The sequence below is a fragment of the Hermetia illucens genome, chromosome 5, assembly GCF_905115235.1.
Source record: "Hermetia illucens chromosome 5, iHerIll2.2.curated.20191125, whole genome shotgun sequence".
Classification (NCBI taxonomy): domain Eukaryota; kingdom Metazoa; phylum Arthropoda; class Insecta; order Diptera; family Stratiomyidae; genus Hermetia; species Hermetia illucens.
This window is the reverse complement of record NC_051853.1, coordinates 56,776,370-56,838,343: the sequence shown is the minus strand read 5'-3', so window position 1 is coordinate 56,838,343 and position 61,974 is coordinate 56,776,370. Positions and strand designations below refer to the sequence as shown.

Sequence of the window (61,974 nt, the reverse complement as noted above, 5' to 3'; positions counted from 1 at the left end):
CGAGAGTCAGTCATAGCATCAGGGTACTTTCCAGGACACAACACCTGGATTCCACCGGAATTAGTCGTTAGACTGGCGAAGTCTTCTGAGAGGAAGGCACATCATGAAATCTGGGGAAGCAACGATATTAATCGAAGAGGTACCTTCTTGAATTCTTCCTCAACAATAAGTTAGAAATATGTAATGTAGGGAAGATGCCAACATTCATGGTTAATACTAGGTAAGTGGTACTAAACATAACTCTAGGGAACACTCTGATGATCGTTTTGGTGAAGACTTGGACGATGTCGAACGACCTCTCTATGTCGCATCACAGAATAATCAGATTTGACATTGAGGGCAACTCGAAAGTAGGTGGAATAATAACGAATCCCAGAAGAGCAGACTGGGACTTCTATACAAGACACCTGAGTGACAACATGGCTCATCTACAGGCGAGCAGCGACACCAGTTGTGAAATAGAGCTCGAAACAGTGGTGGAAGACCTCCACAGAGCCGCCATTGTCGCATATGAGGCCAGCGGTCCGTGAAGTCAGTGAAGCCATCAAGCTTGTACGCTGGTGGAACAGGAACTCAGAAAGAATGAGAATAGAACAAAGACTCGTCAGAGGTTAGATATTGTCTTCTATTTATAATCACGCCTAAAATTGATAGACCAGTAGCTTACTTCAAACTACAATTTTTATTTTTTACAGTGTAGATATATATTTCGGGATCAACTTACCCCCTTCATCAGTACAAAGCTACTGCACTGCACAATACTTACTAGTTTTGTACTGATGAAGAGGGTAAGTTGCTCCCGAAATGTATATCTACACTGTAAAAAATAAAAATTGTAGTTTGGCGTAAGCTACTGGTCGACTCGTCAACCGTGTGAAACAAATCGGAGATACGCAGAGGTACAAAAGAGCATTTACGACGTATAGTACCGCCACCAGGGAAACAAAACTTAACAGCTTCAAGAAATTCTGTAAAGAGATAGAACAAACCATAGCAGCATCCAAGGTATATCAAGCATTAGCCATGGATATGGCAATTCCGTCTGTCTGTCTGAAAAAGAATATTTGAGAAAGGGTACATCTGCTTCTCAGAACTCAATTCCCGGGATCCTATCCCACGGCGGAATTCAGTAGCATTATGTATGACACCTCAACAACCAACGGAAGAGGAAAAAGGTGAATAGGAAACTAGTGAGAAGGCAGCGAGCTGCCTAAATCGAAGGAAGATTGATATACTTTCTAGGTGGTAGCCAGAATTACTAGACTAGGAGACAACATGGCAATGGGGTTTCGCTTCGATAGAAAGTTTGAAGATTGATTACTACACTAAGGGACAACGTGGTAACGAGGTTTCACTTCGATAGAAAGTTTGAAACACGTTGACGCAACGAGGCAAACTGGGAGTCCGTGGCTTTGAAATACGGTTTAAACCAGCGACAGACTATTAGGTACACTGACGGAGTTCTTACGACAAAGGGGCAGGCGCCGGGGTCATTGATCCAAGGGAAACATATTTTGAACCAATATGGTAGGCATACCTGCATATTTTCAGTGGAAATATACGCGTAGATAGATAATCCTCTTCCAGCTTCGAAAAGAACTATAGATATCAGAACATTGCTCTTCTAACCGACCGCGAAACGACTATTAAGGCACATAGGTACAATCAAACGGGCATGGGAATACCTTAATAGAGCAGAACACCAACGACTCGCTCAATAAGGTCTGGATACTCTGGATTCCAGGTCCCATTGAGTTAGAAGGCAATATGGCAGCGCACAAATTGGCCAGAAAAGGTGCAGTGACACTACTATGCGGGTCAGGCCCATTTTGTGAGTCAGAAATGGGTTCATGGCTACCACGCTTAAAAACGAAGAAGAACCGCTGTGAGAGGTGTTCTGGGGTAACTTACGAGGAATAGAATAATTCAGAGTGCTCATGGGGGGATACAAACTCGACAAGTGCTCGAAAAATTGTTTAAAGCTCGCCAAGAAGAGCCTCCAGATCATATTAGGAATTCCAACTGGCCACTACAGGTTAAACTATTACCTAGGTAAACTAGAGATACCGACGTTTAAGAGGGCGATTTCAGTTTTTCGTAAATGAAGTTCTCACATGTGTATTTAAATCATTGTCAGCCAGCCTAGAACCTGCTGTACCAAAGCATGTTTGAAAAAAAAATTGACATTGCCATCATATGTGAACATTAAAAACATCTCCAGAGTGGTGTATTTATATCAGACAGAAGTGGCAAAGCGGCAATCTGAGCCTGTGGAAACCGAGCAATCGAAAACACGAGCGATACCCCAGAAGACGGATACACATGCGCTAAGGTAGGCGGCATTCACATATTCAGTTGCTACGCTGGGCCAAGTCTCTCGATAGATTAATTCGTATTCTGACAAAAACTGATGACGTCAAAACTTTTCAAAGACAGTATATCGGATTGGCGATAAATCTTACTTTGGTTAACGGCAGATTATCTAAGGATCCACTCTGGGCATCGGAATTGAAGCAAGACGCAAATAGAAGAAAAATCGCAACTCCATTTCAATTGAGTGCAATGCGAACGTCATTCGTTTACCATACAACATCAGAGAAAGCATCATGTCAGATAGCAGCCATAGTCCCATGACTCATCATATGCCATCGATGATTCCTATTTTGGAGTGGCAGAAAAGATGGATGATTCACCCAAAGGGAATTGGTCTTATAGGATTATTCCAGATGTCCCAAAATGGATCAAATGAAAGCACGGTGATGTTAGCTACGATCAAACACAATTCCTAACCGGACACGGAGAGTGCCGTGCATACCTTTATTGCTTTGGGCGTGACGACTTCCCATATTGCCCGTCATGCGAGATGATTCCGGATGATGCGGAGTATGTTGTTTTTAACTATCGGAGATTCGGCGTACACAACGGAGGCGGAAATTGATGCCGAGGCGTGGTTGTCACCCAAGAATATCATGGGTCACATTTTAGCGTCTGAAACAACTTGGAGGACAATGGGAAAATTAATGAAGGCAATCCACAACCTGCTGCGGAAAGAGGAGCTTTGGAGGAAAGAAGCAAATATAAAGACAAGCGTGCCCCGCGACGAAATACCATAATGACAGTCAGGCGGGGTGGGCGGAGGAAAAGGAGTTGGGTTTAGTGAATCAAAATCTCATATAATCGTAATCTAGAGTCAGTGGCAGGTTTTAAACCTTTCTATCTTCCAACGCTACAAAAAGTTAAGCTTGAGATATCTACGGACACCCTCTGTAGATGTTCTGGGACAGTGTCAGACACATGTCAAAGTAAGTTGAGGCACTTTGGGAGAATACTTAATACCCGATGCCACGCTGAAGCGCTGGGGAGCTTAATTAACTTTCTGTGGGCAATAGGCTTAAATAACATACTATAGTTAATAAGTATACTATAACCAATAAAGGGGTAGCAATTAGGACGCAGTTCGACGCCTCTTATTAATATTATTATTGTGTCAGCTATGGTGGTACCAATTTGAAAAGGAAACCGAATATAAACAATTTTGCCAGACGCGGTTCATTTAAGTTAAAAATTCCTGACACCTTTCGATTAATGGGAATACAAAGACTACTAGTAGCAAAGCAGTAATTCGGAACCTGAAAATACTAAAAATCAGCCACGACAAGTCTGCCGAAAAAGAGTGCCGACCCGGACATTGAGTGAGCCGATATCCTGGAGTTTGCCCAAGAGATATGCACATTGGTGATTTTTGACATTAGGGATGCATTGGAGTCTATAGGATGGAACCGTATTAACGACACAAGCTCCAAAATATGTGTTGAATATAGTGTTCGTTTATTTCCGATAGGGGAAGTTTCTCTTCGTCGAAATCTATGCCAGCGGAGCTAATTGGTCGTTAAAGTGTTGGCTCGCGAATAGTGTCTATAATACTTTATCACTAAAATACTTGGGGATAACGCTTTACTTGAAGCTTAAATTTGAACCCCATTTATAGTTTGGCAAGTATACTACTATAATAAATACAGGTGGCCCGAAATACAGGCGATCATTACTTCTAACAAGAACTGTCAGCTCATTTCTTTTTTATGCGGTACTGATGTGGAAATTTACGACAGGCAAACATAAATAAACAAACTGTCCGAACGGGTTCACTGATTGGGTGGTAAACACCACTGCGCCGGGTAAAGAATGTTTGGAGGATGTAAAGGCATATCTCAAACATAAATATATAGACTACTACTAGTTCTTAACTGGATATATTAAGCATAGGAAGGACCTTCACAGATAGGTTTGGATGAATCACCTGATTGTCCTATAAAAGGTATGTAAGGTATAACTGAAGATGCTTTTTATTCGCTTAACCGAGGTTTGAAATTTCATGGGAAAAACTTAAAGCTCAGATAGCGCCCCGTTTACGGGGAAAAGTGTATTACGCTGCATGGTGGGATCTGATGCAGCATGGACAGCAATAGTGGCAGTGTGAAATGGATGCAGCAGCGGCTAGAAGAAACAACATATGAACGGAAGCGTCTAGTTGTATGTTAAACAGTCCATCGAAGCAATACTTGGAGGCGAGTGTCGATAAATATGAGAGGTTCTATTGATATTTAACAGCGTGCCCAGAACAGCATAGACGAAAGTATTTATACTATGAAGCAGGTTCATCACTGAACTTGTCAGATATAAAAGAATTCTTCCATATATTTACTATGAGAGTACTTACTATCAGCAGGCATTCTGCTGCATAAGCTACCTATTAATACTACACTGGATCGTATGAATAGAGCCTTAAGCGTTAGGAGTCAAACATGCGTGCCCTCAATAATAGATGCGTTCCGTGCTAGACTTAACCCCAAAAAGACTGGACCTTTATAAGCAGGTACCATATAATTTTGAAATGCTTCATTCATTTCTACTTCATCGGGAAGTAATTAATGAAGCAGGTGAAAGATTTATGCAGTGATTCTTGGTTACAATTCCACAGCGTAGATTCATCAACAACAAAGAACGTGGGTATGTACGTGGTAGGGGAGAGGCAAAGCTTCTGAGCACCCAAACCCTAGCGAAAGAACTGGAGTAGCCTGAAGAAGTCTGTTCAGAGTTCACTTCAATTCAAAGGTTCCAAGTCCTTACCTAGTAGGCATTTTGCAACCATGTCTGCACTAAACACGTTGCCCCAATCGAAAATAAGTAATGAATATTTCAAGTCAAATTTCCGAAAATACATTTTCTTCATCCATGACGGCTCCACAGGAAATAAAACAGTACCTACTTCGATAGATTTTATTCGTTTTTACTTTTTATACGAGGATGGAATAAGACGAACTGCAAAGAAGGAACTTCTCAACAAAAGATATTCTATTTTAAGCATGGTTATATCTGAAGTCACTACAAGACTACTAAAATTATTGATCACAATGATTCACTCGATAGCATCAAATCATCTATATAAATAAATGTATGTATACGCTTATATAATTATGTACATATAAGCAGATCAGGTCCGGTGATTTGTGAGGCTTAAAAAATCGAATTTAAAATTTAGCCCATGCTCACTCAAGCAAAAATTAATTAGTCAACATGAAAATCAAGTTTTGTACATTATCTGTCAATAATGAGATCACGTTTAGACGAATTCAATTTCCGATTTGCAAATTTCTTGATTATTATTCGTGTTTTAATTATGCATTTGAATGACTTGAAAAATAGCAAAAAAGTATGGGGCGGGGTAGATCACGTAGCATTAGAGGACTTGTGTTGAGTATATTCCGGTAGTGCTATCAATTTTATTGAAACCATTGATTATCCGTAAAGATAGTGTTTATATACATATATCAGAATAAAATCTTATTATTGCAAACAACAATAAATTTGTATTACGGTATTCTGAACGAAAATTCAAATCCGTGTAGACAGTACAGTAACCACAATCTCATCGTTGCCCGTGAAGTTCTCCCGAAAATGCAGTTCCACTGACGTGTACCATCAGCACGCGTAGTGAATCAGAGAATGTCATTCTTTTTCATGTCAATGAGAAAAAATATGAATAAAAAACGCTTTTACTGCCGCGCACATAAAGCCGAAGATATCTAGCTCCGAGAGCGCCGATAAGGAAGATCCTCGACGGTTGAAAATCCTCGGTCGATGTCTCTCTTGCCTTAGATTTTCAGGAGGGGGGAGAGGCTTTTAGGGTTTCCCTGCTTCACTGGGATCTGTAAGCCATCAAAATGGAGGATACCCCTACTTACTGTTAGTTCGAGGAAGTTCACGAGAAGTTGTTGGGAAGAAGGGAGCCTGAAAAATGAAAGATTTTCCCCAATGGAATTTACAATGAACCTTTCACAAGCCCGAAAAGCTATTACTCTCGCGCCCTCCTCCCACCTGAGGGAAAAGAATGTCTAAAAAGTCTGACTATCTTATCCTTATCTCAGACGACCGTGAGTTGTGTTATCGAGCAGCATGAGGAGGTTTGTTTGGTTTTAACAGGAGAAGATTCAAGTGTCCAGCAACATTAATGATCTCCACCTCCCATAATGGAAACCTTGTTTCTAGTTTTTGATACCAGCATTAGCCAATATAAACACACTCAAATTGGCAGCTCAGGTCCAGGCATGGGGAAGATTGAAACCTGTTTTGCTAAGGCATTCGAGACTTCATTCCCCTCCTTCTGTTTTCGAATAATCGGTAGAGAAGAACTTAGTACAGGGCTCGTTTAATCCTTAACTCTGCCTGTTCGTTCCATAGCTTCTTGTTTAGAATAACTGTCAGATATCTCTGGAATGCAACGACCATTCAATTTCCTTTGAATATTAGAAAGTCCACACCTGAGGAACCAATTGTCAATCCAATCAACCGCGCCTTATATATTGATACACACCGTTTCGAGATTCGAACCAGGAACTAAGACAACGATCTCCCCATAAACTAGGGCCTGTATTGGCACGTTTTGAAGTTCAGACAGTAGTCCGCGTACTGGTTTTCTTTTATTGGATGCGATCATAGCGTATTTTCGCAAATGTGACCAACCACTCTTTCCAGATTTTTCAGCGAGCTTGTGTGAAATTTTTCGGATATAGTCATCTTTCCCAGATTTAGTTATGAAGGCTTCGTCAACCTTTTGTCAAAACGTGGGTTCGTGCGCTGGAAGACATACTAAAAAACATTCCTCACAAATCGCATAAAGTGCTCTAAACCTTTTAGCATTGCTATTCAAATGACAGTATAGCTGCTATGCGTTTCCAATTCCCGTTGCAACACTTTTGTGTTCAAAGGTTTGCAGACGCCGCCAATTTTCTGCCTGTCACTTCCATTAGCTGCTATCCCGGATGTTATACTTCCACGAAAGTCTATACAGCTTCAACTCAGGAGTTCGCGATTTGAGTCAAACTTGACTGACTCTGCACAGTCTTGAAGTTTGTCTTTTGCCTTCCAGTTCCTTACGGGATGATCTAAAATGGTCTCGTTTATATTCATATTTTATATTCACGATGTGTACTTCAGAAGTTTAACCAGTTGTGATTGCTATTGCTTTTACAAGCAAGGTTTCACGTTTCAACCATGGAATCTTTTTTAAGGTTTTGTGTAAAACAAAACCTTATTAGAATCGGTTTACTGTCTGTGTGTCTGTTTTTTCGGAGCCGGTTCTAGCGATTCACACCAAATTCATTGGAAAGGTGGAAACTGTGAACGTTCATGCATACAATGAGTTATATAATTCTACGTCAAATTTAAGATGCAAAACCGGGTTGTAAATTTTTTTCGATCGAATATAGTCAGGTGGGACATCAAATGAAAGGTCTCGGTTAGTACTTTCCGAAGCCAGTTAGTTTAGTTAGTTAGTTTTGATATTTGCTGGAAAGGTGGGGAGTGCTGGAGCCTGAAAGCGATCATTTCATTAACGGATCCATTCTCAGAAACTACCCAACCGAAAAATCTGAAAAAAATCAGGATCTAGGCTCCGAAATACCCTCTTTACCGATATCTGTTCAAATAAAGTTGATAATAGTATATTACTATAATTGTTAGTAATTGGCTGGAAAGTCCCCCTTAACTTCATCCTAAAATCACGAAATTTTATAACAGTGTAGGCTACAGCGTACAACATAATCCTACCAGTGATCAAAATCGTACTATTAATAACAAAGTTATAAGAGGTCAAAGTTGTGCTTTCTTTGCAAATTCAAGACTTTGAATGATAATGTCACTTGAAAGTGGATATTTTCACAAAAAATATACATATATTACGTGCTATGCACACTCAAATCTCTCTATAAAACAAATATACAAAATCTTTCATACCTGAAGCGTCTAGCTTCCGGTTTCCCGACTTGTTTTGCTTTGGCCTCGGGAAATAGGGCAAGGCTCTTGAAAGCATTTTAAAAGTAATTCAGAGTTTCCAATTAATCTTCTATTGCCAAATTCATTCTTAATCGCCTTGGGAGCTTTACTTCGTCGCCCAGAAGTTCCATGAACTTTGTCCAATCCATTCCCCAGAAATTCAATAGCCAGACTAAATTTAAAGCAGCACTGGCCTCTAATCAACTCTAACAACTTTGAAGTGCAGATAGTTAGGTTAATTACCTTACTTCTTCTTAGCTCCATGAACGTAGGGTTGTTCTCTACGTTCACAGTCATGAGAGCAGCTGAGGTGATAAAATCAAATAGCTTCTTTCCTCTAGGGTTTCATATGCTTCTGCCCCAACCAATATGCTGAACGTGCGCAACATAATCTAATAATTGTTTAACGCTACTTGATTCTGAATAGACTAGCAGATCCTCCAGTTCTTGCGTCAGTCGGTGGAAGTCGCAAAAAATTATCGGGTACTTCTCTTGCCATTAACCTGGCATCGTAAGATGACTGCAACTAGATCTTGGGAATAAAAGTATCTCAGCATGGTTGCCTCTAACAACTTTGGTATTAGGCTGCAAGTCCTCCGCCTCGAGGAACTCACATGCTAGCCTTCTTTACTCATCCATTACCACAGATTTTGGTAAATCGAAACCATGGAATCTCTTGTACCAGAAATATATCAGAGCAGTCTTGCGACTTTGCCAAACTTGCTTCCAGTAGATATAAACAGGCCATCCGCTTGCTGCAAATTAATTTCTCCAATTTTTACGCAGGAGTTCGTGAATTGAGTCCAACTTGGCGGACTAATCCCTCTCAAGGACTCCGCACAGCTTTGAAGTCCGTCTTTGGCCTTCCAGTTCCTCACGGGATGATCTAAAAGGGTCTCGCTACACATGTTTAAGGAGCCTTTTATATTCACGATATGTGTTGAAGTCCTTGAAGTCCGTCTTTGGCCTTCCAGTTCCTCACGGGATGATCTAAAACGGTCTCGCTTGACACGTTTAAGGAGCCTTTTATATCCACGATATGTATGTCGGAAGTTTAACCAGTTGTCATTTTTATTGCTTTTACAAGGGTTCAGAAGTCGTCTGGTTATATTTCTTTGTAGATAACAATATTAATAACCGTTGATGCAACAATCCAATTGGATCAGGGCCTTGAAGTGTGTTAGAGCACTTCATTCAAGACCGTAACGGTACACTACAGGATTACTGTACCGTATAGGAGGCCATGTGATCAGCATTGCGCTCTCCGGAGATTATTACCCCGATTTGACTCAGATAGTTGTTCACAGCTAAGTCGACTGGTATCCGACGTCAAATCACCATACAAATTCCAATGCTACCAGTGAGATTTGAACCACAACCTTCCGTACGACAACCATTCGGACACAGGTTGTAGACAATAGTGTAGTCTAATATGGAACCCGTCGCTAACTGCAGAGTCTGATGCATCCAGCGTGGACCTCACCCCACCTTCCGCCGAAAGTTTCGTTTTCCTCTGTCAAGCAAACATTTAGCCTGCAGTCACCTCTCCTTTGGGGCAGAAGGTTTTTTCTGCCGGACCGTCTTCTCCTGTTTTCTTAAACAATTCAGCAACATTGCTACCGACAAACCGGCCGTAGTCGGGTTTCAATCTATGAGACTTGCTGTACTTTTCTTTCTGGCTGATCGCACTGTAGATACTGGGTACAGGATTACCACTGAACCGGAGAGTCTTCCACAGCTCTCCAGTGGAGGAAATTGAATTTGGTGAGGCCTGCAAAATCCATGCCTCGATTGCGGCTTGATTGTCAAAAGTTTCTGGTGGATTCGAAGTTTGTGACTCCTTACCACTTGCAGAGTCGAAATTCCTTGCTTTCATCTTCATGTAATTTGGATATTTTTGTATAGTAGTGAACTGCTACATGCTACCTTACCACGACAAGGTGGTGTCCAAGGGATAATCAACTATATAGTTGGTTAGATTTCTGTCCCTTTTACTCATCTTTTTGGAGGAGTACAAAGTATCTTCAACTAAGAGAAAAGTTGCTATTTTAGTAGGATAATTATTGTTGTTCTTCCTACTTCAGTCGGGGGCTCGATTTAGCGCAATATCTTTTTCTAGAAAATATGGGAAAGAGAGAGAGAGACAGAAGATATTGCATTATGTGGTTATAAGTAAAATGTTTTTCAATGCAACTCAAATCATATTTCAAATGCATTTCCAACCAATCGGAAACGGTTGGTTCCAATTTCGACAAGAGAAGGCCTCTATTTCAATGGAACCGATTTCCAGAACAATACATTGCAAGTAAAAGTTGTTTGTTTTTCTATTAATGTAAAAAAGTCAATATCTTCTGACTACGATAAAAACCGGATTAGGCAGATGATTTATATTGCCATACGGATGTTAGTTATTTGACGTTGATATTAGATACAGTGACTCTATCGTAGCGTATTCAAATGAACCAGCGTAATGCTGCATCGGCTTTTACATAAAGTGATTCTTTAGCCGTGACCTTTAATTCGATATCATACGTCAACATGAAAAATGCATCTTTCCGAGAGTCGTAATTAAACTATTCAGAAATTTCGCATATAAAAGCTTGGGGCACACCCATTAATAGTATCAGTTTAGTTTTTGAGAATATAGGAGCATATCCAACATGTTCAAGTTTGTAAGTGATTTCAATTTTCCTGAATCTATTTCGGATGTTATTTTCTATTTTTGCAACTATACCTAAATAAGAAGAAGTTGAATAATGAGAATAATTGCTGTCAATAATGTAATATACTTTTTGTGTGTTGCATACAGGTTGTGTTCGCTTTCGTTGCCAGTTTAGCCGCTGCCCAACACGGACAATACGCCTCTCCTGATGCTACTGCTGAAATTCGTAGCTTTTCCAATGATGTCAGTCCCGATGGTTCATATCGTTGGTCTTTTGACACCAGCAACGGAATCGCTGCTCAAGAACAAGGTGTAGGTGGCGTTCAAGCTGCTGGCGCTGCTTCTCATACTTCCCCAGAAGGAATCCCAATCCAACTCTCCTATACCGCCGATGAAAACGGTTTCCACCCAGAAGGTGCTCATTTGCCACAACCACCACCAATCCCAGCTGCTATCATCCGATCCTTGGAATGGAACGCCGCCCACCCAGAAGAAGAGCGTCCAGCTAACGAATACGTTGTAAAACGCTTCTAAGTGAATTGAAGTGAAAAGATTGCAGTGGAGTTAATTTATGATGATAATTACATGATTTTATTTAATTTGTTCGATTGTTTTATTATAAGGTCCCGTATAAAGTTAACAATTCACCTACCCCCAAGTTTGCTAGTAATGGTTCTATTGAGTTAATATCTCTACTCCAAAATTATGTCTAAAAAGGGGTAGGCGAGTTAATGGTCATACTGATTTGTGCTGCAGCACTTTCCACTTTTAAAAAGCCTACTTTAATTTTTGATCTTTAAGAGCTCTTTTTTGATCCTTGATGAAGCATATGGTCAACTTCATTTTAATCTGTTATATCTCTCTCTTTCTCTTGATAGGTTCACATTTCTCTCAATCTGTCTTGCAAACATTTGGCCAAGTAGACAATCCTCATCGCGATGTCATCCAGGAGATGCCTGCTAACTGAAGGTGGTCCACCGATTTCTCTCCAGCACAGTTCGGTATTCACTACAAATATGGTTTTTAATGCATGGGAGGCCTAAAGATAGGATTGATTTCTAGCGATCTACTTATGCTTCAAGTCGGGGTTGCACAACACGCAAGTGCTCACACCCTCTAAGTTTTCCGACTGATAATAATTTGGGTGTTTGCTTATCATGCTCTAACTCAAAAGAAATTGGTTAATGAATCAGCTGAAGCAACAGCTCAGGAACTGTCATCAATTGCAACAGTATGCGAATTTTGTATCCTTAACACACTGTCAATTAAGCCCTTTACCCTAGTGTGCTATTCTCACAGACTGGACAGTTTTGAGACTAAAGCCTGAAATTAAATGAAAGTAGTACATAAACTAGAGAACTGACTATAGTAGAAGACTGTACCCAGAAGAAGCATCAGAGAAAGAACTGTTGGCTTCAAAGTGACTACACCACTGCCTATGCCTGGATTGTCCAGAAGGGAAGTTTTCCAAATTCAGCCCCAACGGAAGCCGAGGGATGGCCGACAGTTTGTAAAAGGAAGTCTGCGAGGAGAAATCGAGCTAACCTAACTGGCCCTGGAGATGATAGTTGCGACGGTGTGGCATTTCTTCCTTTTTCCTACTCCTTAGCTTCCCTAAAACACGCCTTCCAATTTCCTAATTCCCATCCTGACATTCATTTATGTGAAAAATTTAATTTTCAAAATAATGAATTTAATTTTCATTTTGAAAATTTAGTTTATAAAACTCTACCACCCCCAAAGCCCCCTTTCATCTAAAACCCATTTTCATTTAAATATTTCAAATTTTAACGGAGAAATTTGATCTTTTGCATTCAGATAAACTTGTTCAAGCTAAATTTTATTAAACGCATATCCAACATTTATTTTTGCCTGGGGCGAATGGGATTTTGTTTTTCAAATGAAACGATTTGAGACAAAAAGGTTGGAAACAATCGGAGTGAGTTTTGCTATGACCCCAGCAACGTTGAATTTAAGTTCAAGGTCGGGGTCAACCAAAGCGAGATTAACGAGACCTGGACCGGCTAATCAAGGTGTAACGGTGATCAGCTGGACTAAGAGAGTCTTGGAAGAGCTAATGTATAGCCGTTAGGTGATAGTCATTTGGGTATGTGAGAAAAGGTTACATAAATTAGCTTTGTGTATTTCTTTAATAAAAGCCTGCCCCGTTAGTACCTATGTGAGAATATCAAGTTTCACGTAATATTGACATTCAAAGTCTTGAATTTGCACAGAAGTGACAAATTTAACCTATTGTAACTTTGTTATTAATAGCGCGATTTACCCAAAACCTTCTAGGATGAACTTAAGGGGATTTTTGGAGTCAATTACTAAAAATTATGGTAATATATAATATTACTATATGGAGGGTATATCCGAGTCTACGCACTCTATAGAGCCAGCTTCCTAATTTTTTTTCAGATTTTTCGGTTGGGTAGTTTCTGAGAATGGGGCCGTAACAGCAGTGATTACCATCGACCCTGCGCACTTCCCAACTTTCCAATAAATGTGAAAACCAAGATATTTGGTGAAAAAAAAAATTACAGCCACATATGCCTTCCCTTAAATTCAACATCGAATTATGTAATTTACTATAGGAGTGAGCGATCACAGTTTACACTTCTCCAACAAATTTGATGCCAATAGCCAAAACCGTTTCCGAGAAAAGTGCGTGTGACAGACAGACGGACAGACAGGTAGTAAACCGATTTTAGTTTTTTTACACAAATCCCTAAAAAATAAGTCTGAGAGGACCAAACGCTCTGTGAACTGAAGAAGTACAGAGCTACCGCACCAGATGCGGAAGTTTTACAAACAGTCAGCAGGATATACTCTTGGATGCTCATCCTGTCCTCAAAAAACTTACCACGACAATGGGGCATCCTAAAATATAATGGCCTCTAGATGTCAAGTTAGGCATGAAACTTCAAAGGCCGCACCTCATTACACATCTGAGGCGGAAAAGAACCAATTGGAGATACGATCTATCGTGTATCATTCCTCTGGATCGCCGCGCTGGAGACCGGAGTTTTACGACTCCATGTATGGCCGAACCATTTTTTTCCTTTTTTGACATCATTTCTAGGTCTTTCAGTACATATATTGAAAGATCTTCATAAGACATATTGTCCAAAGTTAGCGCCCGAAAATAAATATTGTGAAAGTGAAGCTCCTTCAACGTCAACGACTTCAACACCGCTTATCTCGGCGGAGGACTCGACGGCCATGGTAGGTTGGGTGTTAATTCAGATTAATTCGGGGGCTAATTCGTGTTAATTCGGATTCAATCACAAGTCTTGTTACCCGGAGAATGAGGCGGAAATCATAATTTGGAGAATCTTAGGTTTCAGTCCTCATTCGCATTCCAGAGCCAAGTAACCCTTAAAATATTTGCTTATTTGTTTAAAAAATTTTAAAAGAAAAAGACGAAACTTGAAGTTATCTGCTCAATTATAATGAAATAAGGAGCTTTCTACCGTATTTCAATATGTCCATAGGCAAAATAGCACATACAACCCCAGGGTATGCATTCTAACCTGAAAGCAATAAAGGCTTTTCTGTGTTACTCCCAAGCCCAGATAAAGAAGGAACGTTTACAGTATTGCGCTTAGTACTATCGTTAGTAAAATTAAGACAAAATATTAATTTCCTAGGTAAAATATAGTGACAGTTTCTTGATTTTTTTCAGATTTTTTTTTGTTTCTGTGAATGGGTCCATTAAAGAAATGATCACTTTCGACCCTCCGCACTCCCCACCTTTCTAACAAATGACAAAATTAAGAGCCATTTTGGAAAGTACTAACCGAGATCATCTCCCCCTCGGACACCACCTTGTCGTGGTGGGGGAGCCTGTAGTAGTTTACTGCTACACTAAGGGTGTCCAAAATATGAATATGGAAACAATGGATATAAACTCTCCAAGTGGTAAGAAGTCACAGACTTCGAATCCACCCGCGACCATGAGCAATCATGTCGCGGCCGAGGCGCGGATTTTGGAGGCCTCACCACGTTCATATTTGCCTATAGAGCAATCTGTAGAAGGCATGCTTTCCGACTCAGTGGAAAGTTTGCATTTAGTGCCTACGGCGAAGTTAGCCAGAAAGGAAAGTACGGAAACTCTCAAATTGGGAGAAACTGGAAATCCGACTACGGCCGGCCCGTCCGCGGTACTACAGCCCAAATCTACCCGCAAGCGGAAGAGAAAGGCCTGGCAGAAGGGAACTTCGGCCACTAAGGAGGGGGGACTACAGGCTGAATCCTGCCTGTCAGAACCTTCTCCGCCATCCTTACTGGGAAGAGCGGAAGAACGGGAAGCTGGTGACGTGGACGCTACTGGTTCAACGCCAGTATGTGGAAATGGATCCAAGCGGTCCGAACACCGTGAACCTGGAAAGGCCCTAAGCCGACGGCAGAAGAGAGCACTGCGAAGGAAGATGAAGCACCTTGGGAATGAGGACATGGACGTGGCTGTACCACTAGGCGCGGTAACGCCCAGAGAAATCGGACGCAAGGTAGCGGAATCTCCGGCGGAAGGTGGGGATAAACTGGAAACCCCGGTAAGATCCACACTGGACGCACCAGACTCTTCAGTCAGCGGTAATGCGCGCAAGAAGCGTAAGACCAACACATTTGCTGTGGCCGACGCTTTATTGTGCTCCGCACCAGGGCTTACATCCACGCGTCTCGCGGGGATTAGGACCGGTGTGCCGGGAGGTGATCAAATCAGCGAGAGAGATCTCAATGAAGCTGGTCCCTCCCACAGGAATACGAACACGAAGGCGGGAAGGAAGAGGACGTATGCGCAAGCTGCGGCCTCTGTTCTGACTGCTGCCGTGGGAGTTTCCTCCAAGGATGGCAAAATGTCAGAGGGACAATTTACCATCCTCCAGGAATGCCTGTGGAAGAAAATGATGGAGCCTGGAACGAAGCCACGATTTAACGATCAAGGTTTTCGTGATGGGCTTCTACATTTGGAGTGCGCTGACGAGGCTGCCTTAAAGTGGCTCCAGCAGGTAATCCCAACTTTGAGTTCCGGCGGTCGGCCCAAGTTCACTATTGTGAACACTGAGCTACGCAGGACAGAACATGTCGGATGTTGGCTACCGGGCCCTCGAAGGAAGGCAGAGGACATCATCCGCTTGCTGGGTGAACAGAACCCGGGCATGGACTTTGGACACTGGAGGGTAAAGTTCATGAATGCCAGGAAGGACCAATCTACAAACGTGGAGGGCTTCAACTTGGTATTCGAACTGGACCAACAGAGTCTAAATGTGCTCAGGGGAAGTCACCATATGGTGCTCCACTTTTTCCTATATAGACTGAAATTCAGTCATATCAGGAGACTGTAGGGCATCATCTCCATTTTTGAGAGCGAAGAACAATGATGGTCTTCGACTCACACAACATAGAGCAAATTGCAGCATCTTCGGTGCGCTCTCCCACAATGGAGACGTGCGCGGAGGATAGTGCATACAGGGGCGGAACCCCCGTATGGGGGCTCGCACTGGGGAAGGGACTACAGAGTGAATCTGCTATGCTAGTAACTTCTCCTACACCTTCCAAGGAACAGGCGGAAGGAAGGGTAGCCAGAGACGTGAACGAAACTGACTTGATGCCAGTTCGAGTGATCGAATCTATGCAACCCGGACACCGCAAACCAAGTAAGGTGGTAAGTGGAAAACAGACGAATGCTCTGCGGGATGAGATGAGATCTTTCGTGGATGAGAACATGGGAATTGCGGTACTCCCAAGTACGGCTTTTCACAGAGAAATCAATCACGAGGGGATCGAGTCTCTGGCGGTACGGTGTGGGGGAAACCCCGTCATACGCGGACTGCCGCATACGCTTCTAACTGCTTTCTATAAGACAATAGACTAAGTTTATGTCGAAAAACATAAAGATTGGTCAAATCAACCTGCAGCATGCCAAAGCTCCCTCCTACCTGTTGGCAGCGAGAATGACAAAGCTACAGGATTTCCCCTATATCTTTCTGGTGCAAGAACCGTGGGTTCGATTTAACAGAATCTGTGGTATTGGATCAGTAAAGGGGGCTAGGATCTTCTACGACGAAAGATCCATAAGACCGAGAGCTTGTGTCCTGATGTCAAGACGGTTAGAGGCAACTATGCTGAGACAATATTGTTCCCAGGGCTTAGCTACGGTCATCATACAATACCAGATAAATGGCGAGAGGAAAAACATCATAGTTGCCTCCGCTTATTTACCCTATGATTCTTTGTATCCTCCACCGACGCAAGAACTTAGGGATCTGGTGGCGTATGCAGAATCAAGTGGTCTCGAACTCTTAATAGGTTGCGATGCGAATGCTCAACATATTTGTTGGGGCAGTAGCAAATGCAATCCAAGAGGAGAGAAGCTATTTGATTTCATCACTTCAGCTGGTCTTATGACTGCAAACGTGGGGTGCGCCCCTACGTTCGTGGGACCGAGAAGAAGCGAAGTAATTGACCTAACAATCTGTACCCCAAAATTGTTAGAGTTGATTACACACTGGCGAGTGCTAGACGAGGTCTCACTGTCAGATCACCGATATCTAGAATTCAATCTGACTATTGCGGGCGAACAGTCTGCAGTACAAAGACGGAACCCTAGGAAAACGGATTGGGCAAAGTTCAATGAACTTCTTGGCAATAAAGTACAGTTCCCTAGGCGACTAAGGACTCCTTTGGTGCTGGAAGATGAATTGAAAACTCTGAACTACACACTTTTAGAGTGTTATGAAGAGGCTTGTCCTATTTCCCGAGGCCAAAGCGGTAAAACAGTTCCTTGGTGGAACCGAGAACTGCAAAAACTCAGGAAATCAACCAGGCGACTTCTAAATCGTGCTTGCAAAAGTAACAAGAACGAAGACTGGTTAAATTTCAGGAACTCACAACGTGAATATAAGAGGCTCGTGAGGTGCTCGAAACGAGACTCCTTTAGAGCGTACTGTGAGGAACTGGAAGGCGAAAGGGAGACTTCAAGGCTGTGCAGAGTTCTCAAAAGGGATGAGTCGGCCAAGTTGGATTCTCTTAGAAAACCCGACGGTACTTTCACGAACTCCAGACTGGACTCAGTACAGACCCTCCTGGAAGTGCACCACCCGGGGGAACGGGTGAGAGAGGTGGTAGGGGGAGAGTTGACGGTTCTTGCAACCCCTTCAACACGCAAGTGTTGCAAGAGGAACTGGAACACTGCGAAAGCGGTTGTTACCCTTGAAAAGGTGAGAGCTGCGATACTGTCCTTTGAACATTTCAAAGCACCTGGCATGGATGGCATCTATCCGGCAATGCTAAAGGAGGGTATGGAGCATTTAGAGCGACCTCTAACAAATATTTTTCGAGGATGTCTTGCTCTGGGCTACGTGCCTTCTTCTTGGCAACAGGTTAAGGTAGTTTTCATACCGAAACCTGGGAAAGATGACTATTCTAATCCAAAGAACTTCAGACAGATCAGCTTGACTTCATTCTTGCTGAAAGGTTTGGAGAGACTGGTGGAGCGTCACATTCGTGGAAAGGCACTTAGGTCACACCCACTTAGTGAAAACCAACATGCTTACCAACGTGGAAAGTCCTGTGAGTCTGCTCTTCATTCTTTGGTCACAAAGATAGAGGATGCAACTTTGAATGGTGAGTACGCGATGGGGGTGTTTGTGGACATTGAAGGGGCTTTTGACTGTGCGCCTTTTCAAAAACTTTGTGATGCCGCCAGAGCGCATGGTGTTGATGATGCTTTAATTAAGTGGATCCATGCTATGCTAACGCAAAGATTGCTGTGCGCTGAGGTAGGGGTCGATCGCTACCTGACTACGGAGGCAACGAAGGGCTGCCCCCAAGGAGGTGTGCTTTCGCCGCTTCTGTGGAGTATGCTGATCGACTCACTGCTATGCGAACTGCAAAATTTGCCAATACACGCTCAAGCTTATGCTGATGACGTGGCTGTACTTGCTGTTGATCGGGATCTTGGAACGGTGTGTAGGAATATACAGCGTGCCGTTGATTTGATAGACAGCTGGTGCCTTAGACATGGTTTGTCCGTTAATCCAAATAAAACCACAATGGTTTTATTCACAAAAAGGAGAAAACTGGATGGACTTTGTCTCCCTGAGATGAGGGGTACTACCCTTCAACTCTCCGAAGAAGTGAAATACCTGGGGGTTACTCTAGATAAAAAACTTCTTTGGAACAAACATGTAGAGGTAAAGATGAAACGAGCTCTCACAGCTTATGGGCTGTGCAGACGGACCTTTGCCTCGACATGGGGACTCAGACCTCATGTGGTAATGTGGATATACGTTGCCATCATTAGGCCGATGTTCGTATATGCATCCGTAGTGTGGTGGGTTAAAGTGAGACAAAAAGGTTTTCACCGTAAACTAGACGCACTGCAAAGAACTGTTTGTCTGGGTATCACTGGTGCCATGAGCACGACATCCGGCGCAGCTCTGAATGCACTACTCAATTTGCAGCCCCTGGATATATTTATTCAAAGCACTGCAATGAGAGCAGCCCATAGGCTAATTCGAGTAGATCTATGGGAAAACAACGGATGTGGGGGGCACAGAGCATTGGAAGAGTTACTGGGAGGACTGAATCCAGTTCTTACAATGCCTTCCGATTCTCGTGTCCCCATACATCTGTTTGGTAGAAGATATATAGTTACCCTGAAGCGTAGAGAGGACTGGGAAGACCCAGAGGAATGCGTGGAGGGATATACGGAAGTCTTCTACACGGATGGCTCAAAAACAGAAGAGGGTTCTGGAGCCGGAGTCTACCTCTCGAATAAAAACGAGAAGTGGGCTTTTCCTTTGGGACAATATGCAACGGTTTTTCAAGCCGAAGTTTATGCGATCCTAAGGGTGGCAAATTGGGTGATTGACGAGCGGTTGAAGGGCAGGCGCATCGCAATCTGCAGTGACAGTCAAGCTGCACTGAGGGCATTGAGCAGTCCTTTGATCACCTCGAAAATCGTTCAGGAATGCAGAAACCGTTTGAATTCTATGTCTAGATTCAATACGGTGGAACTACTCTGGGTACCTGGTCACTGTGGCATAGAAGGAAATGAAATCTCGGACGCTTTAGCGAAAGAGGGGTCAATCTCCCCTATGCCGGGACCGGAGCCAGCAATTGGGGTATCAGTAGCATTGGCTAAATCTGTTTTCAAAAACTGGGAACAGGTTTCCCATAATGACAGGTGGCAGAGCCTTAATGCTGCTCGACACACCAAACTTTTCCTGCCAGAACCCAACATACGTACCGCAAAGTTTATCCTGTCGAGAAGCAGGAGGACTTGCAGGTGTATTGTGGGCATTCTGACAGGCCATAATTCACTAGCTGGGCATATGTTCAGAATAGGAATTACCGAAGATGATACGTGTCCCTCCTGTAATGAGGAAGCGGAATCCACGGAGCATTTCCTATGTGAATGCCCCGCCTATGGACGTATCAGGCATCAGATCTTTGGTGCCGATGTTCTCCAATTACGACGGGTAGCATCACATCCACTAACGGAAATCCTACGATACGTTAACGAATCCGGAATATTCCGTTAGACGGGGGACGCGAGTACAATGGGCCAACACGGCCTGAGTGCTCGGAAGCTGTAGCTTCTCCCCACCACACACACACACACACACACAACCGAGATCATTCATTTGATACCCTACACGACTATATTTGGCGAAAAAATGTACGAACCGCCCTCCACCTCTCATCCGCCTTTAATTTGGCGTAAAAGGATGTAACTCACTGCGTGCGTGAGCGTTTACAGTTCCCACCTTTCCATCAAGTATGGTGTTGGCTTCAGATTAATGAAGACCTACACCAGCGAGATATGTTACAACAACTCTCGGCGCGATGTCATCAGCGTGACCCAGTACTGTGGTTTCACTAGCAACTAGAATGTCTTTATACGTGATGTGTGTGGTCCCTGCGCAGAGGACGCAGGAAACAATGCGTTCCCTAAGTCCATTGTCTATGTCGTACCAGAGCTCCCATAAATAGCTGTCGACCAGTGCAGTGAAGTACCTGGGTACCCCAGATTACCAAAAACCTTCTATATGGTTCCATTAGGTTGAGTTGAATGCATTTTCTGTATCAAGAGTAATCACTGCTCAGCACTTGCTTAGTTGCTAGTGCCACCCTTTCTGTGCATCACATTTTCAACTAAGCCAGTAGCCAGTTTGATGGCGTTTGATGACCTGACCACACAGAAACCGAATTGTCGATCTGATAAGCCTCCCAGACTCTCTACAGCCGGAAGCAATTTGCTATAGATTCTTCGCTGCACCACTTTCCATATAGTGAACAATAGACACGTTCTCTCGTCAAAACAAACCCTGAACAATTTTTAGTAGAAGATCGCGACATGTGATTTGTGGAGCTGCCTGACCTTTGAATCTCCCCATTACAATCGTGTAGGCACTTCACCATGGGTTTATGTCCGCCTCGGTGCATGATTGTTTGAAGCAGTCCCTCTTTTTTCGTTGTATAGTTAGCTTCTGGTTTCTTCAAGCTTCCTTGTAGATGCGCTGCTTCACCTCCTGGTGGATCCTTGCCATTATTCTCTGGGCCGCTAGTCTATCCCGATGACACGCCGACCGAAGATCAGACAGTTTGCTGTTTCAAGGACAGTTGGTCCTTTTACTGGAGAAAACATAAAGTTTCGGCATCGATGAGTCGCATGATTTCACGATGCACTCCTTAATATATCAAGCTCAGGGTGTGCCTGGTATATTGTATTGGTCTAGTCTAGAATTAAGCCAGATTCACACCCGAATCGCCTTGCTTATTATAGCCACTTGCACCTTCGATTCGTAGGTGGTCTGTGAGAGCGGGTCTTGAGCGACACTATATTAATTCAGGTTGATTTGGGTCAACTTATTTAGGAACTTTTTGAACTCAGAATACTAGGATACTTTCCCTCACATCGTCTGCTGAGAGGGATCAACCGCGCTTGTGCATGCCCTCGCCAGACGTTCGTGTAAGAAACACTTTCACTGTCTTCAAAGAGATTTGCCCTCTAAGGTAACAAACTACCCATCCAATATGGACCCTCCTGTATCCTACAGTTTGTAGGTAACCAGATGGTCGCCATCGATGCGCCTCCATACGCCTTACTGTAACTTGAACTGCTGCAGATTTCTGCCTTAGAAGTGACCTCGTCTAGGTGCTTGCATTTTATAACGATCTGATGCTTTTGTGCACTAAGCCTTCGGTTTTGGTCTCTTCGAACCTGTACAATTTCAACATGAGATCACCCTTTTGCTTACATTTCCTCTAAGTCATTGAGATCAGGGTCAGCTTTTATCTTTCTTAGTATGTCTGCATAGGACCTACTACCCTCATCCTCTCTTTCTCCTTTTCAGGCGTTTTTAGCTCAACCTTAGTCCAACAGTCACGTACTTTTTGGCTAGACAATGGCTTCCGAGTATCTTAAGCACTAGAAGTTTTGGACGACTCCCTCTAAGTGGGCGGCTCGCCTTGTTGCTCTTTGGGAACCTGCTGCTTTCGTGGGTGTTCATCTCTCTTTTCTAGTTTCTCTGTCCATGCACGAGTATAGGATTGGACATGGGAATTTACTGGGTTTTCGCCGAAAAAGTAATTTTAAGGCGTCTCTTTAATTCTTTGGTATTCTCCTGCTATTTGCTGTATAGAACCCTGATGGCTCTCACGCAAGCAAAATGAAGGGTGTCTTTTCCAGGCCGGACCGCCTTTTTCTCCTGGGTGGCGTCTTGTTCCCGCAGATTTCGGGACGTTTACGGAGCTCCTTTCGCGCAGGTCACTTACTGTCTTGGATATTGGCGGATATTTCATAATCATTGAGCTTCTCCAGAACAGATTCCCCTCTCAATCCTCTGGACTTTTACGCTTGGATGCGATTGGTGTCACTACCGCTGTTGACGCTCGCCGTTCTTCCATGGGAGCATCCTTCTGCTATTTTATTATGGGTGTTCCAAGGAGTGACGTGTTCGGTTTAAACACCACAAACCTCTTCAATGAGTAGAAACTAATCAACTGAAAATATTGAACCCATCAGTAACTAAATCAATTTAATCACTAAATATTTGTGATCTACATGTGTACATAATATGTATGATAAAAATACTTTTCATTTATAATGCATTTAGAGCTTTTGATTAGAAACACACTTAGCGCCTGCTTGTAAGATTTTTCTTAGGAAGATCGCACAAAAAAGACTTCACTAGAAAAAAAGTTAGAGTTAATATCCGTTAGACAAAGTCTATACCAACAATGGAAATGAATCATAGATTAAAAGACAAATCTATTAAAGCGCATTCATAGAATACAATAGAAATAACAATCACCATCAATTACAAGGCGTAATTTTAGGACAGAATATTTAGTCGCGTTGAAGGCTTGCTGCAAAATTTATGAAGCGCCAAAATGTTCATTTCGGTTTCATTCATGCAAATTGACTTTGAATTATTTGAAAAGTTGGCGTTTTTCATAAGAGGTCTAAATGAACTGGCCAACCGGGCACATACCAGGGTAAATGGCTACTATATCTTGACATGGCCAACATAAATATAACAATGAATAGAATTTTGATTGTTTTCTGGTTTTTCTTCCTCTTTTCCCAAGGCAACCGGTTGCTCGTAGCAAAATCTACAACAGATCATGATTTAATAGTTTTAAATTGAATGGTGATGCACTTTAGTATAATTTTACCGGTTTCGAATGCTGTCTTTTGTTATGTGTAATTCAATGGGGAAACACGCCAGAAGAATGAGGTAATACCAAGAATAGGTTTCTGCTTGAATGCAACCTGATGCAAGTGCAATAAAGTTACTGCATCAAGTCCGGCAAAGGTGTCAAATGCTATCAAAAAATGAAAACTGATTTGAATATTTATACCAGACATTTATAAATAGTTATTGGAAGTCATAACGCCCACAGATAATTCATTCATAACAAACTAACTGAGAAGTTGAATCCCCTGAAATGGTCGGTTAAATTATGATCGAATAAAATATCTTAATAAAAGTGTGTATTGAGTTTAGTTTTTTGCGGTCAAGTTTATTCAATTATTAATATTATCTGACTAAATTTTAAACCATATTAAAAGGATCAACGATTTTCTCAAGTTTTCAAGTAATTTTGTAGGTTGTCCAATAATTAGGAGGAAGTTTTACTCCATTCTAATAGAGTTGCTGTGTCCCTTCAATGGTTATAGTAAGCCTGTTAACTAGAGAAGGTCAACGAATCCTATAACTGACAAGAATTTTGAGATACTTCTAGAAGGTTTAGAATAGCATGTAGTATTAAATATTCTCCGAAGTACATTAACACATTGCGCATGTGCCATACATTGAACCTGAAAATCTTTCTAGGTTTCATAACTTTCTCCACGGAATCTGCAGATAGCGGCCGCATATATCTTTAGCCTTTACAGGCGGTAATTAAATCTGCGAGACTTGGTGAGTTTTGAATAATTCTGCAAGCGATTAGGTTTTTATTTCTTCATGAGAAACCTAGTATTTTCTATAACTGGTAAATTCGCCCAAACTGTTCCTCTTCCTTTTTTAGTACCATGGCGTCGAATAACTTCCTGATTCTACAAAAAGTCCTGGTTCATAAAGCGACATCTCTGTTCCTATCCTAACCAGCTTATTCGTTGCCACATTGCCTTTTAACCCAATATTCTGGACTGTATACCGCAGCGTACAGTTCTTATTGTATATTTTATAAAGGGATTTTCATACCAGCCTAGAATTCACCTTGTCAAACCTGAGTGCCTGAATAGCCATTGTCAGTGTGGATGGTAAAGATCTACTCTGTAGTTGCCTTGGAAATTAAAGTTAACACACCTGTCTATGGCCAATATTTCCGCCTAGAATATACTCGTGTGGTTACCCATCGGTTTGAAGTTCGCTTTCTTCGACTAACAACTCGTATACCTGCTCCCTCTGTTGTAAGTGACTCATCAATGTATTAGGTAATCATTTGCCAGTTTAAGCCACAGGTCACATATGTCGCGTTGTCCGACACTGGTATCGAAGGCCTTTAGCATACTAGCTTCCTCCAACCTTACAGGCTGGGCATTCTGGGCGTACACGAAATAAGACGGTGCGATTCCAGGGAGTAACCCTAATCCTCTTGTGGGACTGTGATGTTATATTGTAGCAAGCCTGCCGGAAGTAAGCAGGAATCTGGTGTCAGATTGTTGTTGACCACATCTGTTGGGCGTGCTCTTTTATTTTGGGAGCCGATATCAGCCACAATATGAACTGCGAGATTCTACTCCACGATAACGAACATCTCAATACATTAGTATTATTCCCCATCGAAGACTTCGGATGTAGAGAAGAAAGACGCTACGCATGAGAACCTCAACTCAATCGAGGAAAGGTTTCCTAAAAGTGAAATTGGGAGGGGTGAATGGCAAGGATGGGAAAACACAGTCTTTGAATCCATAATAACGTTGGCGAGAGATGGATATTACTACAACCACCTTGTCATCAGTGGTAAACTGGTCAATTATAGAGTCTGCCAAAAGACCAATTTGGTTTGAACCGATCGGTAGCATACATCTAATCAGATCGATCACTCACGATCAGCAGTATATTTAGGAATTGTTGTTTGAATGTGCGAAAAAAAGTGATAACATCGGCGTCAATGTAATAGTTATCAATGTCAATGTATAGTTATAGTAATAGTGTAGCGTTAATGTAATAGTTTCTTACTTTCACTCGTTCATGGATCTTAACTTTCTTGCAAAAGACATGAATTCCTTATGATATTGGCATATGTTTGGAGAGAAATCTCAATTCCTTCTTCCTCCTTCCTCCTGCTCTTGCCCCTTCAATGCTTTAAATATTAAAGGCCCAAACTTTGCTGCTATTAGATAGCAAACTAATTCCGCTGTAGCTGTTAGAAATGAGTGAGTCCATCTCTTTTTAAGGTTTTGTGTAAAATAAAACCTTATTAAAATCGATTTACAAATCGATGTCTTTCGTGCCTGTCTATCTGTCTGCAACACCTTATATCTCAGAAATGGGGAATGGGACCTCGAAACCCTCGTACGTTTATCCCAGAACAATCAAATGAAATAAAAAAGTATAGAGCACGGTATGTCCAAATTTGGTGGAAATCGCACTATCACTAATAGAGTTATAATAGGTCAAAGTTGCCCCTTTTTTATAAATCTCTGTCTTTCTTCGAGTTTCAATGTCAGTATCATACCAAAATGGTCTGACAAAGTAAATACGTAAATATTTCGAATTAGGTACAACTGGGGCAAATGCCCATTCAAATAATATACAAAACCGTTCATACCTCTAGTGTCCAGCTTTCGATTTCCTAACTTCTATCAAAATTGGCAACACCCGGGTTTTTTGCACTGTTCTGAAAATAAAGAATTATTCAATAGATTATTGAACAGAATGCAATAATAGGAATAGTAATAGGACCATTTTAGAAATGGATCTCTTATTACCCGTCCAAATATAAGAGAAATATGAGGGTTCTCATTTAGTATGAAGTCAACCTGCAGATCTTGTATTTGTTTAACTACGTAAACATGATATCCGAAGCACTTGTTGAAATACCCTTTTACTTCACTCGCCAATAGGAGTTCACTGCGTTTATATGATATAATACTGGCAGATACGATCCCACGCAGTCTTTAGGGGTATAAAAACAACCCCGATATCTTGTCAACAGACTTGACTAGTGTAAACAGATGGCTTTTCACTTTACTTCTCCTCTTTATGACTAAATCCGGAGAGCTCACTGGCTAGAGCGGTAGGCTGTCGTTACAGAAGGTCTTGGTTCAAATCTGGTGGAAGAGCGATTTCACAGTCGAGACGACTGGTATCCGAACTGTCGTTACGATACCACTCGACTCAACTGTGAGTGCCTGAGTTAATCAAGGTAGCAATCACGGATTTGACTCAGGTACTCCTTCAAAACTGGGTCGACTGGTATCCGAAGTCAAATAACGATACAAATTCCACTGTCACTAGCGAGACTTGAACTACGACCTTCCGTACGATAGCCTTGTGCTCTAACCACTCAGCTATCGGGACAACGCAATGCAACAGTGTACCTTCACTGTCTTGAATAAAGTACTATATTGCTACGAAACGTCAACAACACCTCGAATAGGGACTAGCACCTGACTATTAAAAAAGATTTATGATTAATTTGTTGAATTTGCATAATATGCTCCTTGACAATATACCAAAGGTCCCCAGAATACTCGCTTTCCCAATCTAAACGACAATCCCGATGTTAAGTACAAGTAAAATATCACTCTGAGGAGTACTTATTTCCCTTTCATAGCTCTTCACTTTTTTATTCTGAAAAATCTAGTGCTAATGGACGCGAATCTGGACGGTGATGGCTACCATAAAGCACGCTCTCATCATCAGAAACCTGGTTGTTGACAGAATCTTGACTACCGGATTCCGGTCCAGATTAAGGAATATCTCAATTATTATATTTCACGAAGAGGTTTTTCCACTACCATATGACAACATAATTGAAACCCTCTATTCCAGGATGAGCGACGTGTAGGTTACCGTAGGTAGGTTCTCAGAAAATCGGGGAGGAGGATGGTAGAGATGCATCTCCAGAAACCGTTAACGATGGTATGTGGGCGTAGTTGACCCACATACAAGTGGGAATCGGAAGCTGGTCCCTTCAAGTATGAACGTGTACGATCGTTCCATTCAATGATAGGTAGCCCCTAGTGCATGCGAGTGTTCTTTTTCTCAAAACTTTATCTCGTTCACAAGCGGGACTGGATCACCGTGAACGGTTGTGCATTTAATTTGATCAAAGACCTGATCTGAATATAGCCGCGGGGCCTTCAAATCACCGCCCAGCTCCTTTCCAGTATACCGCTTCATATTAATCTATATCTGTATTGCTGCAATTTTGCGGACCTATGATGAAATTAAGCGGAATTCGCAGTAAATTTTCAAAATATAATAATACAATATTATTAACATTATTTGAGCAGATGTCGTAATAGAGAGTATTTCGGGGTCCATATACTATATGCACGGACCATCACAATTTTTTTCAGATTTTCCGGTTGGGTGGCTTTAGAGAACCGGTCCTCTAATTATCCCCTCTCGTCTGCAATCAATATCAAAACTAATGCCCACTTCGTAAATTCTTAATCGAGACGTTTCATTAGATACCCCACAGGCTATATTTGATGAAAAAAAAATGTGCACTCTTTTTGGTGTTTTGGAACCCCTAACCCCTAAGTTCAACGTACAGCAATGCATTTCGCAGCATGCGTGGAGGTGAACAGATGCAAATTTTCTACTAAATTTAATGCCAATAGGTGTAACTGTTTCTGAGAAAAGTACATCCCACAGGCAAACACTGAAAACACTTCATGCATTTTGGAAAAAGGGAATCGGCGATATATGTCGCACTGGTTAGTGATACTTTAGTTAAGGATTTCTAGTGGCATGTAAGCGAAACTTACCATACATACAGCGACCTTCAGGCCATAATTTTTTAAGTCAAAAAATTTACAAATTATAATGGGCTCGGAAGACAGCTGTAAAATGGGCTGTCAACAGGTTTGACATGGAGAGGAGGATCTACTGCAAACCGCAACACTAGAAGGGATCTCAAATGGTAAGGCTTCCCAGATTGACGTAAACTTGACGCCTCCATGCCAAGGCTTACTGGTCCATAGAAACAAGTATGGAACTTCTGGTGGAACCCAGAAATCCAGGAATGCTCCAAGACTTGCCTCAAGAAAAAAAAAAATTTCAAGCGTCTGTGTGAGGAAACTGATTGAGACCACTAGGTTAGCGCCAACAAACGGTGATGGCTAAAATCAAAGGTAAACGCTTTCCACCGACTACTTATTTTAGCTTGCTATGCGAGATAGTGTCGAACTTTTTCTCTAAAAACATGAGTACCGCTAAATAGATCCCGTCGAAATCGCAATGGTAAGCGAGGAATATCTGCAAAGAAAACAGCTCTTGGTTGGGATAATATCCCCAATAAAACTCTTAAGGCAACGCCAAATATATTTGCCCAGATATATACTGCATTTTTTAAAAGACCACTGGCTAATTCTTATTCCCAAGCTAGACAACATGGCTGAATCATCATACTACAGACCGATATGACATCTAAATGAAACTAGTAAACTATTTGAGCGAATAGTCTACTAATTAGATCATTAGACTATTTCCCATTGCCGAAAAGGAAGGTAGTCCCTCTGAGAACTAGAAAAAGTAAATAGAAGAGAAATTGGAACTGCATGTCGCTTAACTGCTCTCCAAATGTGTTGCGCCTATTGAACACTATTCAGTGAAGTGGCCTACGTCATAGCGTTGGTGATGGCAACTTATATTCTAGTGTGAGGAGGACAACGACTTAATGATCGAGCTTATCTCATATCTACATATGGGCGGCAGTTGGCATGGGGTGAGACTATCGCCAGGTGGTAGGAGAGGTGGAACCGATCAGAGAAAGGCCCCTGGACCCACAGAGGGGGGATATTCGGAAATGGATCGAGCTTCTTTACGGCGAATAAGGTTTCGACATAACACAAGTTTTAAGTGGATATGGAGATTATCGAGCTTATCTCTATCGATTTCCGCATGCCGGATCGCCATAGTGTCCAAGGTCCCCAAACACTGCAGGTGACGCAGAACACACTTTATTTCAATACCTGAGATCTATGGTTCAAAGGGCCCCATTAGAAGCTACAACTATGGAGCATTTTACACCGGAAAAAATGATGGGGCATATGTTGAAATCGAAGAGGATATGGCAGTCAGAAAGGTTATAGCAGCTTTACATAAGAAGCTTAGCCAGGGTAAAAATAGCCGGAAAAAGGAACGAGTGAGGAATGTGAACACACGTCCATGATAAATTCCGCTCAAGCTCAGCGACGTATAAGGTGGTCCCACGGGGAAAGTAGAAGGGAAAGGTGGTGGTTTTAGTGGATAAGAGTCATACATAACTGGTGCGATTTATAAAACTCACTTTGTTTGCAGAAATGTACAAATCTTTCTCCGTGATTGTTACGGCCATTAAGACCATGCCTCTCTATGCCATTAAGACCATGCCTCTCTATGACATGCCTGAGCAAAGTTTCTTCAGAGCACAGACACCTCACCTATCAACATCACGATACCTTTAGGAAGTTTGTCCTATCTCGTATTTCGTTGTTTATAGAAAGCCACCTTCTTGTTGATTGTGAACTACTTTCCCTATATGTCTCCTCTTCACTCTATTGTGGGGTACAGAATACCCACACAGTCCCTTTTTCGACCAAGCGGGATTCGTTTCGGTAGCGAAAGGCTCTAGCGCTCAGTTTACAAGTACCAACTCGCAAAACTCCATTCCTTTTAATGGCCTTTTATGATAATCAGGAAATGTTTTAAACTTCAGATCAAACGGACATCATTAACTAAAGTTTATTGACTTTCCTTGATCGAGATATTTTGGGATATGAGGAAGACCTTCAAACAAATTTGACCCTTTACTCGTTCAGTTGGACGCTTCTAGTTTCATTACTTTTTAATTGTTACTTATTAAATATTTTTCTGCCAATCGCTGACAATTTCAATTAAATTCGTCGTACAAAATGGCTCTGAATAAGTTTGCATAAATCACCACAACTTTTCTTTTCCCTTTTCCCACTTACGATGTTGGAACTTTCGTTCTTTTTGAGACAAGGTTATAGCCCCCAGTTTTTAGATAACAAATTAAGATAAAGTCAATCATAATAAATAGTTGGGTTTGGAAATCGATAGCAGTTAATATAATATTTACTGCTTTATATGATGCCTCCTGAGCTTCCACAATAAATTCTTCAGTCTATGCTATGAGATGTCCACACTATCTAAGATTAAAGACAGTGGGAAGATGATCGATGATTTCAATTTGAAAATGAAAATCAGATATCAACAAAAATTAATAAATATATTTAAGTATATACACAACTATCAAATCCAACCAACAAATTAAAGACGTCTTGAGTTGATCTCGTATTGTGGGTCATCTTGTTCTGGGTGGGCGGCATTCCATTGCAAAGCTCTAAGGATAGCTTCTGGAATTTGAGGCAAGTGATTGCCTTGTGGCTGGAATCCATTTTCGTCAGCAGTGTAAGCAACTTGGATTGGGATTCCTTCAGGTGAAGTGTATGAGAAACCTCCCTGAGCCCGAACAGCGCCTACCCCTTGCTCTTGAGCGGCTATTCCATTGGTTGTGTCATATGAATATTGATATGATCCATCGGGGTTCAGATCGCTGGAATAAATTTTGATTTCAGCGGCACCCTCTGGACTGAGGCGTTGTTGTGGTGGTTGGGCAACAGCCAACGCAATGGCTACAGCAGCAAAAGCGGCCTGCATAATGAAATAAAACAGAAACATTAGTGGAATTTGCATTGGCGTGATAAAATGATCCAGTTTAGCTGATGAGATGGGTAACTTACAAGTTTGAACATTGTGACTGTGACTTAAGATGTCTTCGAAGGTGAAAAGGTAGTAGGTAACTGATGATGGTGAACCGGATGGTATGGTCTTTTATATGGAATTCGAGAAAGGCCTGTTTACTGTTGACTACGGATCCGCAACATATTTAATTATGCTAGATTGCCTACGAACATTAAGGTTTTTTTGAAGCATTTTCGTCAGCCGAGTCTTTGATTTCAAACCTATGTCGAAACCTTGTTTCGCAAAATACACTGATTTATAAGGACTTGGTAAACTGCGGCTAAAAAATTAAGTTTGCTTAACCTTGTATTAAGTAGAAATATTCTACAGAATATTACTGAGGTGGAAAATAAATTAAAAAAAAAAAGAAAATTACAATTTAATAATTTTATTTAAATACAGTTTTTTCTTTTTAAAATAGACTTTAAGCTTTTATTATCGGAAGTCAGAAACTAAAAGAATATTCATTGTGGTGAATTTTTTGGAAGATTTTCTCAATAATGGATTTTTTTATTGTATCTTCCTGAATAAGCAACTCATAATAAGTTTTTAAATTTTGCTAATAAGTTTAATCAATTGTTTACAAAGTAAAATTATGGCGTGTCTACAAAACGTTTCATCTAAATTTTCAGAAAGATCCATTTTTTCAATCGGTCTATACTAGGCTGTTAAAGTAGATGCTTGGCTAAAGCATTAACGAAGACAGCTTATCGTCCTTTATTTTTTGCTACCTGAAATGAGATCTTTCTCACTGGTCCTCTCCCTCTATCTTTTTTCTGAGGACTACATATAAAAAGCGCTTGCATTCGGGTTTTCCTGACAACGATTAAATTCAGTTGGTAGATTCGAAGTATATATGAGGTACATTGAAGAACTCTAGCCGAAATATTATGATCTCCAGCTATGAATCTTACGTATGCATCCTAGATTTTATGCGTTGTGAAGAAATTTCAAGATTCAAGAAGAAGTAAACTTTTTAAGATTTCCGTGTGAAAAAAAACCTCATTAGACTCCATGTATATGCGTCTGTTTGTCCGTCTTTATTTTTTTAAGGAAGTGGAAATCTTCAAAAGACTCTGGCCACAGTGTACGATTTTTACCAAAATTACCCTTTTTTCACCTGCGAGAGAGTGCAGATGGACATCGCAAGATGCGAATCAGCATCACTCCTGAGATGACGCCGCATCATCTGAGACAGTCCTGACAGTAGAACACACCCTTAAGGCTGTTCTTCTGTAGACCGCACCCAGTTTATTGAATTGCCTAAAACATACAGTGCTGTTCTTAAATGTGGGACTGCATACAGTAAAATGGAACTCACCACCCTAGTGATTAGCAGCCTGCTAGTATGCCGCGGCCCACCTACATTCGCCATTCTTGCTAGAGCTCTATTTGTGGTGAATGCTTTCCATCAATCATCAGTACCGCGTATTTGCTTGCAGATGATGATATGATTCCCAATTCTAATGTGCGCGAAATTTCTCTTCTGACGCGGTGAAGAGGACCGCTTCCGTCTTTTTCTCCGCGAGTGCTGCCCAGCCTTAGCCAATCCTCCACACCAGCAATGATTGTTTCACTTGAGTTCAATTAAGCATTTTCGAGATGGTTTGCAACCACAATCAGTGGAAAGTCATTGGTGTATCTCACCACCCACCCAGCTTCCTCCGGAACCGGAACATCATTGCATATGATGTTCAACAGTAGTGGGCCCAGTTTGGAGCCCTGTGGGACACCCGCAGGGACAACGTAGTCCTGAGATCCATCATCGGCGTTATACTGGAGCGTCCATTCGCAAGAAACTGTCCACAATGGCAGCGAAATAGGTGAAAACAGCAATCGTCGCCAGGGGCTTCTGGATACGGTCTAAATTGGTCAAATTGAATGCATTCTTTACATTCAGGGTTAAAACCACGCACTATTTGTTGGTACTACCCTCTGCATGAATTGTATTTTCGGCTAATTCTTTGACGGCAGAGAGCAATCTGTTATAGATTACCCGCTCCAGCATTTCCCATAGCGTCTAGAAGACTTATGGAACTATAGAACGATGACTCACCTGAAGATTGGTCAGCCTCCGGTCCGGTCTAGATTTCACGGGCCTATTCAGATTTCCATCTAGATCCGTAGCTTTGTTGTCACCTATTCAGCTGCAGATTTCTAACAACTAGCCTGAAGTTAATGCCGCAATTGACGCCAAATCGAAAGTGCTTTTTCGCTGGGGGAAGAACTCAGGATAGTTTTCAACAAGAGAGTAGGATACGCAAACTGCGGTGATGACGGGCTTCTAAATCATTCCTTCACAAACCTATAGTCGCTCCGCCACAGGTTTACATCCGCCTCAGAGCAGAACTCCTTAAAATATTCCCTTTTGCTTCGTTTTATGGTAAACTTGAGATTTTTGTGGACTTCCTTGTATGCATGCTCTTTTTGCACCTGATCGATTCTACCTACCAATCTCTGGGCCGCTCTTCTGGCTTGGTGGCAGGATGATCAAAAACCGGCCAGTTGACTATTCCACCAGTAGTAGGGTCTGCTAAGGGGAATGTATATCTCCCAGGCATGGACGTTTCACATGCCTTGGAGATGCATTGTGTGACATGAAAAGCTTTTTCCGTGTGGCCGACAGCCATAATGGGTTGGTTTAGCTACACTTCCATGAAGGTCTGCTCATCCAGTGCCTTTGCGGCCTGATATCCATCTCAGCTCTGAATATGTTAAATCGAAGGTAATTGTCGGGAGATCGCTTGCTCTGGGTGTAGTCCTCGCTAACGTGCTAGGACATATATGCCAAGTCATTGCAAAACTAACAAAGGTCAGGTCTACGATTGAAGTAGTCCCTCCTTTCAGCAAGGTATTTACTTTACCTTCATTACCCAGAAAAATGTTTAACTGGCAAAAGTCTCTAGTAAACTTCCGCCCCTTGCGTTATTCTCTCTGCTTCACAATTCCAGGGCCATATTAAAATCGCCGGCAATCATCTTCGGTCTTCTTCCTCTTTCGTCGTGAACGTGGTTTTCCAACAAGTCTTCAAACTCAGCCAATGTGCGACTGGGTGGGGCGCTTTTTTTGTCTACAAGGAGCCAATTTCCGCCTACCGCAAGCCGATACCACCGCTCCAACAGTCGAGGCTGTGCAAATTTCTCCTCTAGATATTCCGGGCATTGTTATATCTCACGTTTTTGCGCCCGTACCGTACCATTCTCTCTAAGTCGATATAGATTATCGTGAGCGGTAACACTAATGGCTGTCTATTGTAGGCCATTTCTCACTTTGGAAGGAAGGAAGTAGCATCAATGCCGAACAAGAAGTCATCACAGTTGTCAGAACTTTCCTTGACGTATGGATCTCCAGGTTTGGCAAATCACTTAAGATCACGTCAAATCAATCAATCGAGGTTGTTTCAAAAACTCAGCAACCTGACCATATTGTCGAGCGTTTTCACCGTCAGTTCAAAGCAGTAACACTATGTCACAAAGCCGATGGACCTTTACTCGTTCGGAAGCATTATCTGGGGTGCTACTTGGCAATGAGGATGGGGAGCATATAATCGATTTTGCTTACTCCCATGACCTTGTACTTGTGAATACATGGTTCATCAAACGATTGTCTCACCTTCCTACATTTCATAGTGAGAATAGTAAAACACAAATCGACTATAGCCGTTCTCTATGAGACCATCACACCTCAACATCGGCCGTTGTTTGCCGTGCTACAAATTAAGCCCGCGATAAAACAGCGTGAGGAACGCACACCAAGCGGTAAGCGGTACATCAGCCGAGATACTTGGCTTAGAATCACCATGTTCAAATGATTATTACCGACATTAGGAGCAGTTCCACCTATCAGGACAACTGAAGTCGAGGAGGCAATAAAAAAATCGGGAGAGCCACAGGACCTGATGTCATCGCATCTGAACTCTGGAAAGCGAAGAACTGGGACCAAACACGGTTGCTCAGTGAATTCTTTAATCGGGTTATTCAGGAAGGTAGAACACTATCTGAATGGCAAGAAAGTACTACAGTTCCAATATGCAAAAAGAGTAGTCCAGCAGAATATTCAAATTACCGTCCGATCCGGTTGCTTTCACATATCATCATCATCAAGATCAAGAATTCTTGACAACCGTATTCGCGAAATCGTTGAAATAACCATGCATCAAGCCAGATTTGTCAAGAACTGCAGAACTACGGACGCAATGCAGGCTGCGCGATTACTCATGGAGAAACACCGCGAAAAACATCGCCCTCTTTACGTTGCATTTCTGGATTTAGAGAAAGCCTTTGACCCTGTACCACACGAACTTATCTGGTATATTCTACGACAACACTTAGTGCCAGAAGAACTCGTGCGCTGTGTTCAATTGCCCTACCACGATCCGAAAAGTAAAGTTCGAAGTATGGCAGGTGTATCAAACCCGCTTCGTGTCTCCGGTGGTGTTCATCAAGGAAGCGCCCTGTCACCACTTCTCTTTGCTCTTGTTGTAAACACCGCCACACGGAACATCCAATGCTTAGCGCCCCATACACTGCTTTAGCCAGATGATGTTTTCCTAGTGTCTAATAGCAAAAATTGTCTAAGCAACTTGTCCAAAAATGGAATGATCGCCTCACGCAACATGACCTCAGATTGAATCTGAATAAAACTGAATTTTTGACGACCGATCCCTATGAAACAGGCACAATCACTGTGAGCGGCAGTGATCTGCCCAGAACTGAGTGATTTAAATATCCCAAGTCAACGCTATCAGCCAATGGAGAACTGCGTTATGAAATTTCGGGACGCATTAATGGAACCTAGATGAAGTGGCATTCCACAACTGTTGTTCTTTGTGATCGAACATCTCAAATCTAAAATTTACTGCAATGTCGTCTGCTCTGTTGCTCTCTATGGTTCTCAGTGTTGGGCGACTATAAAAGACAATGAGCGGCGCCTTTTGATAATCGAGACGACATCAGATTTCCTCTCTGCGGCAATCGATGATAATGCAAATAAGTCGGGAAGCCTGAAGCTGGACGCTTCAGGAATGAAAGGTTTTGTGTATGGCTTATACAAAAATATTTTTTTGAGTAGGCATTAGTTCCTTTTACTCTTAGCATGTAATATATATGCATAGATTATGACAGAATATTCACCTTTGTGTAATATTTACTATTAGCCTTTGAATGTACCCTGAAACGACAATTTTGACCTATTATAACTTTGTTAGTAGTAGTCCGACTTTCAACAAAATTAGGTTGGATCATGCTTTATATTATAAACTCTATTGCCGCCCTCCCCTCCATTTAATTAAATATCGAAACATAAAACCAGCTTTTTCGAAAGAGGATTAGGATCGACTTGAAATTTTAAGAATAAAATCTCAGACAAAAATCTCATAGAATTATCGATTTTTTTAAGGGTTTTGTGTAAAACAAAACCTTATTAAAGTCGGTTTACTATCTGTCTGTCTGTCTGTCACACGCATTTTTCTCGGAGACTGTTGTAGCTCACGCATACAGTGAGTTACATCATTTTACGTCGAATTTAAAGGGAGGTTCCCATACATGCAAAAGGGTGGTGTAAATTTTTTTGACATTTGTTGGAAAGTTGGGAACTGCACCGGGTCGAAAGTTATCATTTCTTTAACGGACCCATTCTCGGAAACTCCCCAATCGAAAAATTTGAAAAAAATCAGGACGTTGCCACATATGGTGCTAGGCTCCGAAATACCTTCTATACCGATATCTGTTCAAATAAAGTTAATAATAGGCTATAACATGGAAAGTAACCCTACCAAGTTTGGTAGAAATCACACTATTATTAACAAATTTCTAATAAATCAAAGTTGTCGCTTCTTTGCAAATTCAAGACTGTGAATGTCAAGATCACCCGAAAGTGGATACTCTCACATAATATATGTATATATGACGTGGTACGCACTAATGGGAAAAATGCACATTCAATTGTCTTTATATAAGGAATACACGAAACCTTTTGTACCTGAAGCGTCCAGATTGCGGTTTCCCGACTTGTTTCAAATTATAAGTGGGGTAAACTTCTCAGCAGAAAAAACGACCCGAGCTGTACAAATTGCCTTCATTCAGGTCAAACGGTGATTTACGCTAAATATTGGCGCACATTAATGAAAACAAGGCGGAATCCATGCATGACAGACAAATTCGGTGGTAAATCCTGCTCAATAAGGCGGGTCACCTAACACGTATGGGTGAAGATGATCCAGCCCAGAGAGTCTATAAGAGCAATATCTACAGTAGAAGAAGAAGTCGTGATAAACCCTACCTGAGATGGAGCGTTGGCGTAGGCTAAGACGCCAGTCAACTATTAGAGATATCGAATTGGTGGACCTCGGCGCAAAATCTGGATGGCTGGAGTTCTTTACTAAAAGCAGGTTCTCGACTCGATAGCGCTTGTTGAGCCGGTGGTGATGATGATGAGATTTATATGTAAATTAATTTGCCTGCTCTGAATAAAAGTAACGTTCGATAAAAGCATACTTTTACCTCAAATCATCTATTTAATTTTGGAGATTGGATTCACTTCTTGCCAACACAGCCCAGATCGACTTTATTCATATTAACGATTAATTGATGAGAATTTTTCAATTAGGTAAGTACATGAAGGTAAGCGTGCAAAAGAAATATAATCTTTTACCAGAATTATTGGACATTTTGAACACAATTGGTAGCAGGAAACATGAAATAGAAAGAAAAAAATCATAAATATGCGCATCAGGTCAAAAACCTGAATTACTGACACTGCATCAAGGCCGAACACTGCTAATTTACTAACAAAATTACAATCACTTCAACAATTAAAAAATTCCATTGGAATTAACCACCTTGAACTTTAAGTCGATGCATTTGTTACCTGGAAACATGTAGTTGCATAAAAAAGGTTTACTGTCTTCACGAAGAACATAGCAAGTTTCAGTCCATTGACTTTAGCCATACAACAATGGATTCTTCCAAATTAATTCATCTATCCTCACTTAAATACCGAAATGTCTGCAACTGAAGAATTTAATTGAACTCAACACTGAAAGCCACAATCGGTACATTGACCAAAATATTTTGATTATGGTCATTTATTGCTGACTTATAAACTGTAGAGTGAAGATTGATTATGCACGCAGCTGGCACTTTGAACTGGATTGGCTAACTTGAAATATTAACATCCAACGGCATTTATAAAAACCAATTTTATGTGAATCATTGAATTCGAATTAGATCTGAGATCGTTTGAACGCAGAAAGTTTGATGAGATGCGGTCAGTTGCGTAATATAAGGCAGTAGCTGACCTTGTCCCTTTTGCATGTCAAATTTATAGTTTTTCGTTATTATTCCCAACTTTTTATAATCAGATTGAAATTCAAATTATTAAGATAAAAATAAATAATCGCATTCATATTTGCGCAGTTTCGTTTGAAAATAAGCTTTATCGTGGCGGAACTACGTATCTTTCTTTTAATTAGTACAAAACGCCAGCAAACTATTAAGTGGCGGATATTGAGAAAAAGTTATAAGTAAAACTCGACGTTTGCACCGCCACATTTCCTTCCGATTACCTTGCAACCTTCCTGAAAAGATTGAATGATTTACCACCAATAATATAGTCACTGTTTGCTACTACACTAGCTGAGAATGCACACCAAATCCATATTATACAATGCAATCGGGTAAATGTGTCAATCCATAATTCCCAACAACACACAAAGCAAAAAACGGTTGGATAGTTTAAATAATTTTTTATTAACTTATACCTAACATTGATTTACTTTAGAAGCGTCTCAAAGGAAGAGTGTTGATTTGTTCACGTTCTTCTTCTGGATGAGCAGCATTCCATTGCAGGGATCGGAGGATGGCTTCTGGGATTGGTGGTGGTTGTGGCAAATGGTTTCCTTGTGGTTGGAATCCATTTTCGTCGGCGGTGTAGGTAAGTTGGATTGGAATGCCTTCAGGTGAAGTGTATGAAGAAGCGCCGGCAGCTTGGACACCTCCGATACCACGTTCTTGGGCAGCGATTCCATTGCTGGTCTCGAAGGCATATTGGTAGGAACCGTCAGGGCTGATATCACTAGCGTAGCTCCTGATTTCAGCAGCTGCTTCGGGGCTAACAGAGTATTGTCTTTGGGCGACAGCAAGCCCGAAAATGGCAACCAAAACCACCTGCAAATTATAAAATTAATCATTACATTGGCACAACGCAAACTTTTTTCTCTAATCTTAGCGTGGGTGAACTTCAGATTTCTAAAATAAAATTTTGTAAACTTTACTTACAAATTTGAACATCTTTTCTATATGTTTTGATCGTAAGACCACTTTGATACTGAAATACCGGCAAGTGAATGACAAAGATATGCCACATCACGCAGTTTTTATAGAGAAACCAAAAAAACTCGAATGGAGGCTGTTTCAAAAGTAAATTGAACTTGATAAAATGATATCTTCGATTATTTATTCCACATTTACCATAAATGGTTTAAACGGTATTGATATTGCATAATACGAAAATTTGAATAAAAACTCGGTCAACAGCCTACTTAGCACCGCCGCCACCGCCTTCAATCGAAGGGTTTTGATATGCAGTTGCAGATGAACACACGTATGTACATAGGTATACTCGTACATACTTGCATATGTATGTAAATATATACTGGTATATCTAAAAAATGGCAATGATACATAAGTTTGAGGATTTAAGATGCATTAATAAAGATTCTGTTTATGATACGAATGATGACATTATATTATATTCAACCCCATTAGCATCATACGGATTTACGAGTTTCATGCAAAAACTCGGAAATGACGAACTTGTTCAGCGGATTTGAATTTATTCCCGCAATGATGGGGATTTTAATGAATTCTCATATTAATAATATTGTGATTTCGGTAATAGGATTATGAAAAAAACGGTACCAAGAGTAGCCTTCGAATATGCATTTTATGTTGATATTAAATCGAATTTACTGTTGAAACCAGACACGCTTCAATTTTAGTCTAACTTCAAATGTTTATCTCTTACAAATGTAAATAGTTATATCTTTATCCTTATAACAATGAGTAAGTGTTGCATATATTTAAGCAAGTGTATACCATTCCAATCAGTATCATCCCAGGGAGACTTTGTATTGTTGCTGAAGGGAGGAGAGAAACATTTTAAACAACATGCTAGATCTACCATGAGCATCTCCCTTGATTATAGGTAGGTGTGCTGAACCGATACCTTTGTATAGACGCGAACCAATATGCATCTGAAGCATTATCATGCTTATTTGGGAAGGAGACGTTTCAGGGTTCTATGCTGAGGGCAACCCCAAAGTGGGCTGCTCTTCGGCATTTGAAACTCGCCTTGGAAGAAATAATTAGTATTACATGGGTACAATATTGTTCAATGAAAGGTGGGACGGACAAAAAACGTAATTAGAGTTAGTCCCCTTAAAGGAGATCCCAAGTCCTTTTGAGAAAGGAAGAAGGTCACTATACCTTAGTTGGATGCCCTATTAATAACAGCTATTCTACTACTAACTTAGTGCTTTTTATATCCGGCTGAGATAGTGTCTTTAGTTTATTCCCTGCCTATCGTAAAAAACGACTAAAAGGATAGAATTTTGTGTTTACATCTCCACCGTTGCCTTTTGGTCGTTTACCATTGACTTCGATGTTCAGACCAATCTTGGCAAGTGAATTCTCGTTTCCACGATCGGTGCAACACCATAACGATTGCGGATATCCTCATTTCGGGTATGATCAAAACGTGTCACGCCACTAGTCCAACGTAACATTTTCGTCTCCATTACCCCAAGACGCCGTTCATTGCTTTTTATAGTTGGCCAATACTCAGAACCATAGAGAGCGACATGACGGCCAACATTGGGGTAAATTTTAGATTTGAGACGTTCGTTGATACGTCGATCACAAAGAACAACAGTTGTGGAACGCCACTTCATACAGTTTGCGTTAATGCGTGAAGCAATTTCATAACGCAGTTCTCCATTGGCTGATAGCGTTGACTCGAGGTATTTAAATCGCTCAGTTCTGGGCAGATCACTGCCTCACTGACAGTGATTGCGCCTATATCATGGGGATCGGATTTAGTTTTGCTTAGATTCAATCTGACTTTGCTCGTGTATGTGAGCAGGAAACACGCAATTGTAACGATAAAGACGGAAGATTTGTAAATTTATATAACTTTCACGGTTTTGTCATTTGTGACACATTGTTGAAACCCAGAACTTGCCAGAGGTCAGTTGGGCGATACTCGGCCACGTCTTGAAGGAATGAACCGTGTGACAATACACCATGCGATCGTGAAATCGACCATGTTGACGCGCTTAATACAATATTTGATAGAAAGTACAGCGCAGTATGTACCGCGACAACCGATGTTGGATCTAGGTGTGCCTTATTAAAAAACACTAGACATTCTCGGTTTTCGATGAGGTCCCCTAACTAGACGCGTCTTATATGGTAGCTGTCTGGCGTCATGGTGTAGGCTATCACTCCATTTCAGGAAAGGTCTGCGTCGTCCTCTTTCTCCACGGTAAATATTGTCAGTTTGGATGTAGAATTCTCTCATGGCCGTGTATAATTTTCCCCTGACTTTGACGAAAAATGTTGTCCACATTCCAATAGCTTTTCCATCGATGGACCCAGAGTGAAAATCCAATCTCTTGTAGCAATAATAATCGATGACGCGACAAACCAATTGGCTCTGGGCCGCGTTTTCGAGTACTTTTTTCCATACCGTAACGGTACACAACGGAACTATAGTACACTGTAAGAGGCAATGTGATCAGCATTGAGTTGAAACGAGATGAGCTGAGTCGACTGGTATTCGACATCTAGTCGTGATACAAATCTCACTGCTGCTAGTGCGATTTGAATCGTGATCTTTTATACGCGCCCTAACCACTGAGCCATTCGCTGTAAATTTACTTGAAGTGTAGCCCCTTTGGTATGGACCTATAATGCCCTGAGTCTGTGGGCTTAGGTGGAGATTTGTTCGCCATCTTCAATTACAGGGACCTACAGCTCAGAATATTTTGAACGTTGGTCAATTCAACATTCGGTCGAAATCAAATCTCTCTCTTTATCTCGTCGTAATGAGAATTGAAATATATATGCCTTCATTCTGCTGATTTGTTGGTAAAACTAAAGCGGTTGCTCTCTATACTTCCTGTACTTCCTGCGCACAGACCTTTTTCCTCTCGACGGAGTTCGCGTAAGCCTATCAACCAGGATCAAATATGTATGTATGTGGCGATACCAGTGATAACGGTCTTCTTTTTGATGCTTGATCTCCAGTATACCTGATAATTGCGGCTGTTCTAGCATCCATTTCCCCCCTCATAAATGTTACGAAGGATTTTGTTATGGATAGTTTCAGTGGTATCTCTTACCTGTTAGTGGGGATTCCAGGAGGTGTTGTTATTCAGGTCCAGAGCACTATGCAATGATATAATGATCACCTTCTATATTGGCCCCCTGGTTCCTGAGGAGGCCCATGCTTGATTTTGGATAACTTTCCGCGCAAACCAGCTACACCCAACATCCACACGCTGTGATCCTATTAGCTGTCATTGAGAAGCTTATACAATCTATGGGAGTTCATACGCACTTCGTTCGTACTTTATTGTTAAACTCTCCAAGTATGATTTGGGAATCATATCTGAGATAGGTTTCGAGGGATCCAAAGTTTTGCCACCGCCTCGCAGAATTTTACTTCAATAGGCAAGGTAAGTGAACTTCCACCGGCCGATTGAATCACATAAGGGTAACTGACCTGTGCGCCCACCAAGTATCTCGTTTGTAATAGTATCAGTCCAGCGTACTCCCATGATACGACATTGACAGGTGTTTACGAAGTCTTGGAGCCTGGATCCAATTCAATCTGCTTCTCTTCCCAAATCGACATCGATTTGACCCAGTCACAAGACAAACAGATGTCATCAGCGTAGTGGAGGTATTTGAGGAAAAAATTCGGAATCGGAATTGAATTCCTCCGCGTCCTCCCGCCAAGGCAGCATGAAGAAAGTTACCGATAGAAGAAGAAATAATATCACTGACAACCCTGTAGACTCTGCTTTGCACTCCAAATTTCTCTGAGATTTTCCCTCGATTAAGCATGCCACATTTTGCGCCATTACATGTAGCTCTGATTATAACCATTCATTTCTCCGGAATGGCCACCATGCTGTTGAAAGCTTTCTCAGAATCGGAATTACTAGCATTTTCGTATGGGTAGAATGACAGTAATTGCAGGTACAGCGATAAACAACTGAGGAGAGGCCGTCGATCTTAGCAGCTTTATTCCGTATGAATGCATAGATGGCCGAAATTATATCCATTATTTTCGGAGCAGCAGTCCATATCCGCATGTTACAGTGGCTACCTATTTTATAATTAGGAGAAGGAACTTCACCGGATGTGATATGAACGGTAGTGAAGTGTTCCTTCTACTTCTTCGGTTGCACGTCATCGTTGATATGGAGTCGATAGGTTACATCTTTCACAGGGCCATCGAAAGATTTGCGACCATACGCAAGTTCTTTTGCTTTGCAGCACGTTTCGCTTCTCTGACAAGCCCAATAACAAATTCCCTTTACCACGCCGTACATTACGCTGAACTTGCCGGGATTCCGCAGTCAATCAGGTCTTATAACGCACCTTAAGGACGAGCCTGACGACCTGCGTAGCACCCTAGGAAAGATAAAGATAAAGCTTATCTATATTCTCAGGCGTGTTGCTCAGAGTACTTGCCGTCCAATCAGTAAGGTTGTTTGAGCGACAGCTGGATCATTTAAATGGTTGATTTTGAACTTGGAGGTCGCTGCAAATCAATAAACCTTCCACCATTATAGTTGCGGTTGCCAGGATCATGTTTTACCATCACATATCCGCGCAAGATGTTGACAGAGCACACCTTGGCGTTGAAATCACCCATCTCGATCGCAATGTCTCCTTTAAGAAACATTTCCTGAACTGCGCATAATTGCTGGTGGAGGGCATCCTTTTGCCCTGTATTGAAATCGGACCGGAATCTTGCAATTAAAGTCCTGACCACAACAAACTCCTAAGTCAAGAAAGCGTGCCTCGCCGTAGGCATCAGGAACAATTTGATACTGGATTTGCGTCTGCTACCAATTGTTTCTCCAGAAGCACACTGCCGCATAGGGGAGAGGAGTACTCTACAGAATCCCACCATATTACTTTGGTCAAATACACAATGTCCAGTTTATATAACTGGAACTCTCGCTCGAGTTGGAGAAGATCATCATTCTGAGGATTTCGATACCGTTATCAAGGAGCGCGCACGTTCTAAAAACCAGCTAGCATACGTTTTCGATAGCCGAAAGTCTTCAGACTGAGGTGGAGGCATTATTTCGTTGGCAGTGAAGTTTCGAAATTTACAGGTTGTCAGTCGACAAATTTCTATCTCTTTGAGTTGCCTTTTACGACAAGAAGGGAGGTCTATTCTGAAGCCCCACCTCACAGAGCGATCCTATTTCACGAATCCAAGAAATGTGTTCTGAATAAGTCATTAATATTGCAAAGTAGTCTGTTGGATAGATTTTCAGATATCGTGGGACCCGATTTTCAACTACAGTTGCAACGCATTTAAAAGTCATCAAGGGTTCAGGATACTTCGGATATCGAAAAACCACTTTACCCAGATATCCTACACTATATTTGGATACAATTTAAATAACAAAAAAATTCAATATCTCGAACGCAAAACTTGACTCTTTGACTTCGTTAACAGAAAAATGGGTTTAATTGTTTCAAAAATAGAATTTGACAAGATTAAATCGCTACTCCCAGCCAATAGTGAACTATGACATAAAATTGCATCACGTATCAGCGCAATATAGATGAAACAGCATTCTACGACTCGCATCCTTTGCGGTTGATACATGAACGAACATTTCAAATTCTAAATTATTGCAGTATCATCTGCACGCCGCATTCGGTGGTTTCGTGTAGTCACTGATTACCAAATATAATGAACGCCGCCTTCTAGTAATGGAACTAAAAATGATATCACGTACATCGTGAAGAAGTGGGTAGCGGGAGGTCTTTGATAGTATGGCCAAGTGATTCGCGCTAATGATAACCCAACAGCTAATACAGTTTATAGTTTTGTCTCAACTTCCAAGTCGACGGAACTCAATCAAAATGCGAATCAAAACAGCGGTGGCTTGATACGTTTGATGTCCAATTTGAGAACTCTATTCAGACCAAGCCCTTAGCCGGGAGATCGAGTTTGTCGATTCAGATAAAACCACTTCCGCTTTCGAACGCGAGAAAAGGCTATGAAGAAGGAGGTGATTTGTGATCATCATCATTATCAACGGCGGAACAACCAGTATTCGGTCTAGGCCTGCCTTAATAAGGAACTCCAGACATCCCGGTTTTGCGCCGACGTCCACCAATTCGATATCCCTAAAAGCTGTCTGACGTCCTGACCTACGCCATCGCTCCATCTTAGGCAGGGTCTACCTCGTCTTCTTTTTCTACCATAGATATTGCTCTTATAGACTTTCCGGGTGGGATCATCCTCATCCATACGGATTAAGTGACCCGCCCACCGTAACCTATTGGATTCTATCCACAACCGGACGGTCATGGTATCGCTCATAGATTTCGTCATTGTGTAGGCTACGGAATCGTCCATCCTCATGTAGGGGGCCAAAAATTCTTCGGAGGATTCTTCTCTCGAACGCGGCCAAAAGTTCGCAATTTTTCTTGCTAAGAACCCAAGTTTCCGAGGAATACATGAGGACTGGCAAGATCACTGTCTTGTACAGTAAGAGCTTTGACCCTATGGTGAGACGTTTCGAGCGGAGCAATCTTTGTAAGCTGAAATAGACTCTGTTGGCTGACAACAACCGTGCGCGGATTTCATCACCGTAGCTGTTATCGGTTGTGATTTTCGACCATAGATAGGAGAAATTGTCAACGGTCTCAAAGTTGTATTCTCCTATCCTTATTCTTCTTCGTATTTGACCAGTGCGGTTTGATGTGGTTGGTTGATTCGTCTTCGGTGCTGACGTTGCCACCATATATTTTGTCTTGCCCTCATTGATGTGCAGCCCAAGATCTCGCACCACCTGCTCGATCTGGATGAAGGTAGTTTGTACGTCTCGGGTGGTTCTTCCCATGATGTCGATGTCGTTAGCATAGGCCAGTAGTTGGGCGGACTTGAAGAGGATCGTACCTCTTGCATTTACCTCAGCATCACGGATCACCTTCTCGATGGCCAGGTTAAAGAGGACGCATGATAGGGCATCCCCTTGTCGTAGACCGTTGTTGATGTCGAATGTTCTTGAGAGTGATCCTGCTGCTTTTATCTGGCCTCGCACATTGGTCAGAGTCAGCCTAGTCAGTCTTAACAATTTCGTCGGGATACCGAATTCTCTCATGGCCGTGTACAGTTTTACCCTGGCTATGCTATTATAGGCGGCTTTAAAGTCGATGAATAGATGGTGCAACTGTTGTCCATATTCCAACAGTTTTTTCATCGCTTGCGGCAGAGTGAAAATCTGATCTGTTGCTGATTTGCCTGGAGTGAAGCCTCTTTGGTATGGGCCAATGATGTTCTGGGCGTATGGGGCTATCCAGCCTAGCAAGATAGTGGAGAATATCTTATAGATGGTACTCAGCAACGTGATACCTGTATAATTGCTGCACTGTGTGATATCTCCCTTTTTATGTATGAGACAGATAATGCCTCGTTGCCAATCGTCAGGCATTAATTCACTGTCCCATACCTTGAGCACAAGTGATTTGTGATATTTCTCATAATTTTCAATATTTATTTTATGTTTCGTTGGTAATAACTAAAATACATATTGAATAGCTTCTGGGGATCGTTTCTGAGTTACGTAAGACCAGTTTCCCTTTTTGTGAGCAACTAATATATGTGGATGAAATATGTGTATCGAAATTATTAGTCGGTTGGCAAATTAAAAATAGGAAATAAAAGTAATTAAGTAACAGTGCTGCGACCATTTGTTAGATAAAAAGAAGAAAGTTAGTTAGGATCCTGTGATATTAAAATAAAAGTATTTGTAATCTGATTATTTGAAATGTTAGTTTAGATGAAAATTAGTACAATTTCTGGAGCTGCCCTGGCGAAATATAGTTCGTTTTTATCAAGTGCGATTTTTAATATCTACCCTAGAGATGCTTATCTTTTTTTGGAAAGTCCAAGATTCTTTAAAAGTATAAAAAGTAGTAGATAATGTGCATATTTCTCGGCGCTGGATTATTTCCGAATTTAACAGATATAAGCTAACGTCAAGGAAAATTTTTTCTTTCGCGCTTGCGAATATTTTACTCCAAATTGATCAAAATCAAAATAATGAAAATTATAAATAAAACATATTTATTCATATGGAAACAAAATATCGTATATAATACTATACGTTAACAACAAATCACCTTTCCATTGTGGAAGTTCATTCGATTTCGCATCTTAATGCTTCTTAACATTGTAGTCTTCGCCTTGATATGGGTGAGCGGCGATCCACTCTAGAGCGCGCAAGATATAATCTGGTACAGGTGGAATATGGGCACCTTGCGGATGGAATCCATTCTCATCAGCAGTGTAAGTCAATTGGATTGGGACACCTTCGGGTGAAACGTACGAAGAGGCTCCTTGGGCATGATGTCCACCCACTCCTTGTTCTTGTTGGGAGATACCGTTGGTTGTCTCGAAAGCATACTGGTACGATCCATCTGGGGCAATGTCGCTGCCGAAGCTCTTGATTTGAGCCGTGGCCTCTGGTGTACTATAATGCTGTGGGAGTGGTGCTTGTGCAAGAGCTACTCCAAGTGCAACGGCGAAAATTATCTGAAAATTTTACAAGAGTTATCTGTTAGATGGGAATATTTAGTGTTATTATATCTGATATTTGCGGCGTTTTCTTGTTCAACCCATTAAGGTAATAAATTTTCTGAACGTACTGATTTAAGCATTATGCAGGTGATCTTTGAGCCTCGATAGCGCAAAAGTGAAATGTCGCAGTGAACTGATGATGTCGTCTGGAGCACTCGAGTCTTTTATATTTTGTGAAAAAGTACGAATCGATGCTACATTTGGGAAAAAAACTGTTTAGCAACATTGATTTGCGACATTTTAAAGGCGAAAACAGATTACCTTAAAAATTAATGGCATTTGATTAATAGCAACAGGAGTTTTCAACATAATGTGCCCCGGGAGGTTTCAGATCCTCCTTTATTATGTATCATAATATGTTGAATCAGAATAATAGCTTTTGAATTTTAAGAGGCTCAGAAATTGTTTCCACAGTTTGGTAACTTCTAACATATGAGAATGAGCATTTATGGTCTTTAGGTCTAACTTTTGCAAGTTTCGGATCCGTTTCACAACACTAATAAATAATATACGAGTGAGTAAAGCAAATGGAGAAATCGAAATTAGGTGGAGGTATATAGAACCAAATATTCTGAAAAATCAAATTGGTTTCTCAAAGTGTAAGTACGGGATTAGCAAATTCTATCGAACACCAGAATTGGAGCTTGATACATTCAAGGCCACATGCTTCCCATATGTAAAACTTGCAACAACGCTTTTTAATTATATTAAGATTTTCCTTGCCGGATTTCCAGCATACAGAAACAAAGGTGTTATTAACTTTGTCCGACTCCCTCGACGATTACACATTGTCGTTTTGAGATATCCCAGTAGGGAAGATCCAGAAATGCCATTTGAAGCTAAGCGCTAATTAAAATCCAAACCCAAAGTTTGATTACCATGACGAGGGCTGAGTAGTCACAGGGGTTAAGTTGTGGCCATGAACGCTGAACTCTGGATACCAGGCGAACGCGGTTTCAACTAGCCTTGTCCCGGCGAAAAGGGACTCTGCCGATATCTGAGGCTATGGCAGTCGGTTATGAAAAATTTAAAATACAAAACATAAACCAGATTCTTCAACTATTCAAGTGGGAACCAATCCAGTTGGGAACCTGTCCTTAACGGACGAACCGAAGCAATACCCTTCTATCAGAACTCCTTATCCCGGGTTTCAGTCAGAGGTTAAAGTCTTGCCCAAGGGTAAGCATCTGCCTTCGGGCAGAGAATAGTTTCCGGGCAGAGAATAGCCTCCCGACAAACCAAAAAAAAATACCGGAAAACCTCCTTCAGTCGAACCTGGGGCGGTGGTCTGTCCTCCTTCCAGCTCTTCGACCCAAAAGGCAATAAAGGCGGCTTAGCCAGCAACTGTTAAATTTTCATTTGAAGCAAAGGCTATGGAAGCCGATGGCTGGGTATTGTATGACGACATTAATCCATCCGGTTACGATACCGAGCATATTAGTTGTAAGGACTACATCTTTGCAAGATGCTTTGAGTCGGTAGATGTGTCCTATAAAATATTATGGTTAAACTTTGTTCATAAAAGCACGAACTAGTGGCTCAGGCAACTGTTTCTCACTCAGCGATGTATGTGAGGGTGCGCCATTAACTTCCGAAAGGTTCTCTGAACTACTGAGGTTCTGAAGCCCGCAATAACCTCAACACATCCCCCAAGATGTTGGTTGGTCTATCTCAGTATCTGCGCAAGAGAGATTTGGCGACGTACAAAATGGAACTGAGCGCTCGAGTTACAATTTCTTAGAGGCACATAAAATCCATCGCTGGAATTGAAAAATCATCCCAGATGATCACAACTAACACGAGACAAGCTTCCGTCGTTCCTCCTATCAATTCATAGATATCCACTCCTCAGTCATCCTTTATAATTCCTTCGCTCGTAATATTCTTAACACGTTTTCGTAGTGTGCTCAATTATATCAATTGTGATTGCCGTGCAATTAAATCTGTGCAGGATCAATTTACTCTATTCCTAACCTTTAAAAACAACTCTCGCTACTTGAGTTATCCTGATCATCTGGTTTTCTTCAACCTGACATCTCTAAAATCGTGAAGATGATGAGCAAGTGAAAAAAACGTGTTCCGCATCTTCGGCTCCAACTTCCTACGTAGGACAATTGGATGCAGGAGCTACTCTATAGGTAGTTCCTGTACCCACCATGCTCGGTTAAAAACAGAGTCAAATCATAGCTCGTCTCACCATTGAATCACGTAGTCTATATATTTATCTGTGGGACAGCCTTGTATGCTCTGTAGAAAGTATCGACTCCTTCTTCTGTTCGCCAAACCTCAGCGCAAAGACTTCAAGCCAAAACTTTATCATCCAGATAGTCTCGCTCTCATATATCTCTACCTCGTTGGAGTGATTGCATGTTATGACCACTTCGACGCCACCTGTAAATCCAACGGTAACGGTTTCCTTGAGTAATGGGGGCCGTAGAATACTATCATACAATATGTTCCATAGCGAAGGACTCAGAGGAGACCCCTGTGGAACTCCTGCCTTTATATCATACGTCTTCGACCCTTCATTCGAATCGTAGAGTAACTTCCGCTATAGGAAGTCGTCGAAGATTATACTTAATATATATTTTAGCGTTTGTGCCGCGATGACCGCTTCGATGATATGATTCAATTTGGTCGAATTGAACGCGTTTTTAATATCGAGAGTGACCAGTGCGGAGTATTTCAACTCGTCAAAGGCTTTCTTAGCTAGCTCAATAACCACTTTGGTAGCATCAACTGCTGATCGAGCTTTCCGGAAGTAAAACTGCCCATCTGATTTATAACCACTACTATCAATTCTTTGATGTAGCTGGTTATAGATTCTCCGCTTGAGAATTTTACCTATTGTATTCAGAAGACAAATAGGTCTACAGGATGTTGTACCTATCGGCCTACCTTCAAGATCAATACTAACTTTCGTAATTCCCACTATATGTTGGAGGGGCCTTCCTTTAAACAGTCTGTAAACACTTGCACGAATATGTTCAGTACCATCCTCATTGCCAGCATCATCGCCTTATTGGGAACTCCATTAATACTGGGGGCTAAGTTATCCCGAACTCTTGTGATTTCGTCTGCGGTGACTGGAGTGATATCTTCGGCATTCATTGGAATTATTGGGAAGGTAGTTTCCGGATGTTGGGGAAACAATGTTGAAACTATCTCACAAAACAATCCTTCACCTTTTATTGCCGACAAAACCGACTTGTACGCATCTCCCCATGGGTCAGAATGTGGCTCATCACAGAACCGCTTAGGCAAAACAATATTTTTACCTTCTTTTGATCGCCCACTGTGTCTTTATGCTCGAGGTATTGTTGTTCATACTCTGGCGGGTTTCTTAAAAGTTGACTTCACCTTATGGCTCTCAGGCATTGCATTTTATTGTTCCACCAGTAGTTGGGATTGCGCTTCTTACACACTCGATATGTCTGTTGGGATAACTGCGACGACTTATCTACACCCGTTCCAGTAAATTCAATAGTCCACAGCGACACCTCCAAAAATGTATCCTCATCGAGTAATCTTGGTGACCAACCTGTTTCTGGTCCCTTCAGTTGAGGCTTCATTGTTCTATGTCACTTATCAGTTGCGATATATATAGACTGATGGTCGCCATGCGTATACTCTTCGCTTACATGCTTTACAGTTAGATCCATGACGGAGCCTAGTCTCCAAGCCTAAACATGTTCATACCTCGAGTAGAATTCTTTCCCTTTCATTTGTTTCCCGCCTTCCCTGCTCCACTGCCCAAGGGTTGAAATCGTCAGCGATAATTTTGAGGTTGTGCTCTTTGGTGTCTCTGACTAGTCTGCCTAGCACATTATAATACTCTGGTCAAGCCACACTTGTAGCTGCGTTATAGCAGTAAATGTAGAGGCCGCCGATCTTAAGCCTCCCAAAGTCATGCTTGCGATGCTTCATCGTTTCCTGCTAGCTAGTTTACCGCATGGCCACGACGCAACCTTTCCATTTAAGTCCGTTTCCCAAACGCCTTGATGGAGACTCTTGTATTGCTCACAGACAATAGCACTATTGATTTTCTTTTCATACACTTTCTGTGCTGCCAGCTTCTCCTCATCGGCTTGACAATGGTTTAAACTTAGCCGGATGACTCGCATTTATGTAATGTACTTAAAACGATCCTGTTGGGTGGACATCTGGTATCACCTGTTATGTGATTGCAATCGTGACCTGTAATTTTTCGTAGTGCAATCTTTCGCTAAACTAGTTTCTCCTTCATATCTTCTATAAAGTTTGGATCTATTAGTGATGCTGGTAGAGTCCTTCGTCATATGTCCGAACCCTAGGCACTTGAAACACTTTTTTAAGAATAATTTGCTTGCGTAGTCTGCACCCGACTAATCCGACTACCACCACAGAGTGCTTTCGTAACGGACGCCACAGGCATGCTTACAGTCACTGCCTGCGTTCCACCATACGCTCTCCTTATTCTCTTGATACCCGTTCCCTTCACGTCCTCCAATTTCAAATGGTCTACGAGTGCTTTGCAAATTTTCTCTTTAGTGATAACCTCGTCATCCTTGTTTTTCGTCGTTGGAAAAGCGGTCCTTTTTTTGCGTTAGTCTAATTTCCGTGACACTGTCGCTGAGCTCCTTTAAAGTTAGATCCACCATGACCCTGCATAGTGTGTGAGCGTAGGGCATGCTCCCTTTTACTTTTATTACTAGCACTTCTTGACAGTTTTCGTGTTATTCTTTTGACTTCGCCTCGCTCCTTTCTTGTTTTAACCAGAGTCCAACTTAGGTTTGGATTCCTTTGGCAGTCGGCTCATTTTACTCCATCGTTGACCAATGCTTTGATTTGGGACCCTTCCTTTTTTTCTTTTTATACTTGTTGGTGTAAAGCTGAATCGTCAACACATTGTCAGACACGCTTTTGTATTGCTTGTCTTGGCTTTGCAGCGTCCTTCTGAAGGCGAGCCTCTGGCAAATCCTTTCTGTGGAACAAAGTAGTTGGGGATGTCGAAGTTGCTCTCTCCGCGTTCGCAGCCTTTGGCAGTTCTATGCAACCCTTGCCAAGCTCCACACAGGTTTTGTTATAGGAGGCTCTAATGACGGCATCTGATGTTTGATGCAGTTGTGCACATTGTTCGTTGAGGTGACGTATTCCATCGGCTGTATAAGCGGCAAACACGGCCTCGTACACTCCTTCATTTTTTTTTTCGAATTAGCGCCGGTGTTGCTTACGTCGTTGCGTGTAGGTCGGGTTATTTCTTTTTCTAGTAGAGCTGTTCCTTTGGTTAGATTTTCTGGCGGTTCTTGGCGGTGACCTTTTAATTTTCGTTTTGAACTGGTAATATAATATAAACGGAAGCCAGACTAGAGGCCAAATCTACCTTTACCGTTGCAGTAGCTCTGAATCTCTACCTAGTTAGTTTTCATGTTTTTCCATTTCAAGTTTAACTCATCCTCTTTAGTTCTCAGAATAGAATTTCCTGAACACATCACTTCAGAAAAGTTAAAAGTTATAAATACTATCTTACTATATTTATTATTATTATGTTTTTTTTTAAAATTGACTGGAACCCCCTTACATCTTTTCTAGAAACATCATTTTTTAAAGGATGGACACGTATCATCTTGCTCGTTCATCATCCAGGTTGTTGACCTTAGGACCGCATACACTTCAGCCTGAAAAGCCCAATTCTTCTTTTTATTCGAGAGGTAGATTCATGCTCCAGAACCCTGTTCTACTTTTGAGTCATCGGTGTAGAATACATCAGTATATCATGATGCGCATTCTTCTGGTTCGTTCCGGTTTTCTCTTCGTTTCAAGGTAACTTCATATCTTTTACCGAACAGATGTATGGGGGTCCGAGATTCAGAAAGCATTGCAAAAACTTGTATCAGTTCCCCCAATAATTCTTCCAATGCTTTCTGCCCCCATGTCCATTGTTTCCAATAGATCTAGTTGAATTAGTCTATGCGCTGCTCTCATTGTAGTCCTCTGAATAAACAAATAAACAAATTCAACGGCTGTAAATTGAGTAATGCCTTCAGAGCTGCGCCGGATGTCATGCTGCTGGCACCATGATACCCAGACACAGTTCTTTGCAGTGTGGCTAGTTAACAACAAAAACTATTTTGTTTCACCTTAATCCACCACAATACGCATGTATTCGCGAACATCGGCCTAATGATAACAACATATATCGACATTACTACCTGAGGCCTAAGTCTCCATGTCGAGACAAAGATCCACCTACAAAGCCCATAAGCTGTGAGAGCTCGTTTCGTCTTTACCTCTACATGCTGTTGTCTAGAATAACTCCCAGCTATGTCACTTCTTGGGAGAGTTAAAGGGTTGTACCCTTCATTTCTGGAAGGCAAAGACCATTCAGTATCCTTCGTTTTGCGAATAATACCAATATCGTTTTATTTAGATTTACTGAAATTCCTTACCTGAGACACCAACTATCAATCAAAACAACGGCGTGTTGTGTATTTCTACACACAGTTCCAAGATCTCGATCAACAGGTAGCACAGTCATGTCATCAGCATAATCTTGAACGTGTATTGCCAGACTTTGCAGTTCGAATAATAGTTCGATCAATATACTCCACAGAATTGACAATAGCACACCCCCTTGAGGGGAGCTTTTCGTCGCTTTCTATGTTAAATAGCAATCAACATCCACTTCAGCACAGAAATCTCTGCCTTCGAATAGTATAGATCCATTTAATTAAAGTTTCATCAACACCATGCTCTCTGGCGGCATCAAACAGGAAGGGAAGGGCGCACAGTCAAACGAACGAACGAACACCTCCATCGTGCACCCGCCTTTCAGAGTTTTATCCTCTATCTTTAAAACTAAAGATTGAAAAGCAGACTCACAGGACTTTACACGTTGGTAAGCATGTTGGTTTTCATTTAATGGATGCGAACTTAGCGCCTTCTCTGAAATGTGACACTCAACCAGTCTCTCCAGACATTTCAGCGAAAATGATTTTAAACTGATTTGCCTATTGGATTTCAATAGTCATCTTTCCCAGGCTTAGGTATGAATACCACCTTAACCTTCTTAACCAAGAGGAAGGCACCTAGCCCAGAGCAAAACATCCACGAACAATACTTCTTACTCGCTCTAAGTGCCCTTTACCCTCCTTTGGCATCGTGGGTAGATGCCATCCATGTCAGGTATTTCGAAGTGTTCAAATGATAGTAGTCCTTGCCTTTTAATTGGTAACAACCGCTCTCGCAATGTCCCAGTTCCTCTTGCTATACATTCGGGTTGAAATGTTTGCAAGAACCGCCAGTTCTCTTTTTCGCACTTCTTAGACCTGTTCTCCCGGGTGGTGTGCTTTCAAAAGAGTCTATATAGATTGAAATCCGGAATTCGTGAAAGTTCCATCCGGTTTTCTAAGAGACTGCGCAGCCTGGAAGTCTCCTTTTCATCTTCCAGTTCCGCACAGTATGCTCGCCTGGAAACGTTTGATACGTTACATCAGGCTAGCTCTCCCGGCTTTGGAAACCTTCAAGTCAGGGAAACCCTTTCATCAACGGGAGAAGAGGAAGGGAAGAGAGTTGTTAGTTTAGGGAACCACTTGCCTTCTGATCCCTCCGCCGCTCGAGTTCAATCTTCTTTGCAATAAAAAGGGTCCAAACATAATGCGCAACACTACTCCAGCTGCCAACCCTCTTCAGTATCTCTCTGACAATGTTGTCTGGAGAACGCTGTCCTGTATCTGCATAAAGCTGCAGCCGAAAACCTTTCACAAGAGAAAACGGTGTGTTCAGCGTCGTCCGTCGCTCCATTATAGAACACACAATTAGGAGATCATGCCTTCTCAGCCATGCGCAAGTAAGACTGAAAACCTTCATGCCCGCTGAAAGGTTGGGTAAGGAAGTAATCAAACTTACCGTACGTTCAGTTCAGCCACGGGTCTAAATTGTCGATGCGCCGCGCCGTCCATCTGCCACTTGGTTTATTATGCCAAGAGAGTTCCTACTAGGCAAGGGTGCGTTCACGTTCTTCTCGGTAAACACCTCTCTTAAGTTTTCGACGTTACGGCAGTAGATGGCTTTACGCTCCTCGGCAGGGAGGGCAACGGGGATCGCTTCTGCGATCACCATCACGGCCGGTTCTGAGACAATGTGATAAGCAGACGCCACTCGCAAAGCTCATCTGCTCTGCACTTGAGCTAGGCGTTTACGATGCACCTCCTTGTTAAGGGCATCAGCCCATACCTCCGCACCATGGAGAAGAACCGACTGCGTTGCTCCCTTAAAGAGACGCCTCTTAGTTGATATAGGGCCCCCGACATTCGCCATTAGCCGACTCTAGACCGAGACTTCAGCTGCAGCCCTGTCCGTTGCTGCATCTGGTCGGAGCTGGGCTTCCGCAGAGCCCCGACTTTCCGTGTGATAAGCTTATAGCCAAGTCCCCACGGGTCCTCATTCACCTCGTTAACAAGGTTCTGCCAACCGCGAGCTTTGCTTTTATTTATAGCGCTGAGGAATCTCCTTTTTACTTATCTATATTTTGTCTTTATGGCACATGCCTCCTCGTTGGCGTGCAAACGTTGTGCTAAATGGCGGAGCTTATGACACTCCTTTCGTAGGTCGACAATTTCTGCTGTCCACCAGTACATAGAAGGCTTTTCGCGCCTCACACGCCGTCGTTATCAGATTGATCACTGAATTTACTACGGCGTGTGACACTCCCTCCCACCGGAGTGCCCCCCAGCGCGGCCCTGCCTGCTCCAAGAGCTTCGACGAACTTCCCGATGTTCACCCTCGCGACATTCCAGACGCAGGGGGAGCATCACGTTGGTGCTCGCCGGCAAGTAGCGCCAACCACTTCGAACGCGATGTACTGGTGATCACTTGCCGAGAAGTCTTCTAGGACTCGCCACCCGTCCACCGATGATGCCAGAGATTCCGACGCAAAAGTGATGTCAGAAGTGCTTCCTTCACAGCCTGGGCGCCGAAACGTTGGCGTGGATCCGGTGTTTAAAACTACGAGCCATTTCCAGAATCCGTTTCCCTCTGGAGTCTGGAGTCATTCTAGAGCCCTAGCATTAAAATCACCGCCAACCAGGATTCATCCGTCCGTGCTTGAAATAGCGTCCTCCAGAACATCAAGCCGACGCCGAAATTCGGGCATCGTCTCATTCGGCGTCAGGAAAACGCTAAAAAACGTTATCCTTAAACACCGGGTCCAGACAAATCCGTTCCTCCGGCCTTCGACAAGCACACGAAGTCGAACGTCGTCCCGAACCCAGATGGCAGCGGTGCCCGATAAGTCGAGATGCCAAAGGGACGCGTCCATGTTTCGGTGTTGCTCGCTAATCAGCACTAGATCAGCATTTACTTCTGCAGCGAACTGTGGTAGCAACTGGACAACTTTAGTGTAATAGCAACCTACCACAAGCACCCCCACCACGACAATGCTACATATGTCTACCCAAATATTCTTATATAGAAAATACACAAAACCTTTCATATCTGAAGCGTTTAGCTTCCGGTTTCCCAACTAGTTTTACATGTACTTATAAGCAGTAAGTAATTGAAATAAATGTATCATCATACTGATTGGCCTCATACAAGGTGTCTGTTAAATAATTGTTTAGAAGAGGGTGATGCAAGTAAATATGTCAGCGATTGGTTATCTTTTCACAGTGTCCAAAGATTCTATTTTGTGTTGAGCAAGCCCGACAAATAGCAACTCATTTGGTGGAGAGATATAAAACATATTGCCAACAAGAAGCAGCAACAGTGCCCTGATATGGTTTTACACATTTTGAATCTGGTTGTTCCTATCCCTGGAAAGGCATAAGTCTCTTTTACTGTAATTAAAGTCGGCAGTCTTTATTCATTCATCAGCCTTCAATGAAATTTCTAACATGCAAACATATATATGTGTAACCAAAATTCCTGCAAAAATTAATTCTATAAAACATTTTGTAATTCTCAGCAGGTGGAGATTGACCAACGGCTAGCAGGTGTAGAGTTGTCTGGCGTCTGTGATATGTATAAAGATATTCTGCTGAAATTTTTTATTTGATTATGAATATTTTGAGCAATAACATCTCTAGCCACATTCAATTTCACTAACATATGAGGAGGGAACAGCTGTGGCGACGAGGGAAAGCTGAAGTAAATATGTTATTACGAGTAAAAGTCACACATTTAGATAATCGGTAATCTCACGCGCGAGATAATTACAAAATAGTTTGATTAATCATTACAATAGTGCGGAATCCTTTTTTTTAAATTCACTACGGCTGAGTTAGGCTTTCTATGGGTTATATTTCCGAACATAATTCATAAATTTCGCACACTTTACACCTACATAGCCAAAAGTATCCGTGGATGTCAAGAGTGAGGACTATTCATGGTACTTATTTAAAAAAAAAGTATTTACAATAAACATGAATTACGGAGTGGATGTAAAATTATTTACAAAGTTATTTTCTGGATAACTGATATCACTTTTCAATCAAAATACCAAATTATCATGTTTAATTACTTAATTGATCATATTAGCGATAAACTGCTCCATTTATGTTTTTTTTATTGTATTCGTGTGTCACAATAAAGCTTATTTCGCTTAGACCGCGCCAACTCGCACGTACAATTTGAATAAATTGCAATAAATTTAAAATGCTTCATCAAATCTTTTTTTGCACTGGTGACATTCCTAGTTTATACGTACTACATATATTAAATCTTTGCTATCTTTTTTGAAATCATATGGATTAGTATCATGAAATAAATTAACTAAATTGATCTGAGTAGTTTTAATTTAAAATCTTTGTTTTAATTGTGTCTCATATATGTAAATCTTGTATTTTTTATGATAATTTAATTTTTCACCTGTTCACATCATTCATATTCATGCACACTTCAAGCACGGCTTAAAGCTAGCAGACAACAATGCAAAGTGCAAATCTCACGCTGCGCTGGTCCAGACAAGTATTTCCGATGTCGAAGTTTTTGCAGCCATCTTGGCGTTACGCGAATACTTCAAGATGAATCTTTTCGGCCTCTTGGATGCTTTTGACCTTTAAAATTTGAACTAGATTTATTGCGAATGACGAACGTTCGTATAAGGCATAGAGTTTGGATAAATTATTTGGAATTTTTTCTTTTGGTGATGTTACCAAATCTCATATGGAGATAATGAACTGATAAAGATTTTGGAGATGTTTGAACCGTGGGACCATTGTAGCTCTCACTTTGGATGGTCTGCAGGCGGAAGGTCACAAAATTAAACAATTTCATCCCAGCATGTTGGCGTGCGTATTGCAATGCAACCGGAGTTTATTAATTCCATGTAATCAATCAGGTGTGATCTTGAAAAATGCATTTCGGCGTTTTACAGTTTAACAGTGATCGTGTGGTTTACCCACATTTTATTATTTTGAGAAACTAAATATTTGATTTAGATAATTAAACTTGAAAGTCATAAAATGGTGTTCCCGTTAGTTCTTCATGCTTTCAAAATGCAACACATATTCCGCAGAAACTACTGAGCATCCTAAATGGAAATAATTAGACGATTTTTGCTTTTTCGATAGTATTTTATTTTTATTCGCGTACACCCAGATTTTCGGAACTATTTGGTCCCTTCATCAGTGTTACACGCCTGCCGTGGCACCGAGGAAGGGAACAAGCGGTTCCCGAAATATCTTCATATGGGAATAGAAATTTGAATAATTTAATTGCTAGAAAGACCGCAAGAACATACCGAGATAAGTATTTAAACACGTTCCCATTTTATTTCTTTTCCGTACACGGAGGTGGAAAATCGTAGAAAGATAAGTCCACCCCAGCGCCGCCGCACAAACGCTAGAGCTACAGCAGGCGCGTGTGGAATCCGTACCCACTAAAAACCACCCCCGATCTCTCCAGCCTCAGCCCCGCGGGACCACCATTTAGGTTTAGGCTCCTCTCCATTGCAAATCTTGGGCAGTGAAACATCACATGCTATGGATCATTCAACGCAAAGCGGTGCAGATACTGCCTGTAGCAACCACCGTGTCCCGTGAAGAACTGGGTAATGCCCAAGCCACACCCTAATATTAGGAATCAGCCTGTACGTCTACCGACACTTCGTAGACTCGTCCCATCGGCATTACCAGAGATCATGCGCCTCAGACCTTGCCGCATTTTTACACTCTGTGTGTCTCTCCATACGTCTTGCATGGTACTCGCCAGAATGTTGACAGGGATCATGCCTGCCACCACAAATACTGCCTCATCTGATGTGGTTCTAAAGGCACTGCAAACCCTGGAAGCCATCAGCCGGTAAACCGAATTCACGTCCCCTTATTATAAATAAAACACTGTTAGCCTTTCCTCCATTCATTGGTTCCCAAAATAAAGGGTGCAACTCTGTTAAACAAATATTGTATGTGGCAGACGTGGTAATGCCGCCAAGGAGTATGGTTCTAAAGTTGGCAAGTGGATCTACGCAATGCCCATTTGTCTGGTAGGAGAGTTACCCTGAAGCGCGGGGAAAAGTGGGACGAACCAGAAGAATATGTCGTAGGAAATAACAAGGTTTTCTATACCGCATGTGCGGAAATTGAACAAGTTTCTGAAGCGGAATTTTTTCCAGCAACAAAAACCAGAATTAGACTTTTTCTTTCGGACAGTATACAAAAGTTCTTCTGGCTGAAGTAAATGCGATCCCAGGAAGGACAACCTGGTCGATTGACGATTGATTGAAGGACAGGGGCATCGCGATTTGCAGCGATATTCAAGCAGCCTTAAAGGTTTTCAGCAGTCTTTTGTTCGCCTCGATCATTTGAATTGGACATTGCTTGGTTAGCATTTACTTATGTCTCTCTATAATATTTGGTACTGATGTAAAAATTAACAAAAAAAAACTAATAAAGAGAAGATAACATGTTCTAATGCGACTCCGTTCATATGAGCTGATATATTGATATATGATGATGATGTCATGTGAATGCAGCAAATTCACATGAAATAAAACATTTTACCTTCTATAAATCAGTTAATAACTTTGCGGAACTTTGCCTTATATTCTCACATATACTAATGCCAAATATTGTACTTCTAGGTACCGTAGACATTAGTCGCTATAATTCCCTCTACGAAATATAGCGTAAAAGAATGATGGAATAATGGAAATGGGAATTCTTTCATTCCAAAGTATGTTCGACAGCAAATGAAGTGGTCATCCGGGTTGAATATTGCCAACCACAAAAGCATCTGTAGTTACCAAACAATCAAAAGAAGTCGCGAGTTTGGGCCATTAAGGTTTACCATCTCTTAGGCGATTGCATGCATATGCCATTAATTGTCATTAATTACAACGAGATGGGCATTAAAGTGGAAGTATCCACATACGTCGTGGTAAAATTGTCATTGATTTGTAAAATGATACATGATACGTTTGATACTTCCTTCTCTATTGTGCTAACATTTGGCAGCCTATTTAAATGTAGCCCGTTTAAATACTATATTGTTGAGTCCCTAGAAAAGGAGAGGGTGACTATTCTCAAATCAAGAATACGTTGGTCTCATAATACAGTTATCATTCACCCATTGATGGGGCATAACACATCAACCGCCCTACGCGCTGTCGTTCATAAGTCTTCCAAAATACACTTCAACTCCCTCTGGCGGTTT

General features: G+C 41.7%; 4 protein-coding genes across 4 annotated transcripts; 1 reads left to right on the top strand and 3 right to left on the bottom strand.

Moving 5' to 3' along the window:
- Positions 1-10,842: 10,842 nt before the first annotated feature.
- Positions 10,843-11,595, top strand: LOC119657252 (endocuticle structural glycoprotein SgAbd-8-like). Its single transcript, XM_038064072.1, has 2 exons — positions 10,843-11,003; positions 11,141-11,595. Exons 1-2 carry the CDS (start codon positions 10,992-10,994, stop codon positions 11,525-11,527), a joined length of 399 nt encoding a protein of 132 aa, XP_037920000.1. The 5' UTR covers positions 10,843-10,991; the 3' UTR covers positions 11,528-11,595.
- A 19,311-nt stretch (positions 11,596-30,906) lies between these two features.
- On the bottom strand, positions 30,907-31,596 carry LOC119657283 (endocuticle structural glycoprotein SgAbd-2-like). Its single transcript, XM_038064126.1, has 2 exons — positions 31,440-31,596; positions 30,907-31,350 (listed from the first exon to the last, which is right to left on the bottom strand). Exons 1-2 carry the CDS (start codon positions 31,449-31,451, stop codon positions 30,967-30,969), a joined length of 396 nt encoding a protein of 131 aa, XP_037920054.1. The 5' UTR covers positions 31,452-31,596; the 3' UTR covers positions 30,907-30,966.
- Positions 31,597-39,169: 7,573 nt separating this feature from the next.
- LOC119657225 (endocuticle structural glycoprotein SgAbd-1-like) lies at positions 39,170-39,846 on the bottom strand. Its single transcript, XM_038064037.1, has 2 exons — positions 39,717-39,846; positions 39,170-39,605 (listed from the first exon to the last, which is right to left on the bottom strand). The coding sequence occupies exons 1-2, from the start codon at positions 39,726-39,728 to the stop codon at positions 39,216-39,218; spliced, it is 402 nt and encodes a 133-aa protein (XP_037919965.1). The 5' UTR covers positions 39,729-39,846; the 3' UTR covers positions 39,170-39,215.
- A 7,990-nt stretch (positions 39,847-47,836) lies between these two features.
- On the bottom strand, positions 47,837-48,535 carry LOC119657381 (pupal cuticle protein-like). The gene is made up of 2 exons (XM_038064265.1): positions 48,411-48,535; positions 47,837-48,297 (listed from the first exon to the last, which is right to left on the bottom strand). The coding sequence occupies exons 1-2, from the start codon at positions 48,420-48,422 to the stop codon at positions 47,920-47,922; spliced, it is 390 nt and encodes a 129-aa protein (XP_037920193.1). The 5' UTR covers positions 48,423-48,535; the 3' UTR covers positions 47,837-47,919.
- Between the last annotated feature and the right edge of the window lie 13,439 nt (positions 48,536-61,974).